The sequence below is a fragment of the Rattus norvegicus genome, chromosome 1, assembly GCF_036323735.1.
Source record: "Rattus norvegicus strain BN/NHsdMcwi chromosome 1, GRCr8, whole genome shotgun sequence".
NCBI classification, from domain to species: domain Eukaryota; kingdom Metazoa; phylum Chordata; class Mammalia; order Rodentia; family Muridae; genus Rattus; species Rattus norvegicus.
Genome location: NC_086019.1, coordinates 74,940,184 through 75,001,131, shown reverse-complemented (window position 1 = coordinate 75,001,131; position 60,948 = coordinate 74,940,184). Strand labels below are relative to the sequence as shown.

The window sequence follows — 60,948 nt, the reverse complement described above, 5'->3', positions numbered from 1 at the left end:
TTGCTGACAAATCTGACAGTTTGAGTTCTGTTCCCAAGAACTTACATGGTAAAGGGCCACAGGTTGTCCTATGACCTCTGCTCATGTACAGTAGTGTGTGTGTGTGTGTGTGTGTGTGTGTGTGTGTGTGTGTGTGTACACGTGTGTGTGTCACACATACTCAAAATCAGTCAGTCAATATAAAAAACATGTTTTTTCTTCATCTCTGTATCACAGAGCATTCATCTTTTGGGTTTTGTTTTGTTTTGTTTGTTTTAGTTTGGTTTGGTTTGGGTTGGGTTGGGTTGGGTTTTGTTTTTTGTTCTATCTTTGTTTCTGAAATAATGTTTCTTCAGCTGTCCTGGAACTGGCTCTATAAACCAGGGTGACCTCAAACTCACAGAGATCTGCCTGCCTCTGCCTCTAACAGGATTAAAGGCATGTGCCACCACCACCCAGCTGATTAATCCTTCCTTTGTGGTCAGAACATTCGAATCAAATCTATCTTGAAATATGTGAAAACTAGTCATGGTGACATACCCCTTAAGAGACCAGATATCAAGAGTTCAAAATCAGCCTCAACATCTCAAGTTTAATGCCAGCCTGGGCAACTTGAGACATTTAAAAACAAAAACAGGGGGCTGGAGAAATGGCTCAGTGGTTAAGAGCACTGACTGCTCTTCCAGAGGTCCTGAGTTCAATTCCCAGCAACCACGTGGTGGCTCACAACCGTCCGTATTGAGATCCGATGCCCTCTTCTGGCCTGCAGGCATACATGCAGGCAGAAAGCTGTTTGTTGTACATATAATAAGTAAATATTTTAAAAAAAAACTGTTAAAAACAAAAACAAAGCGCTGTAAATCCATGTTCCTTTACAGTGTCTATACTAGAGCTTAAACCTCCTATTTACCTGTTTTTTGTAGTCAGCCAACCAATCCCCGTATTCCTTCCCCCTTAGTCTCCCAGCTTTTGGGGAAAGGTACTCTGGCTGCTACTTAGTCAGGTTAGTCAGGTCTCACAGGCTGGCCTGGAACTCACTATGTAGCCCAGGCTGGCCTCAAACTTGAGGAAGCCCTCCTGGTCTCTGCCTTAGGTGTTTCAATTACAAGTTAAGCCCCTGTGCTGTGATTCTACTCTCTGCTTCAGCAATCGCTGTTTCTTTGGGTTGTTTTTTTTTTCCTTCTTTTATTCTTTGAGAATTTTAGACATGTATCCAATGAAATATGGTTATATCCTCCCTCCACTTCTCCCCTTCACCTCCCTCAGGATTTACCCCTACATCTTCCTGTTCCCCTCCCAAATTCATCCCTCGTTTTGTCACACTAAGTCCAGTCGCCCCTGTGTGTAAGAGCATGGGGCAATCCTCCAGAACATGAATAGGCTACTGCCTACCAGTTGGCATGTGGTTAAATTGCTTTCTATATATATTTTTTAATATTTTATTTTATTTTTTATCTTTATTAACTTGAATATTTCTTATTTACATTTTGATTGTTATTCCCTTTCCCGGTTTCAGGGCCAACATCCCCCTAACCCCTCCCACTCCCCTTCTCTATGTGTGTTCCTCTCCCCATCCTCCCCCCATTACATCCCTCCCCCCAACAATCACATTCACTGGGGGTTCAGTCTTAGCAGGACCCAAGGCTTCCCCTTCCACTAGTGCTCTTACTAGGCTATTCATTGCTACCTATGAGGTTAGAGTCCAGGGTCAGTCCATGTATAGTCTTTGGGTAGTGGCTTAGTCCCTGGAAGCTCTGGTTGGTTGGCATTGTTGTTCATATGGGGTCTCAACCCCCTTCAAGCTTTCCAGTTCTTTCTCTGATTCCTTCAACGGGGTCCCGTTCTCAGTTCAGTGGTTTGCTGCTGGCATTGGCCTCTGTATTTGCTGTATTCTGGCTGTGTCTCTCAGGAGAGATCTACATCGGGTTCCTGTCAGCCTGCACTTCTTTGCTTCATCCATCTTATCTAGTTTGGTGGCTGTATATGTATGGGACACATGTGGGGCAGGTTCTGAATGGGTGTCTTTCTATATATTTAAATATTTGTTTATACCCACAAACTCCGAGCATGTCAGAGAAGCTTCTATTTACAGTGGGCTTTTTGGGGGTTCTTGTTTGATTCTTTTTTTTCTTTGTTTTTCAAGACAGGATCTTTCTGTGTAGCCCTGCCTGCCCTGAAATTCCCTCTGTAGACCAGGTTTTTTTTCTTTCTTACTTTCCCTATTAATAAGAATATGGATGTTTGTTTTTCAGTGCCTGGTTTGTTTCACTTAACATAGTGTCCTGCCAATCTCATCCATGTTACCCCAAGTGTTCTCCCTGACCCCCCCCCAGCAGTCCTGAATGTCATCTCACCATCTATAGAGTATACTATATCATGTTTACTTTCAAAACTCTTACTCCTTCACTGAGTCACTGCCACAGCAATCAGTGTCCTCTCTCGTTTGGCTTTAACACAAATTCCCATGGTGTTTCCTCACTAATAGCTGTGATCCTAGAATATCAGTTCTGCTGGGGAAGGGCTTGAATTGTTCTTAGTTTTACCTTCTGATTCTTTTTACAGATGGTTGTGAGCCACCATGCGGTTGCTGGGAATTGAACTCAGGACCTCTGGAAGAGCAATCAGTGCTCTCAACCACTGAGCCATCTCTCCAGCCCCTCTGATTCTTTTAAAAAGAAAGAAATGAGGGCTGGAGAGATGGCTCTGTGGTTAAGAACATCAACTGCTCTTCCAGAGATCCTGAGTTCAATTCCCAGCATCCACATGGTGGTTCTACAGTCAAGAACACTTGCTGTTCTAACAGACAACTGTGGTTTGGTTCCCAGCACTCACATAGTGGGTCACAACCAGTGGGTCACAACCAGTTCTAGGGGATCAATGCCTTCTTCTGGCCTCCTCTGGCCTCAGGCAGGAGTGTAGTGCACATACAGAAATGCAGTCAAAGCATGCATACATATAAAATAAATAAATTCGTTTTCTTAACATTATTTTTCTTTCAGATGTGAAATCATCCCATGGTACCAACAATTTAGCTATTAGAAGAAGCATTTATGTACTAATCTTAGAGAGAAGTTGACAAGTGACGAAAATGCATCTTCTCACCCTGACAGGATTGGTGAGGGTGAGTCTGAACAACCACAGGGCTCTGGAGAAAAAGACATCAATGATTTAATAGACAGGGCTAGAAAAGGACCCACCAAACAGAAAACACACCTACACCATGCGTGAGACCTCAAAAGAAGAGCTTCTTTTCATGTTGGGACTGTGGGAAGGCCTTTAGTCATGGGTATCAGCTTAGTTAGCATTAGAAAATTCACAGGGATTAGAAGGCCTATGAATGTAAAGACTGTAAGAAAGCCTTCCGCTGCCATAATCTGCTCAATACCAAAACATTCACACCAGGGAGAAACCTCTTAAATGTAACAACTGTGGGAAAGACCTTCCTCTGGGATTTGAGCTTTGTAATTCATAAGAAAAATCACACTAGTGAAAAACCATACTTATGTGAAGAACCCTTAAGATGAAGCGATGAACAAGTCACTCTGTGTCAGCAGTTTCATGCTGGTGAAGATACTATGAGTGCAATGGTTGTGGGAAGACGTTTAGCCATCTCTATAAACTTCTGCAACACAAGAGAATCCACAGTGATGACAAGCCCCATGAACGTAAAGTCTGTGGGAAGGCCTTTATTTGGAGTTCCAACCTCAGTCAACATGAGAGAATCCACACAGGTGAGAAACGCTCTGAGTGCCAAGAACGTGGGAAGTTCTTCACTAGAACCAACTACCTCACTCAGCGTTGAACATTCACCCTGAGGAGAAGCCGCATGAATATAGGGAATGTGGGAGGACCTTTCAATGGGTGTCAAGCCTGGTCAAACATAAGAGAGAGCTTTCAGAAACCCTATAAATGTGGAGAATGTGGGAAGGGCTTTAGTTGTGGCTACCACCTCACCCAGCATGAGAGAATTCACACTGGGGAACCCCTTAGAAATGTAAAGAATGGGAAAGGTGCCCCTATGACCCCGGCGGAGAACAGTGTCTGTTACCAAACGTGTAGCAGTTTTAGTGAACAGATCAAGATGGATGTCGTGTATCATTCAGTATGGAAGTTTCAGAAGTGAGAAGGCATTTGCTAAATCAAGTTACTTCAACCTGGCAACTTCAGAAGTAATTTCAGCCAGTTTGCATTTAATGGAAGGAGACCTTTGTCTGCTCATGTACATGTCTAACTCATAATAGAAAGCTACTCTTCAGGTCAAATACATCATAATGCGGAATTCCTCATCAGTACCACCAAAAGATCAAGTTTGAGAAGGACTGACTGCAGTTATTCCTTGAAAATGTGGTAGATTCTGCTCTGCTCCCAAACCCCGTGGGAGAGAGACCTCACCACCTGGTCAGGTGGGCACTCCTGAGGCTGCAGAGCAGAAGACACCACCAACACTGCCCACCCCTGCTCACATCCCTGGCCCAAGAGGAAACTGTATACGGACTCTGGGTTCCCGTAGAGGAGCACCCAGGAGCAGCAGGACCGCTGCGTCTGAGACACCGCCAGAAACTGAAGGGACCTACCGGATAAACAGTTCTCTGCACCCAAATCCTGTGGGAGGGAGACCTAAACCTTCAGAGGGGCAGACACGCCTGGGAAACCAGAAGAGACTACACTCTGCACACATCTCTGACGCGAGAGGAAAACACCAAACGCCATCTGGAACCCTGGTGCACGGAAGCTCCCGGAAAGGGCAGCGCAGATTTTCCTGGTGGCTGCCACCACAGAGAACTCATAAGAAACACCCCACGAGCAAACTTGAGCCTCGGGAGCACAGGTAAGACCAACTTTTCTGCCGCAAGTGACCTGCCGGATGAACTCCAGACGCAGGCCCACAGGAACAGCTGAAGACCTGTAGATAGGAAAAACTACACGCCCGAAAGCAGAACACTCTGTCCCCATAACTGGCTGAAAGAAAACAGGAAAACAGGTCTACAGCACTCCTGACACACAGGCTTATAGGACAGTCTAGCCACTGTCAGAAATGGCAGAAGAAAGTAACACTAGAGATAATCTGATGGCAAGAGGAAAGCTCAGGAACCCAAGCAACAGAAACCAAGACTACATGGCATCATCGGAGCCCAATTCTCCCACCAAAGCAAACACGGAATGTCCAAACACACCAGAAAAGCAAGATCTAGTTTCAAAATCATATTTGATCATGATGCTGGAGGACTTCAAGAAAGACGTGAAGAACTCCCTTAGAGAAACACAGGAAAACATTAATAAACAAGTAGAAACCTACAGAGAGGAATCGCAAAAATCCCTGAAAGAATTCCAGGAAAACATAAATAAACAAGTAGAAGCCCATAGAGAGGAGTCACAAAAATCTCTGAAAGAATTCCAGGAAAACACAATTAAACAGTTGAAGGAATTAAAAATGGAAATAGAAGCAATCAAGAAAGAACACATGGAAACAACCCTGGATATAGAAAACCAAAAGAAGAGAAAAGGAGCTGTAGATACGAGCTTCACCAACAGAATACAAGAGATGGAAGAGAGAATCTCAGGAGCAGAAGATTCCATAGAAATCACTGACTCAACAGTCAAAGATAATGTAAAGAGGAAAAAGCTACTGGTCCAAAACATACAGGAAATCCAGGACTCAATGAGAAGATCAAACCTAAGGATAATAGGTATAGAAGAGAGTGAAGACTCCCAGATCAAAGGACCAGTAAATATCTTCAACAAAATCATAGAAGAAAACTTCCCTAACCTAAAAAAGAGATACCAATAGGCATACAAGAAGCCTACAGAACTCCAAATAGATTGGACCAGAAAAGAAACACCTTTTGTCACATAATAGTCAAAACACCAAACGCACAAAATAAAGAAAGAATATTAAAAGCAGTAAGGGAAAAAGGTCAAGTAACATATAAAGGCAGACCTATCAGAATCACACCAGACTTTTCGCCAGAAACTATGAAAGCCAGAAGATCCTGGACAGATGTCATACAAATCGTAAGAGAATACAAATGCCAGCCCACATCACTGTATCCTGCAAAACTCTCAATTAACATAGATGGAGAAACCAAGATATTCCATGACAAAACCAAATTTACACAATATCTTTCTACAAATCCAGCACTACAAAGGATAATAAATGGTAAAGCCCAACATAAGGAGGCAAGCTATACCCTAGAAGAAGCAAGAAACTAATCGTCTTGGCAACAAAACAAAGAGAATGAAAGCACACAAACATAACCTCACATCCAAATATGAATATAACGGGAAGCAATAATCACTATTCCTTAATATCTCTCAACATCAATGGCCTCAACTCCCCAATAAAAAGAAATAGATTAACAAACTGGATACGCAACGAGGACCCTGCATTCTGCTGCCTACAGGAAACACACCTCAGAGACAAAGACAGACACTACCTCAGAGTGAAAGGCTGGAAAACAACTTTCCAAGCAAATGGTCAGAAGAAGCAAGCTGGAGTAGCCATTCTAATATCAAATAAAATCAATTTCCAACTAAAAGTCATCAAAAAAGATAAGGAAGGACACTTCATATTCATCAAAGGAAAAATCCACCAAGATGAACTCTCAATCCTAAATATCTATGCCCCAAATACAAGGGCACCTACATAGGTAAAAGAAACCTTACTAAAGCTCAAAGCACACATTGCACCTCACACAATAATAGTAGGATATTTCAACACCCCACTCTCATCAATGGACAGATCATGGAAACAGAAATTAAACAGAGATGTAGACAGACTAAGAGAAGTCATGAGCCAAATGGACTTAACGGATATTTATAGAACATTCTATCCTACAGCAAAAGGATATACCTTCTTCTCAGCTCCTCATGGTACTTTCTCCAAAACTGACCATATAATTGGTCAAAAAACGGGCCTCAACAGGTACAGAAAGATAGAAATAATCCCATGCGTGCTATCGGACCACCACTGCCTAAAACTGGTCTTCAATAACAATAAGGGAAGAATGCCCACATATACGTGGAAATTAAACAATGCTCTACTCAATGATAACATGGTCAAGGAAGAAATAAAGAAAGAAATTAAAAACTTTTTAGAATTTAATGAAAATGAAGGTACAACATACCCAAACTTATGGGACACAATGAAAGCTGTGCTAAGAGGAAAACTCATAGCGCTGAGTGCCTGCAGAAAGAAACAGGAAAGAGCATATGTCAGCAGCTTGACAGCACACCTAAAAGCTCTAGAACAAAAAGAAGCAAATACACACAAGAGGAGTAGAAGGCAGGAAATAATCAAACTCAGAGCTGAAATCAACCAAGTAGAAACAAAAAGAACCATAGAAAGAATCAACAGAACCAAAAGTTGGTTCTTTGAGAAAATCAACAAGATAGATAAACCGTTAGCCAGACTAACGAGAGGACACAGAGAGTGTGTCCAAATTAACAAAATCAGAAATGAAAAGGGAGACATAACTACAGATTCAGAGGAAATTCAAAAAATCACCAGATCTTACTATAAAAGCGTATATTCAACAAAACTTGAAAATCTTCAGGAAATGGACAATTTCCTAGACAGATACCAGGTACCGAAGTTAAATCAGGAATAGATAAACCAGTTAAACAACCCCATAACTCCTAAGGAAATAGAAGCAGTCATTAAAGGTCTCCCAACCAAAAAGAGCCCAGGTCCAGACGGGTTTAGTGCAGAATTCTATCAGACCTTCATAGAAGACCTCATGCCAATACTATCCAAACTAGTCCACAAAATTGAAACAGATGGAGCACTACCGAATTCCTTCTATGAAGCCACAATTACTCTTATACCTAAACCACACAAAGACCCAACAAAGAAAGAGAACTTCAGGCCAATTTCCCATATGAATATCGACGCAAAAATACTCAATAAAATTCTGGCAAACCGAATCCAAGAGCACATCAAAACAATCATCCACCATGATCAAGTAGGCTTCATCCCAGGCATGCAGGGATGGTTTAATATACGGAAAACCATCAACGTGATCCATTATATAAACAAACTGAAAGAACAAAAACACATGATCATTTCATTAGATGCTGAGAAAGCATTTGACAAAATTCAATACCCCTTCATGATAAAAGTCCTGGAAAGAATAGGAATTCAAGGCCCATACCTAAACATAGTAAAAGCCATATACAGCAAACCAGTTGCTAACATTAAACTAAATGGAGAGAAACTTGAAGCAATCCCACTAAAATCAGGGACTAGACAAGGCTGCCCACTCTCTCCCTACTTATTCAATATAGTTCTTGAAGTTATAGCCAGAGCAATCAGACAACAAAAGGAGGTCAAGGGGATACAGATCGGAAAAGAAGAAGTCAAAATATCACTATTTGCAGATGATATGATAGTATATTTAAGTGATCCCAAAAGTTCCACCAGAGAACTACTAAAGCTGATAAACAACCTCAGCATAGTGGCTGGGTATAAAATTAACTCAAATAAATCAGTAGCCTTCGGCTACACAAAAGAGAAACAAACCGAGAAAGAAATTAGGGAAACGACACCCTTCATAATAGACCCAAATAATATAAAGTACCTCGGTGTGACTTTAACCAAGCAAGTAAAAGATCTGTACAATAAGAACTTCAAGACTCTGAAGAAAGAAATTGAAGAAGACCTCAGAAGATGGAAAGATCTCCTATGCTCATGGATTGGCAGGATTAATATAGTAAAAATGGCCATTTTACCAAAAGCGATCTACAGATTCAATGCAATCCCCATCAAAATACCAATCCAATTCTTCAAAGAGTTAGGCAGCACCCTCGCGGCACTGGCCGCTTGCTAGAGTCCGCGCGCTCTGTAGTGCGGCGCGTTCTGTGGTGCCGCGCGCGAGCTTCGCGGCTCCAGGGACTGGTGAACGCGGGGAGCGCCGCGGGCCGAAGCGGAGTCCGCGCACCTCCTCTGCCGGAGGCCGAGGGGTTCCCGGGCAGCGGACGTCAGGGCCGCGGCGGTGATGGCGGCGGCGGAGCCCACGAGCTCTGCTCAGCCCACGCCGCAGGCCCAGGCCCAGCCGCCGCCGCCGCCGCCGCCGCCGCAGGGGGCGCCTTCTTCCCATCAGTCCGCGGCGCTCGCGGGGGGCAGCAGCCGGCACGAGAAGAGCCTGGGGTTGCTCACCACCAAGTTCGTGTCGTTGCTGCAGGAGGCGCAGGACGGCGTCCTGGATCTCAAAGCGGCTGCAGATACTTTGGCTGTGAGGCAAAAGCGAAGAATTTATGATATTACCAACGTCTTAGAAGGAATTGATCTAATTGAAAAAAAAATCAAAGAACAGTATCCAGTGGAAGGGTGTAGGTGCTGGCTGTAATACTAAAGAAGTTACAGATAGATTAAGATGTCTTAAAGCTGAAATTGAAGATCTAGAATTGAAGGAAAGAGAACTTGACCAGCAGAAGTTGTGGCTATAGCAAAGCATCAAAAACGTGATGGAAGACTCCATTAATAACAGGTTTTCTTATGTAACTCACGAAGACATCTGCAGTTGCTTTAATGGTGATACACTGTTGGCCATTCAGGCACCCTCTGGTACACAGCTGGAAGTACCTATTCCAGAAATGGGACAGAATGGACAAAAGAAATACCAGATAAATCTGAAGAGTCACTCAGGACCAACCCATGTGCTACTTATAAATAAAGAGTCCAACTCATCTAAGCCGGTGGTTTTTCCTGTCCCCCCACCTGATGACCTCACACAACCTTCCTCCCAGTCCTCAACTTCAGTGACTCCACCGAAATCCACCATGGCTGCTCAAAACCTGCCCGAGCAGCATGTTTCTGAAAGAAGCCAGAATTTCCAGCAGACACCAGCTACAGAAATATCTTCAGGATCTATTAGTGGAGACATCATTGATGAACTGATGTCTTCTGACGTGTTTCCTCTCTTATGGCTGTCTCCTACCCCAGCAGATGACTACAACTTTAATTTAGATGATAATGAAGGAGTTTGGGATCTGTTTGATGTTCAGATACTAAATTATTAGATTCCACGGAAACTTGGGACTGTTATCTACCTCTAACTGTAACATTTTAGAATTCTTAATAACCTAAGTATTTAAAATTATGAATGTAACACCTTTTTAGTTCACTGACTCTAAAGTGTTTTCCCTAACATTTTACTTTTACTTCACAAAACTTGAAAGGGCTCTGACTGCTTCAGGGGGGGATAATTAACTGTCCACCAGCATGCCCCTCCAGTGATTACACTCAGTTTCCTTCAGTGCTGAATTCTGTAGCTTCTTCTTAGAGGACAGTTACAGCAGGCTTCAGTTCATCATAACAAAACATTGTCCAAAAGATCACTTACTTGTCTTATGTTTTTACTGCCGCAAAGCTGTTTCTATGTATCCTTCAAACAGACATTCACTGCCATATATAAAGTGAAGGATATCACTGTTGAGTGAACAGATTTTGTGAAGTGCCTTCTGTTTTAGCACTTTAAGTCTATCAGTTTGTTGATTCTGACATTCCACTTTCCTAGAGTATAGGAAAGATCTGTTTATGTAGTTTGTTTTTAAAATGTGCCAATGCCTGTACATTAACAAGATTTAAAGAAATAAAGTTGTATGAAACATTGAAAAAAAAAAAGAGTTAGGCAGAACAATTTGCAAATTCATCTGGAATAACAAAAAACCCAGGATAGCTAAAACTATCCTCAACAATAAAATGACTTCAGGGGAATCACTATCCCGGAACTCAAGCAGTATTACAGAGCAATAGTGATAAAATCTGCATGGTATTGGTGCAGAGACAGACAGATAGACCAATGGAATAGAATTGAAGACCCAGAAATGAACCCACACACCTATGGTCACTTGATTTTTGACAAAGGAGCCAAAACCATCCAATGGAAAAAAGATAGCATTTTCAGCAAATGGTGCTGGTTCAACTGGAGGGCAACATGTAGAAGAATGCAGATCGATCCATGCTTATCACCCTGTACAAAGCTTAAGTCCAAGTGGATCAAGGACCTCCACATCAAACCAGATACACTCAAACTAATAGAAGAAAAACTAGGGAAGCATCTGGAACACATGGGCACTGGAAAAAAATTCCCGAACAAAACACCAGTGGCTTATGCTCTAAGATCAAGAATCGACAAATGGGATCTCATAAAACTGCAAAGCTTCTGTAAGGCAAAGGACACTGTGGTTAGGACAAAACGGCAACCAACAGATTGGGAAAAGATCTTTACCAATCCTACAACAGATAGAGACCTTATATCCAAAATATACAAAGAACTCAAGAAGTTAGACTGCAGGGAGACAATTAACCCTATTAAAAAATGGGGTTCAGAGCTAAACAAAGAATTCACAGCTGAGGAATGCCGAATGACTGAGAAACACCTAAAGAAATGTTCAACATCTTTAGTCATAAGGGAAATGCAAATCAAAACAAGCCTGAGATTTCACCTCACACCAGTGAGAATGGCTAAGATCAAAAACTCAGGTGACAGCAGATGCTGGCGAGGATGCGGAGAAAGAGGAACACTCCTCCATTGTTGGTGGGATTGCAGACTGGTACAGCCATTCTGGAAATCAGTCTGGAGGTTCCTCAGAAAATTGGACATTGAACTGCCTGAGGATCCAGCTATACCTCTCTTGGGCATATACCCAAAAGATGCCCCAACATATAAAAAAGACACATGCTCCACTATGTTCATCGCAGCCTTATTTATAATAGCCAGAAGCTGGAAAGAACCCAGATGCCCTTCAACAGAGGAATGGATACAGAAAACGTGGTACATCTACACAATGGAATATTACTCAGCTATCAAAAACAATGACTTTATGAAATTCGTAGGCAAATGGTTGCAACTGGAAAATATCATCCTGAGTGAGGTAACCCAATCACAGAAAAACACACATGGTATGCACTCATTGATAAGTGGCTATTAGCCCAAATGCTTGAATTACCCTAGATCCCTAGAACAAATGAAACTCAAGACAGATGATCAAAATGTGAATGCTTCACTCCTTCTTTAAAAGGGGAACAAGAATACCCTTGGCAGGGAAGAAAGAGGCAAAGATTAAAACAGACACAGAAGGAACACCCATTCAGAGCCTGCCCCACATGTGGCCCATACATATACAGCCACCCAATTAGGCAAGATGGATGAAGCAAAGAAGTGCAGGCTGACAGGAGCCGGATGTAGATCGCTCCTGAGAGACACAGCCAGAATACAGCAAGCACAGAGTCGAATGCCAGCAGCAAACCACTGAACTGAGAACAGGACCCCCGTTGAAGGAATCAGAGAAAGAACTGGAAGAGCTTGAAGGGGCTCGAGACCCCATATGTACAACAATGCCAAGCAACCAGAGCTTCCAGGGACTAAGCCACTACCTAAAGACTATACATGGACTGACCATGGACTCTGACCTCATAGGTAGCAATGAATATCCTAGTAAGAGCACCAGTGGAAGGGGAAGCCCTGGGTCCTGCTAACAACCCCAGTGAACTAGATTTTTGGGGGGAGGGTGACAATGGGGGGAAGATGGGGAGGAGAACACCCATAAAGAAGGGGAGGGGGGAGGGGGATGTTTGCCGGGAAACCTCGAAAGGGAATAACACTCGAAATGTATATAAGAAATACTCAAGTTAATAAAAAAAAATAATAAAAAAAAAAGAAATGTAAAGAATGCAAGAAGACCTTTATATACAGATCAAGCTTCTTTTTTTTAATTTCTTTTTTATTTATTTATTATATATAAGTACACTATAACTGTCTTCAGACACACCAGAAGAGGGCATCGGACCTCTTTACAGATGGTTGTGAGGGGTTGGGGATTTGGCTCAGTGGTAGAGCGCTTGCCTAGCAACCGCAAGGCCTTGGGTTCGGTCCCCAGCTCTGAAAAAAAAGAAAAAAAAAGAAGAAAAAAACAGGTTGTTGTAAGCCACCATGTGGTTGCTGGGAATTGAACTCAGGACCTCTGGAAGAGCAGTCAGGACTCTTAGCCACTGAGCCATCTATCTGTCCAGCCCTCAAGCTTCTTTTTTAAATGTGATAGGATTCACACTGGAGAGAAACCTCATGAGTGTGAGGAATGTGAGAAGGCTTTAGTCATGGCCACCAGTTTAGACGGCATAAGAAAACTCACATGGCAAAATCGTGTAAAGAGTGTGGGAAGATTTACAATAATATAAACCATCCCAGAGAACACCCACAAAATTAAAAGGTTTGACTACAAAGAGCTTACCAAGGCCTCTGGGATAGATTCATTATTTCCTTGGTGATTAACTTATCTTCAGCCAGCCTTCCATGGTCATTTTCCGGAGGTAAATTTGGGAGAGTATAGATGTAACTTTTCTTAATTATTATATCCTTCCATGCTGGCATTTTTACTGAATAAGTTGGTCCAATGAATTCACAGAAGCCCACTAATACCGTTCCATTTATTACAATTCAGGCTCATTCTAGGGAGCAACCCTGCTCATGTGACACTCTTGGGAAAGCCTTAAGTCTTGGCAATATACCATACCAGCTAGCATCCCCATCTCACCTCTTTACTCTCTGTAAGACACTCACCAGCTGCTCACTACCCATAATAAACCCATCATACACTGAAGAAAAGCAATTTAAAATGTGCTTAAGACATCTTGCCAACCAAGCACCACAGTTTTAACCCAGCCTTCCGCAAATGTGCTTAGAACACACCCTTTAGCCTGGGCAAAATCCAACACAAAATCATTCAGTAATAAAATGCTGAATGTCTCACATAATTTCTTGACTAATGGCCAAGTATGGTAGTACCTACCTGTGATTTCAAGAGGCTGAATTTGGAAGATTGAAAGTCCAAGGCTAGCCTGAGCAACATACCAGATCCCAGACTAGCCTGCATAGCATAACCCTGTTTCAAAAAAAAGAAAGAAAGGAAGGAAGGAAGGAAGGAAGGAAGGAAGGAAGGAAGGAAGGAAGAAAGAAAGAAAGAAAGAAAGAAAGAAAGAAAGAAAGAGAGAGAGAGAGAAAGGAAGAAAGAAAGAAAGGGAAAATATTGTTTCAAAAGTGAAAATAAGTGGTTGTATCAAGTACACTTTAGCATCATTGTGATTAAAGTTGAAAATGAGTAATTGTCTTGAACCTATTTTCACGCCATTGTAGAGTTGAAAAATCAATGTTCATAAAGATGTGCTTTTGCACTGTCATAAAGTGAAAAAAATCAGTTATCAAACTTACTGTACTTTTGTGCTGTTGTAAAGCTGAGAATTAGTGGCTGTGTTGGGTGGGCTTTCACAGAGTTGACAAAGCCAGTGGTCATACTGAGTCTGCTTTTCAAAGCTGAGGTCTGTAGTCATATTGAACAAGCTTCCACACCATTGCAAAGTTGAAAATCAAGTTGCACAGATGTACTTTCAGACCATCACAAAATTGAAAAGTCAGTAGGTGTGTATGAACAAACATTTACATTATTGTGATTTGAAAAGGCTATGGTTGTGTAGATAACTTTTGTGCCCTCATAAAGTTGAAAAACTAAAAGCTAAAACCTCCATAGATCAAGACAATATTTGTAAAAAAAAAAATGTGTGTCCTGTGCATTCCTTGTACATAAGGATAATAGCACTGGAAATTGAATGGTCCATGTAAACTCCTTGAGACAGTCTCCTGAGAGATAGCTCCCTAAGTAATGCCTATTAGTGTCCTTGTGATCATCACTATTAGTGTTGCTGTTCTTGGAGCCATTCCAGGAAAAGCCTCTGTGGGTAGAGTGAGGTTTAATGAGGCTCAAACATCATAGAGATGGCTGTTGCCATCTTGGGTTAAACAGTACTTTCTTGGTGCACACCACACTGAATGGAAAAGATCCCTAGACTTCATCAGAAGAGGCCAAGGAGCAGAGTGGGAGAGTACTGTGTGTGTACCAACCTGCAGACTCACAGAGATGTCCAGAATCCTCAAATTCAACATAGACTCTACAAAAGGAGGGTGACATATTCAGAGATCACCGGGTAGCCAATAAGTAAATAGAAATGCATCCCACCTTGTTCCTCAGCAAGGAAATGTAAAAGAAAACCATCGCAGGATGTCAGGAGAGTCACCAGAACTACTAATGTCGAAATGAGAAAGTGCATCAAAATCTCAGTGAGGGAGGTGATGGGGGTTACTTTGGTTCAGTTATGCCCCATTATACACATGTATTAAAACATCAGTGTTCCCTAAAAAATGTAACACATAAAGCAAAAAATAAATGAAACACCAATTATTAAAATAATTAATAAATATACACTAAAAATAATAGAGTTTTAAAGAGTAAGTTTGGACTGGACTTGGGTTATCAGATGCACTGTTTGTAAATGAAAGGAGCCAGTGAACATTCTACAAGGAGGCAGTGGGGTGAAGGCACTTATTTGTCTTGGTGAAGGGACTATGGCCCACATGACTCCTAGAGTTCTAGGAGGATGTAGGGAGCAAAGGTGGGAACTAAGCCTTTTTATAAGATGCCTAGAATAAGGAGAGGATTATCTTGGGGAGGAGCCTGGAACTAAGGGACACTGAGTTTGATATGAATGAAACTAGAGTTAGAAAAAGTTTCTGGAGCCAGAGAAAGAGTACATAGCGCTCAAGGCCAAGTGCCAGTGAGGTAATCAATCTGGGAAGCATTCCACTGCTCACAGTTGTCTTGGCGATGTTCTGTGGACCTTGGTGAAGGACACAGAATCTAGGACTGAAGTAAGGAATGTTTGATTTACCTCAGTCATAATCTTATCTAAGGCCTTTTCATTATTAGGTTGCATATGCCTTGGTGATATCTTTATATTTTGAGTACTCACCAGTGAGTGGTGATTCACACCTTTCATCTCAGTACTCAGGAAGCAGTCAGGAGGATCTCTGTGGGTTCTAGGCCAGCCTTGTCTATAGAGCTTGTTCCAGGTGAGGCCTCTAGACATGTTTAAACTGCCAGGTTGGTACACACACAGTACTCTCCCACTCTGCTCCTTGCCGTCTTCTGATGAAGTCTAGGGATCTTTTCCATTCAGTGTGGTGTGTGCACCAAGAAAACACTGTTTAACCCAAGATGACAACAGCCATCTCTATGATGTGAAACCTTACTGTACCCACAGAAGCTTTTCCTGGAATGGCTCCAAGAACAGCAACTCTAATAGGTTTCAGGGGCAGCCTCCCTCCTACACAAGGCTTCATGTGCAAATGTCCCTGTAGACATTGTGTTCCTTATTACCCACTTCTGAATATACCAAGCCAATATCAGAAGAGACCCAGAATCCCTTACCCGCTACCAAGAGAGGTGGGCTCTCCCTTTCCCACCATTGCTTTGCAATCAGGAAATAGATTCCATGAGAAAGAAGGGAAAATGAAGTGAGAGGAGAGCCAAGGGGGTTAGCAATAAGAAAGTAAGGACCAGGGTGCAGAAGAACACAGAGAAACACAAGGCCGTGCACAAAGGCAGTGTGATAGTTTCTATAAGCTCAGCCCAGGGAATTGCACTGTTAGATGTGGCCCAGTTGGAGTAGGTGTGTCACTGTGGGTGTGGGCTATCAAGCCCTCATTCTAGCCACCTTGGAGTGAGTCTTCTGCTAGTTGCCTTTGGAAAAAGAAGTGGAACTCTCAGCTCCTCCAGTCCCACATCTGCCTGGATGCTGCCATGCTCCCACCTTGATTGATAATGAACTGAACTCCCAAACCTGTAAGTTAGCCCCAATTAAATGTTATCCTTATAAGACTTGCCATGGTCATAGTGTCTGTTCACAGCAGCAAAACCCTAAATAAAACAGGCAGTATGACTGGGGTCCAGATGCAAATGAGATGTAATAACCCAGCATAAGACCAGGTGTGCTAGACTATGACCTTAATCCAGCACTTGGGAATCAGAGGCAGGAGGATCTCTTGACTTCTGTGAGTTTGAGGCCAGCCTGGTCTACATAGTGAGTTCTAGAACAGCCAGGCATCTGAACTCTGAGCCTTAGGCTTGTCAACTAAGCCATCTATCTCTCAGGCTCTTTTTTGTAACCGGGTCTCACTACATAGTCTAAGCTGGCCTTCAACTCCTGGCATTATCCTGCCTTAGCTACTGTTCTGCGATGACAGTCCTGAATCGCCCTACCCAGCTTCCCTTTGACTATCATATTTGTTTTCTGATATCTAAACAGGGTAGGGGTGCAGCTCAGGAATAGAGAAGTTGTGTGAAAGATGCCCACACTGGAGGAAAAAGTGCACGTTTTGATAAAGCTTCAATAGTAAACTTTGTGTTCACCCAGCCTGACAATCTTTACATGATATTTTTTTATTTTTACTTGTGTGTGTATACCCGAGTCTATGTACATGCACCATATGCTTTCAGGGGCCTGCAGAGGCCAGAAGCAAGTGTTGGCACCCTTAGAACTGGAGTGACAGACAGTTGAACCACCATGAGAAAGCTAGGAATCAAACCCAGGTATTGTACAAGAGTAGCAAGTTAAAAAGCAGAGCCATCTCTCCAGCCCCTACATGGTTTTGTTTTGCCTGTTTGATATTCCCTACATCACCATGAAGACTGAGCTGACCTCAAATTTGTAATGCTTCTACTAAAAATACGTTCCAGTCATATGCCATCATACCCAGCCAATCTCTGGATCTCAATAGGAATTGAGCATTAGTCCATCTAGCTGGGTGTGGTGGCATATACTCAAGAGGCTGATACAGAAAGGTTGCCTGAGTTGGAGGTCAGCCTAGGTTACATAATGAAACTTTTTTATTTAAAAAAAAAAAAGCAGAGCTGATGAGATGTCTCAGCTGGTAACAGCCATTGTCACTAAGTCTGATAATCTGAGTTCAAGCCTGAAGCCCCACATGGTAGGACAGAAGTGACTCCCACAAGCTGTTCTCCGGTGTCTACATGCATGCATGGCATGTGTACCCACATACACACATAGAAAAAGAATCCATGCTTGTTCAAACTTCATTTATTTCACTTAACATAATATACATCCTCCAAGTTCATATACATATGGCCACAGATGAACAATGTACTATATATCTGGAAAATGCTACAAAACGTTTTAAATGTTTTCATCACAAAACATTAACGTGGAGCTGAGTTGATAAAGTGGTTGTCCTAACATGCTTAAAGCCCTGGCATGATTTTTATCTCTATATTAACTGAGCACAGAGACAGGCCAGGGGTGGCACATGTCTTTAGTCCCAGCACTCCAGGGGGAGATCTCTGAGTTCAAGGCCAGCATGGTCTATTGAGCAAGTAACAGGGGTAGTCAGAACTACATTGAGAAATCCTGTATTGAAAAACAGAATAAAAAACAACAAGGAACATGGTCCACTCCTATAATAGCAACACTTGTGGAACTAGTGACAAAAGGATCAAGAGTTCATGGTCGTTCTCAGCTATGATACTGTTTGGGAGTGAGGGAGAGCGGACATAAGGGCCAACAAGATGCCTCAGTGAGTAAAGTGGTTGCCACAAAAGCCTAAAGGCCTGAATTCAATCTGTGAAAGGTGAAAGAGTGAAGAACCTACAAAGTTGTCCTTTGACTTCCACAAACACTGTGGTATATGTTCCCTCTCTCTCTCTCTCTCTCTCTCTCTCTCTCTCTCTCTCTCTCTCTCTCTCTCTCCACACACACACACACACACACACACACACACACACACTATAAATAATAAGGAAGTTCAGATGATCTCAAGTTCAAGTCTGATCTGGGCCATACAAGACTAACCCTGCCCAAACAGAAAAAGAAACAGATATATTAATCAGTTTTATTTAGCCATTCTATAATATGTGAATATCTAAATTTTATTGTCAGTTAAATAACTAAGGGGGCTAGGGATATGACTCAGTGGTAGAGTACTTGCCTAGTATATGCAAAATCATGGGTCCAATTTCAACACACACACACACACACAAAGTTAAGAAATTTGCTCACAAATAATAATGCTATAAAAATAAATCCCATCTACAGCCCACAAATATTCAAACTTTCCCTTGACTTAGACACCTACAAGAGATATTCAATCAGGTGAAGCATTTGCCTCAGATGCACAATGCTCTAAGTTCAATTCCCAGTACTGAACACACACATACACACACACACAGAGAGACACAGAGAGAGAGAGAGAGAGAGAGAGAGAGAGAGAGAGAGAGAGAGAGAAAGAGAGAGAGAGAGAGAAACTGAGAGACTGAGAGAGAGGAAAGGACACCCATGGAGTCCTAGAAGCATCCAGTTTCTGCAGTTAAGGTAATTCAGCACTAGGAGTATGTTCCTGGGGAGTCTGGGAGCTTGAGGCTGTAGGCTGTTGGTCATTCTTCTCTTCCAAGCTGTGCTGGATCCCATATCCAAAGTAGATAGCAAATCCTAAAAGAGAATAGAGACAGAGAAGTGCAATTGATCAGCTCTTTACCCAGGTACCCACTAGAGAATTCTCCACATGGCCTCAGGGCCTTTCAAAGACAGGCAACTAGAAGACTGTTGTACTCAGCTGTCAAAGGATCTCTTCCCCAGTAAGCTACTCACCAATCACCATCCAGATACCAAAGCGAATCCAGGTCCCAGTAGTCATTTGCATCATCAGGTAGATGTTCACAAAGATACTCAGTACAGGAAGCACAGGCAGGGCTGGAACCTGTGGGCACAGCCTGTAAATCCCTGTGCATACTAGACACCTGAGCTCTTCTCCATGAGTGAAAGACACACCCCCCTCCCTGGGCTCTGCAGTCAGTTCCTGCTTATACTGCAGACTCCATGGGATCTGCCAGAAGGGACATATACTGAGCACTAAAACACTGAGATGGGGCTTATAAGTAAGTGCCTTTGGGGGGAGGGATTTGACACAAAGTTTTTTTTATATAACAATCTTGGCTGTCCTGCAACTCTTTGTACACCAGGCTGGCCTTGAACTCAAGAGATCCTCCTGCTTCTGCCTCCCAAGTGCTAGGATTAAAGGCACATTGAAAGAATGTACCACATACCTAGCAGATGTCTTTCTCCCCCATTTTTAAAATATTTTTATTGGGGTTGGGGATTTAGCTCAGTGGTAGAGCTCTTGCCTAGCAAGCGCAAGGCCCTGGGTTCGGTCCCCAGCTCCGAAAAAAAAGAAAAAAATTTTTATTAAGATTCATGTATTTACTTTATGTATATTAGTATTCTACCTTCAAGTACACCTGCATGTCAGAAGAAGCCACCAGATCCCATTAAAGATGGTTGTGAGACAACATGTGGTTCCCGGGAATTGAACTCAGGACCTCTGAAAGAACAGCCAGTGCTCTTAACCACTGAGCCATGGCTCCGGCACCCAGATGTCTTTTGTTTAGTTGGTTGCTTTTGGTTTTTCCACACAGAGTTTCTCTGAGTAGCCCATGGAACCCATTCTATAGACTAGGCTAGCCTCAAACTCAGAGATCTGCTTGACTCTACCTCTTGAGTGCTTGGATTAAAGGCACGCACCACCACGTCCAGCAGTAGATGTCTTATTTTTTTGGATATAGGGTCTCAAAGAGGTCCCTGAACTTCTGGTTCTCCAGCTCCTACACTTCCCCTGTGCTGGGATTATAAACATGCAGCATATTCTTGGCTTGTGTGGTGCTAGTATCAAACCTAATACTTCATGCATTCTAAACTATTGCTCTATGAACTGACTATATCCTACCTCCCTCTGGCTTCTTTTCAATACTGGGGACTGCTCCCAGGGTTTCATACATATATTTTTTTTTTTTGGTTCTTTTTTTCGGAGCTGGGGATCGAACCCAGGGCCTTGCGCTTCCTAGGCACTGAGCTAAATCCCCAACCCCGGGTTTCATACATATTAAGCAAGTGTTCTACCACTGAGTTACATCTCCCAGACTTTGGGATTTTTGTTCATTTGCTTAAACTGAGCATAGCCTTAAATGCCTGAGTTCCCCCTGCCTCCCTAGTATTAAAAGTGTAGGTAGGGAGCAACAACATACCTGTATTATCTTTATTTTGAGTCAGAATGTCACTAAACTACTAATCTAGAAGTAGCTGCAGTCCATGCTGGCCTTTAATATGTGATCCTCCTGCCTCAGCCTCCTAAGTATCTGGAAGCTCTGCCCATTGGTGTATTGGGAGGGGGTTGTGAAATAGGTTCTCCTGGCCTGAAATATTATGTGTAGACCAAGCTGGCCTCAGACTTGGGGATTACCTATCCTTGCTTCTGTCTCCTGAGTTCTGGGACTAAAGACAAGGACCACCATGCCCAGCATGTCCACTGGTTTTATCAGTTCCTGCCCCTTCCTTCCATGGTAAAGTAAAACATGCTTAGACCTTAAGTCAGACATGACAACCTCCATAGGGTGGATTATCATAAGAGAAGTCAGTCACCTACCTTAAAGTGGAGAGGAATGGTGCTCTGAGGCTGTCTCCAGATGACAGTGACCACCCCGACAGTAAGAAGAAACAGTGAAACAGCCACAGCTATCAAAACTGGGTTACCAGAGAACAGCTGTGTGGACCACTGGACCAGAATCAGGCACAGGAACACCAGAAGGAGGGCTGCAAGTCAAGTTGGGGAGAAGTCTGTCAGAACACTGGGCTGCATCTCACCAAACCTGTCTGTACCATACCTCCCGCTCTGCTAGTGACATCCACCCCATGCTATCAGCTTCCAAATGCCCAAGGAGTAAAGTCCCAGTGGTCACCAAGCAGGGAAGCACATCCATAGACGATCCGGCCAGATCTCAAAGTTGGGGTGGTGTCCATGGGCATACAGAGTCCCCTTGCAATCCCTGGAGTCCCTTCTGGAGACATAGGCTCCATGCATGAAGAAAGTTCAAGCCCAGGCTCCAGCTCAACAGCCATACTGTCAGATTTCTCCTTCTTACAAGAGCTTAAGTTCTGGTCTGGCTGGTACCTGAATGAGTAAGGTAACATGGGAACATTACCAGCTGCCCCCATGCACACAAGTGACAGCCAGGATAAACATCTAGCTGACTTCATGGCCCCATACCACCCACCCAAGGCGTGATGGAGTCTCACCTGAGGACAAGAACAGAGAAGGCCACCAAAGAATAGGCGAGCAAAGTCCCTATGGATGAGAGGTCCACCAGATCACTGAGCTCAACAAGGAAAGCCATGAATGCTAAAGTGATTAAGAATAAAAGGTAGGTGTAAAACATGGCGAGGCATTAGTTAGTGAACATAGCCAAGCTGATGAAGTTGGTAAGGCTGTGGTTGTCTTACCTGCAATGACTCCACAAAGGACCGTGGCTAGGACCGGGGTGTGTGTTCGAGGATGAACCTGGGCAAGTTTCCGGAACAGGAGCCCATCCTCTGCCATGGAATACACCACCCGAGGCACTGGGAAAATGGAACCTATGAGGCTGGTAGAGAAGAGGAACACAAGTAAGAGACTCCGGAGAGTGTCAAGGAGCAGGCCCTGCTCCTATAGCCATGTAAAACATTTCTCCTCCCTCTCTTCTCTCTATTTCAAAGGCTGGGACAGTTGACAATCTAGCAGCAAATGAGAAAAACCTTTGATACCAACCTGGATGAAAGGGCACATAAGGTTCCCACAGCTACTGCATAGCGAGCAGGGCCCCATCCAACATGGATAAATGCCTGGGGCAAGGGGCTGTTGATGTTAATCTGGTAGTAGGGCATCATGAGGGTGAGTGCGGATGAAACACCAAAATACATCAGAAAGCAAATGAAGAGTGAGATCACGATGCCCAATGGGATGGAACGCTGGGGACAGCGGGCCTCTTCCCCTGCAGGGATGGAAGGGACCTTGATTCAGAAGCACTTACAGGCCACCACACACACCCTCTCCCCTCCTATGCTCCCCAAAGCAGGCTAACCCTCCACCAGCCCTACATGTATATACTTTTGATAGGACAGAGGGACTACTACTCACCTGTACTCGCAATACAGTCAAACCCAATGAAGGCGAAGAAACATGTGGCTGTACCACGGAGAATCCCCGTCAAGCCAAAAGGCATGAACCCTCCAGAGCCCAGTGGTCCCAAGCTGTGGCAAGAGAAAGAAGGAGGAAATCATTGCAGGAACACAGGGCATAACAGGGTATGCCTATAATCCCAGCACGCAGGAACTCAAGGCTGAAGGTTCACAGCCAACTGTATCTATAGACCTCATAGGTAGTCTGGGCTACATAGCAAGACCTTGTGTCAAAACACAAAAATAGTGAAGATGCAGGACGAGGGATGCTAGGACATAGCTCAGTTGGTTGAGTACTTGCTTAGCATACATACTATGGGTTTGATCCCAACATGTGTGTGCACTTGGGAAATAGAAGCAAGAGAATCAGAAGTCTGTGGTATCATTCACTACTTAGTAAGTTAGATTCCAGGCTGAGATCCATAATACCCTTCTTCAAAAACAACCATAAAGGAGACTAGACAGATGACTCAGCACCGGCTGCTCTTCTAGAGGACCTCAGTTCAATGTCTAGAACCCATATGGTAATTCACAAACACGTTTAACTCCAATTACAGAGGATCCAATGCCCTTCTCTGGCCTCCACATGCACCAGGCACGCACATGGTACATATACATATAACCAGTCAAAATCACTCATACACAAATAAATATTAAGGACTAACAGGCATGGGGCTGGAGAGATGGCTCAGCAGTTAAGAGCACAGACTGATCATCCAGAGGTCCTGAGTTCAATTCCCAACAACCACATGGTAGCTCACAGTCATCTGTAATGCGATCCAATACCCTCTGCTGGTGTCTGAAGACAGCAACAGTGTACTCACATACATGAAATAAATATAAATCTTTAAAAACAAACAAACATTATGCCAGACATAATGGCTCACACCTTTTAATCTCAGTTCTTGAGAGGCAGAGGGTGGTGGATCTCTGAGTTCAAGGCCAGCCTGCTCTACACAGAGAGAGATCCAGGACATTTAGAGCTATACAGTAAGACCTTGTCTTGAAAAAACAAAAAAGCTGATGGGGATGGGGCAGTGCACAAGCCTTTAATGAAACCCTGTCTCCAAAAAACAAAAGGAAAAAGAAAAAAAACAAAGAAAGAAAAGGAAAAAAAAAAGAAAAGAAAACATCTCAAAATTTAAAAAAATTAAAAGAAAACTATTGAAGGGGTATACACAACTTCCATAGTATCCCTCTGTTGGCACACAGCTTTGGGCTGCTACATGCATCACATGGGCCCACTAGCCAGACCCCTACTTTCCGCCCCTTCCTGCCCTGAGCTGACCTGTCAGTGCTGTTGGTCTCTGACAAAGCCAGTTTGTAGTCATCCTCTGTGAGCTGCCAGTTGTGTAGCTTGCCGTTAATGAAGCCAGAGAGGGAGACAAAACACAGCACCAAAAGATTCACTCCTGTGAAAACCCTAGTGACCATGGCTGACTCTCGTGCTCCCAGGGCCAGGATTCCTGCAGGAAAAGGAATGGAAAGAAAACAGTAAGAACCCTAACATGGTTGTGGTGGCACATACCTGGACACACACCTGGACACAAGGGTTTAACCAACCCAGATACACAAGAAGGGAGATTGTGGACCAAAGTCAAAATCTCAAGCTGGAGAGATGGTTCATTGATTAAAAGCACTGGCTGCTCTTGCAGTGGACCTGGATTCAGTTCCCAGAACCCATATGGTAGCTTTGATACCAGGCAGATACTTGGCACACATACATACATACACACAGGCAAAACACATACACATAAAGTAAGATCTAATTTATTTTCTTTTTAAATGTGGTCTTCATACAGAAGAAAACTTGCAAGATGACTTATCAAGTAAAAGAGGCTTACCAAGAAGCCTGGGGATCTGAGTTCTGTCTCCAGGCCCTTACATGGTAGAGAGGAACAACTCCGACAATTTGCCCTGTGACATCCACATGCATGTAACCCACACACATTCACATACAATCATCAATCAATCAATCAATCAATGTAATTGAGTGGATCTCAGCAGAAGGTTGGAGGGTACCACAGACACCGGGCTTGTAACAGTGGGGAAGAGGGTACCTCCAACATTCTGTGGTTGAAAGCTAGACATATTGTTACTCAGTATTTTACTACAGACCCACAGCCCCTGGTATGGGAAAACACCCTGCCCTCCTCCTGTGCCTTGGATTTCACATCTTCACTCATCACCCCGCTCCAGCCTGACTCACCAGTGAGGACTATCACCAGACCAAGTGCAAAAAAGTCTGGATACTTGGCCAGAAAGCTGGGCACTTGGATAGGGAAAGTCGTCTGCAGGGCTTGGGAGATATGGTTCCCTATGAGGCCATCAAAAGCTGCACTCCAGGCCCGAGCCACACTGGCTGCTCCTGTAAGAGGAAGGGAAGCCTTCATTCACAAGCAGAAAGTGAACCCTTAGAATACAGACAGGAAGAGAGAGAAGCATATCTAATCTCAATCTCTGCCATGAGGAGCAAGAGTAAAAATCATACACAAGATCTATAATCTCTCCATTCCAGGTCATCCAGAGACTGCCCCACCCAGGGATTCATCCCATTTGCAGACACCAACCCCTAACACTACTGCCAATGCCAAGAAGTACTTGCTGACAGAAGCCTGGTATGGCTGTTCTTTGAGAGGCTCTACCAGCAACTGACCAGTACAGATGCAGATACTCACAGCCAACCAGCGGACTGAGACCAGGGACCCCTGAGCTAAGGGAAGGACTGAAGGAGCTGAAGGGGATTGCAACCCCATAGGGAAAACAATATCAACTAACTGGACCACCCAGAGCTCCCAGGAACTAAAACAACAACCAAAGAGTATATAGGGAGGGATCCATGGCTCCAGATACATATGTAGCAGAGGATGGCCTTATCTGACATCAGTGGGAGGAGAGGCCTTTGGTCCTGTGAAAGCTTGATGTCCCAAAGTAGGTGGCTGTTAGAGCAGTGAGGCAGGAATGGGTCAGTGGGTAGAGGAGCACCCTCATAGAGGCAAAGAGAAGAGGGAAGAGAGAGATGGGATAGTGGGGGAAGGATGTGGAGAGGTAACAGGGAAGGGGGATATCATTTGATATGTAAACAAATAAAATGATTAATTAACAGTTAGATAGATAGATAGATAGATAGATAGATAGATAGATAGATAGATAATCTCACAAGTTTCCTGGGATAGGCATTTAGCCCTGTGGCAGAGTACTTGCCTCCCATACTCAAGGCCCTGGGTTTGAGCCCAGGCACTACAAGAACAAACAAAATAGTGGTCTAGGAATTTTCAAAAATGTAGCAGGTAAACAAACACTCCAAATGATGAACAGTCTGTAAAACTAATCTCATTGAAATAAACAAGGAATTCCTAGACATCCTGCAGGCCTTTAATCCCAACTCTCAGGAGGAACAAACGGGGGAGTCTATACCATGAGTTCTGGTACAGCCAGGGCTACTTGAGACCCTGTATCCTTCGAAATGAAGCAAGGAGTCCTGTGATCCCATTTTTAGGAGGTAAAAGCAGGAGAATTGGGAGTTCAGGTCATCCTCAGTTAACATACAAATTTCAAGGCCAACCTGGTCTACTTATATAACACCCTGACCCAAAGAGAGAGAGAGAGAGAGAGAGAGAGAGAGAGAGAGAAGAAGAAGAAGAAGAAGAAGAAGAGGAGGAGGAGGAGGAGGAGGAGGAGGAGGAGGAGGAGGAGGAAGAAGAAGAAGAAGAAGAAGAAGAAGAAGAAGAAGAAGAAGAAGAAGAAGAAGAAGAAGAAGAAGAAGAAGAAGAAGAAGAAGAAGAGGGGTTGGGAATTTAGCTCAGTGGTAGAGCGCTTGCCTAGGAAGCGCAAGGCCCTGGGTTCCGTCCCCAGCTCCGAAAAAAAGAAAAAAAGAAGAAGGAGGAGGAGGAGGAGGAGGAGGAGGAGGAGGAGGAGGAGGAGGAGGAGGAGAGGAAGGAAGGGAGGAAGGAAGGGAGGGAGGGAGGGAGGGAGGGAGAGAGAGAGAGAGAGAGAGAGAGAGAGAGAGAGAGAGAGAGAGAAAGAGAGAAAGAAAGAAAGAAAGAAAGAAAGAAAGAAAGAAAGAAAGAAAGAAAGAAAGAAAGAAAGAAAGAAAGAGCGAGGCAGGCATGGAAGTGCACACCTTTGATGCCAGCATTCAGAAATAGAGACAGGGAACTCTGAGCTCAAAATCAGTTTGATCTACGTAGTGAGTTGCAGGCTAACCCGAGCTATATAGTGAGACTCTGTCTCAAAGCAGAAGCCAGGAGGGTCTGGAGAGATGGCCGAGAGGTTATAAAAGCACACTGCTCTTTCGAGAGGCCTGAGATTAGTTTCCAGTGCACATGTCATGTACCTTGTAATTCCTGCTTCTGACCTTTGCAGACACCTTCACTTGAATGTACAAACCTACACACATAATTAAAAATAAAACAAGCCTTTAAAACTGAAATGGAAAGAAGGTTTGGGGGACCAGGCCAGACCAGATGGCACATGCCTTGTAATCCCAGCACTTGAGAAGTAGTAAGCCTGTATATCTGAGATTTGAGGCCGTTTTCTGCTATATGGCAAATTCCAGGGCAGCCTGGGCTACATAAGACCCTTGTATTCATAAAAAAAAAAAAAATGAAACCAGAAGTTCTATAAGGCATGGTGGGTCACACCTATAAGGCATGGTGGGTCACACCTATAAGCCTAGTGATGGGGAGGCAAAGCTGGGAGTATCTCCACAAAGTTGAAGCCTCAAACAAAAAGAAATAAGTCCATTCACTACAAATCTCACTTCTTTTAGGTTTAATCCTTTAAGGAAGCAGCAAAAAGGGAGAAGGGCATCTGGGGTTCCCACTACCCAAGCCCCCAAACCAAGTGGCAGTGCTCACAAATAAGGGTAAAACCTGCTTTGCCTACTCCACCCCATGGTCATCATGCCCATACCCATTCTAAGTCCCCATCTCCTCACCAATGACATAGTTGAGTATGAGGTTCCAGCCAGTGATGAAAGCCAGCAGCTGGCCCACTGTAACATAGCTGTAGAGATAAGCGGAACCTGAACACGGTACCCTGGCTCCAAACTCCGCATAACAGAGTCCAGACATCACTGAAGACAGGGCAGCAATTAAGAAGCAGATGATGATGGACGGCCCAGCTTTCTCTCTGGCCACCTCTCCGGCCAGGACATACACGCCTGCTCCCAGGGTACTGCCCACACCCAAGGACACAAGGTCCAAAGTGGTCAGACATCGAGACAAGGAAGACTCAGACTGTTCACTTGCCGCCAGGGGCCGCCGGCGAACCAACTTCTGGCCAAACTGATGGAGGTTCTGCCATAACATCTTCAGAGCCTGGTGGAGGGATCCGAACTCTTCCGGAAAACAAGATAAGAAATCATGAAGGATCACCTGATAGGGTGTGATGGTTTGTGCCTTTAACTCAAGCACTCGGGTGTTGTTTTTAGCAAAATCTCAAATGTTGCATTTTATCAATGAAGACTCCGGAACCCGACGATGGGGTGAAAGCCTGCTCGCTCAGAGAAGCAGAGAAAGCACCCAGCTAACCTTCCTTCTCAGACGATGTCTCAGAAAGAATCCCCTCCCTCAAGTCCGTCTCCAAAAAACCTCCTTCAAACTCAATGTCCCTCCCTTCTACTTCCGGTATGTCTCTATGCGTCCTTCTGTCTACCTCTTTCGCTCTATGGGGTTTTTTGTTTGTTTGTTTGTTTGTTTGTTTGTTTGTTTGTTTTTCTTAAAAATCCTCTGCTCACTTCCTGTCAAATGATTGCTTGCTCTGCCCCTTGGCCTATGGTTGAGTCTAATCCAGTTTAAAATGTTCAAGCAGAAAACTCTTGGACTAAAGGTGTGTGCTAAGACTGAGCCAACAACTAAAAACATGTTTTCCAGTAAATAACATAACTTCGGGGTTCACAGTCCTGCAACATGCCAACCCCTCCGCAATCATTATGGTTCTAATTGGGTAGTCTCCCATGCAATTTCTTTCTATGAAACTTCTATTCCCAGTACAGAAAGACAGGAAAGAACGGCTCCAAACACACACAGGCCCTACCTCTCTGTCCATGCAAAGTAGATGCTCAAGGTTTTTTCCTGCTGTATTTACAGCCCAAATCGTTTCTCTGACCCCCAGAATGCTTTAAGTAACCCTACGTCCGAGTCAGGGTTATTATTGCTGGGATGAAACACCAAGGGTTTATTTGGCCTTTGCCGCACTGTTCACATCTTTGACAGAAATTCAAATAGAGTAGGAAGCTGGAGGCAGGGGCTGATGCAGAAGTCATGGAGGGATGTTGTTTAGAGCCTTGCTCCTCGTGCTTACTCGGCCTGCTTTTTTATAGAACCCTGGATAACCATCCCACAGTGGCACTGGGCCCTCCCCTCACATCCCAGGTACTCTTCTCCCTCTCAGGCGCATTGCACAGGGGGCTGGACTGGAGGGAAGGAAGCTTAGCAGGGCACGGGAGGGTACAGACAGGATCTTGGTCCGTACAAGAACAGCATCGTTCATTTATTGGGAGGAAAGGGAGGTACTTATGCTCCTGGGGAGCTGGCCAGGGTCCCGGACAAGGTTTGTGTTGTCACGTACCATTAGCCCAGGAGAGATGATGTAAGATACTTCATTTGCATAAGGAGAAATTCCAAGTGCTGCGGGATGCGACCTTATAAGGGGAAAGGAAGTGTAACCTGGCTACCGGCTATGTGACCTCCTGTGGTGGAGAGCACAAGGCTATGTGAACAGGGAAGCACAGGCCCCGGGGGTAGGGAAAATCGTACTCTTGCTGACCTCAAGACAGAAATTTTGGGGTTTTGGACTGAGAGTCCTGACTTGGAACTTCCCACCGGGCCTTAGGAAAGGTCCCTGAGGCCCCGCTCCCTGCCCAGCCAATTATCCCGCCACCTGGAGACGGGCAGGTTCTTGAGTCCTCGGGCCCTACCCAACCAATTATCCAGCCCCCTGGAGATAGGGCAGGTGCTTGAGTCCCCGGGTTCTACCCAGCCAATTATCCAGCCCCCTGGAGATAGGGCAGGTGCTTGAGTCCCCGGGTTCTACCCAGCCAATTATCCAGCCCCCTGGAGATAGGGCAGGTTCTTGAGTCCCCGGGCCCTACCCAACCAATTATCCAGCCCCCTGGAGATAGGGCAGGTTCTTGAGTGCCCCCCCCCAACCAATTAATGTAAAAAGGTCACCAGAACCACCAATCATTATGTGCCTAGTTGCTGTTGCTACGATCTGCCCTCAAAAATTGTATAAAAGGCTTATGAGAACGAAGGAGTTGCCTCCCCTCTGGGTGCAGGACAACCCCAGTGCACTGGAACAATAATCTTGTTTTTGCATAAACTCGGTTCTCAAGTCTCATTTGGGGGTCTCCTGGTAGCTAAGGCTCACTCTGAGGTTTATAAGACATGTCTCTACCCGACCCGTGCTCCAGGCCTGCTCCTCCTGGTCTCATGGCTCCCTAGCCCGACACTATCCCCATCAACCACTAATTAAGAAAATGCTCTACAGGTTTGCCTACAGCCTGATTTTATGGAGACATTTTATTAACTAAGGTTCCCTCCTCTCAGATGACTTTAGCTTGTATCAAGTTGACATAAACCTGTTCAGCACATCCTACCACCCCAGAATGGCAGACAACAGCTAGAGGCTTGGGAATCAAATCCAGTTCTGACATGGTCTATCTGGAGTTAGCACTGAACCCATAAGCTGAGGGCTCCAGCCCCAAAACTGGCCCAGTTTTCACTTACCTTCAACCCCAACTCTTAGGAATTTTGACCTATCAGCTACAAATTGGGATCCCCACGAGCCCACTCCCCAAATCTTATCAATGAGATAAAGTGTCTTATAGAGCTCAAAGAAACACTATCCTTACATAAATTATTTCAGAGTTTGTTTTGATTTTTTTGGCGGGGGGGGGGGGGGGCGGGGGGAGGAGAGTGGATTTTGTTTTTTTGATTTTTGAGACAAGACCTCACTGTGTAGCTCTGTCTTTCCTGGAGCTCACCCTGTGGAGCAGGTTAGCCTCCAACTGAGATCCTCCTGCCTCTGCCTCTGCCTCTGCCTCTGCCTCCCAAGTGCTGGGATTAAAGTTGTGTATTTCACGTTATTTTATTTATGAGACAGAATCTCATGTTGCTCAGATTGGGTTCCAACCCACTAGGTTAAAATGACTTAACCATGTGCCCCTCCCAAATGTTAGGAATATGTGTAGGTGTACACAGCCTCAGTGGATTTAAGTAGTGCTAGAGATCAAACCCAGGGTTTCCACAGCAACCAACTGAGCTAAATTGTTATAAAGGACATTTTGAGTCTGGCATTGTGGCTCAGGCCTCAAATCCCAGAACTCAGGAGATTGGCATTAATGGTTGCCAGGAGTCTGAGGTCACCCTGGGCTGAAGACTGAGACCCTGTTTTGAGAAAAGTAAATAAATTAAAACAAATAAAAGTCATTTAGACAAATATCATGTTTCCGGCCTATATTCCCTGCATTCAAGAGGCTGAGGCAGAAAAAACAAACAAACAAACAAACAAATGATCCCAACCTGGGCTATGAAATGAGTTTCCTACCCTCCTGGTGTGCATACACTCAGTAAAAACCAAAAGAAATCAAAATAAGTAAGTAAATGGACTCCATTTTTTAAAGGATACCAAAAAAAGCAAATAAAGAACAGAATCAAGTCTGGGAGGGTCCCGAGCTCAGGGCCAAATTTGGGGCTGCCATTCTCCCCAGCACCTGAATTTGTCAGTTTGCCTCCTGCCTGGTTCCAAGACTCTGCTTCCAAAGCCCTTTTAACTTGCCCTCGGGGAGTAATGCTAACAGCTTGCGAGGGTAACCAGAAAGGCTTGTCTGTTTGGATTCCTAGGCCTCTCACTCTCGTGCAACATTCCTTCCTTCCAAATTTGGAGCAGGACTTCTGTGACTCATCTTGAGAAAGAGAATTTCTTAATATCTCTAGATATGGCCCAGGGGATAAAGTAGAGGCAGAAACTGACAATAAAAGCCAAAAAAAGAAAAAAAGAAAAAAAAAAAAAAACCAACCATGACAACAAAACCAAAGGGAATAGTGGTGCACACCAGGAAGATTGCTACAACTCGTAGGCCAAGCTGAACTTACACAGTGAGTTCTAAGACAGCAAGGCAGCATGATCTATACGGAGAGTTCCAGGCCAGCCAGAGCTACATAGTAAGACCCTGTTTCAAAACAAAATAAAACAAACAAACAAACAACAACAACAAAAACTCACCATCTTGGGCCTGTAGGATGGATCAATAGCAAAGGCAATTGCTACCAAGACTGACAACATGAGTTTGAAACTCAGCCCTGCAGGTTGTACACCATGTACATCATGTGCCTATGTATATACAAATTCATACACATAAAAGTTTTTTTCTTTATCATACAATCCCTAAACTCCTTGTCACACACATTTCTAAACCTTTCCATCTACAACAAAGAGATGTGAAACACTCTTCCAAGAAATTCTTCACTGACTTACCGGAGACACTGGATGAAAACCTGGAGTGCTGGATGGGTTCCCAAGGCTGAGCTCCAGATCTGTGCTGGGCAGAAGTTGAAAATTCTTTAAGGCAGTAGGCAGGAGCCACGGCATTCAAGTAGCAACTGAAAAAGTGCCTGGCAGGTAGGGTGGGGACAAACAAGGAAAGACAGCTCATCTGTCCTAAAGCAATCAAAACCTTTTAACCTTTCCCCTAGTTCTGGAGAAGACTCTCTCTCTCTCTCTCTCTCTCTCTCTCTCTCTCTCTCTCTCTCTCTCTCTCTCTCAGGGTCTCCCTTTGTATAGACCAGGCTGGCTTCAAACTCATAGCAGTCCACCTCCCAAGCACTGGAATTAAAGGAATGCACTACCACACCAGGCTAGATAATGTCTCAAAAATAAACAGGGCTAGAGAGCCGAGTGCTCGAGCGCATTCCTTTGGTCCAGCGCTTGGAAGGCAGAGGCAGAGAGATCTCTGTGAGTTTGAGACTAGCTTGGTCTACATATCAAGTTCTAAGACAGCCAGGGTTACATAGTGAGACCCTGTTTGGAGAGTACAAAACCAAAAAAAATAAAAAAATAAAAAAAAAACCCTAAGATGTAATAATAACAAATAAATGGGACTGGAAAGATGGCTCAGTGGTAAGTCCTTCATGTGGACAGTTTGAGTTCAATTCCCAGCGCTCACATGAGGCAGCTCAAAGCAACCTGGAACTATGGGTTGGATCTGACACTGTAACCTCCCCAAATAAAAAAGAAAAAAATCTATATTTAAAGTTACATAAGGCTGGCAAGATAGCTCAGCAGGTAAAGGTGCCAAGTTTGAAGACCTAAATTTTGGTTTGGTTTGATTGTTTTGTTTTGTTTTGTTTTGTTTTGTTTCTCTGTAGCTCTGATTGTCCTGAAACCTGTCCTGTAGACCAGGCCAGCCTTGAACTCAGAGAGCTGCTTGTCTCTACCTCCAGGTTTATAGAATTAAAGGTATGTGCCGTCACATCCTGTCAGCCACCCTGAATTAAAGAGTCTGGATCTTCAAAGTCCCCCCAGTTTGGGCTTTAGCTTTCGATTTTGTTGTTGTTGTTGTTTGATGGGGTTTGTTTGTTATCCCACAGCATGGGTGGGGAAGTTAAAATCTGCAGGAATCTGTTCTCTCTTTCCACAATATTTGTGTTCCAGATTCCACGCATGAGTCCTGTTATCCCATGAACCAGCTCCTCAGACCCTGATTTTGTTTGGAGTTTTGGGGTTTTTTGTTTTGTTTTGTTGTTGCTGTTGTTTGGTTTTTCTAGTTTCTCTGTGTGGCCCTGGGTGCTCTGGAACTCACTATGTAGACCTCAAACTCAGAGATTCATCTGACTATTGATACCTGAGTGCGAGACTAGCCATGCCTGACTTTCATTTGGGAGTGTGTGTGTGTGTGTGTGTGTGTGTGTGTGTGTGTGTGTGTGTAGGTATAGGTATAGGTGTAGGTGTAGGTGTTTTGCCTGTAAGGCCAGAAAGGGGAATCAAATTCTCAAGAACTGGACCTAACAGATGGCTGTAGGCACTGAACCCAGCTCCCTCCATCAGAACAGTTAGAGCTACATAAGTAAGCCTCTATCAAGCACCCCTCCCCCACTTTCATTCTTTTAATTTTATTTGTTTAATGTATGAGTGCTCTGTCTGCATGTACGCCTGCATGCCAGAAGAGGGCGTCAGATCCCATTACGGATGGTTGTGAGGCACCACATGGTTGCTGGAATTTGAACTCAGGACCTCTGGTTAAGAGTAGTCGATGAACCATCTCTCCAGCCCTTCTCATTTCTTTCTTAGGACAGTGGTCTCAAACTCAATATCTAGCTGAAGACAACCTTGAACTCCTGATCCTCCTGCCTCCATTTCCCAAGTACTGAAAGAGCACCACACCTGACCTAAAATTAACAATTCCTGTTGCAAAAAAGAAGATTCTTTTATGAGGGGTGAAAACTACATTTATCCGGCTGAGCAAGAGCCCAGGATGTCTAACCTTGAGTTTGGTTTTCCAGGACCTTCAGGGTGGTAGGAAAAAAAAAAAAAAAAAAAAAAAAAAAAAAAAAAAAAACCTCTCAGGACTGTAGAGAAGGCTCAGAGGTTAAAAGCACTTGTTGCTCTTGCAAAGGACCTGAGTTTGATTCCCCGCACCCGTGAGTTCTTGATCATGCATATCTCCAGTTCCAGGGATCAAATGCTCTCCTCTAACCTCTTTGAGTACCAAGCACTCTCAGTGCACATAAATACAGACAGGCAAAACACACTCGAAATAAAATAGATAAATCAATAAATAAAAAGAACCAATTCAGGGACTGGAGAGATGGCTTAATGATAAGAGCACTGACTGATCTTCCAGAGGTCCTGAGTTCAATTCCCAGCAACCACAGGATGGCGCACAAACATCTGTAATGGAATCCAATGCCTTCTTCTGGTGTGTCTGAAGACAATGACAATGTACAGTGTACTTACATAACTTAAATAAATAAATCTTAAAAAAAAAAAAAAAACCGGGGTTGGGGATTTAGCTCAGTGGTAGAGCGCTTGCCTAGCAAGCGCAAGGCCCTGGGTTCGGTCCCCAACTCCGAAAAAAAGAAAAAGAAAAAAAAAAAAAAAAAAAAACAATTCTCACAAGTTGTCCTCTAAACTCTTCATACTCATCACAACATGTGCCCTACACACACACACACACACACACACACACACACACACACACACTAAATGAACAGATAAATAAATGTAATTTTTAAAAATAAAACAAGGGGCTGGAGAGGTGGCTCAGCGGTTAAGAGCACTGACTGCTCTTCCAGAGGTCCTGAGTTCAAATCCCAGCAACCACATGGTGGCTCACAACCATCTGTAATGAGATCTGATGCCCTCTTCTGGTGTGTCTGAAGACAGCTACAATGTACTCATATATAATAAATAAATAAAATATTTAAAAATAAAACAAAATGGTTGTTAGGATTTCAACAAAAAAGGGCAGTGGCTGGTGCAGTGTACACAAGGGTATCACTTTTAAAAAATATATATGTTATTTTACATGTCTGAGTGTTTTCCCTGCGTGTATGTCTGTGTACCACCTATATGCCTGGTGCCTGTACATGACAGAAGTGGGCATAAGATCCCCTGCACAGTTACAGATGGTTGTAAGCCATCATGTGGGTCCTGGGAACTGAGTTTGGGTCCTCTGAAAAAGGGACAAATCTCTCAACAAGGGTCTCTCAACTTTATTGCTAATATAATTTTCCCCCCTTTTATCATTATTTTAAATTTATTTATGTATATGCTCTGCATGTATGCCTACTTGCCAGAAGAAACGCAAAATCCCATTATAGATGGTTGTAAATCACTATGTGATTGATGGAAATTGAACTCTGTATCCGTGGGAAAACAGTGAGTGCTCTTAACTGCTGGGCCATCTCTCAGCCCTTGTTTTTATTATTTTATTATAAGAGTTTCATGTAGCCCAGACTGACCAACATACCCTGTTTGTGGTGCACTAGGAACTCAAACTCAGAGTTTCATATATGCTAGGCAATTGTCCTATCAGCTGAGCCATATTTCTTCATTCTTAGATCTCCAAAAACACACAGAACTCCTCCAGAGACTGCCTAAACTCCCAACAATTAAAGAGACCCAGGCAGGAGAATGTAGAGTCCAAGGCCAGTCTGGGATACCATATGAGACCATCTCAAGGAGAGGGGGACAGGCTTGTTAGTACAGTCGTTTAATCCCAGCACTCAGGAGGAAGTGGCAGGCAGATCTCTATGAGTTTGAGGTCAGCCTCATCATCTACATAGCAAGTTCTAGGAAAGCCAGAGCTACATAATGAGACCCTGCCCCAAAAGTATTTTGATAAGAGCACAGAGTCCTAGAAGTACCTGCTTTGATGCTGATAGTGCTTTTCAGCTCCTTTGAGGAGTTTGATCAATTAACAAAGACTAAGAACAATGGTTAAGAATTCTAACTGCTCTTCCAAAGGACCCAGGTTCAATTCCCAGCATCCACATATGGAGGCTTACAAACACGTGTAACTCCAGTCCTAGCGATCCACCACCTTCTCTGGCACTACATAAGCATGGTACAGACAGACGTATTCAAGAGAAACAACCACACACAGTTTTTCTTAACTAAAGTTTAAATAAACCCAAAAAGTCTATTTGTGTGTGTCTGTGTGTGTGTGTGTGTGTGTGTGTGTGTGTGTGTGTGTGTGTCTGTGTCTGTGTGTGTGTGTTGTTTGTTTGTTTGTTTGAGACAGGGTTCCTTTATGCAGTTAATCCACACCAGACTGGCCTCAAGCTCACAGAGGTCCCCATGCCTCTGCCTCTCAAATGCTGGAATTAAAGATATGCACCACCACGGAGCCTGCTAAAGTCTATGACTTTAAAAAGACTCTGTGATGAGCTGGTGAATACCTGAGAACTAGATGAGTGAGTTAACTGTTTTGTTTTTAATTACATTTATTTATTTTATATGTTGGTGCTCTTGGTAAGGCGCCCAAGTGGAGGTCAAATGACAGCTTGTACAAGTCACCGTAGTGTTGGAACTCAGGTTGTCAGGATTGACAGCAAGTGCCTTTACTTCGTGAGCCGTCTCCCCAGCCCAGATGAGTTGATCGATTTGGGAGAGGAAAGGGTTTTTGTAGAGTTAATTGAAACTAATTTCAAGCAATAAAAATAAGTGTCTTGGGCTGGAGAGATGGCTCAGTGGTTAAGAGCACTGACTGCTCTTCTGAAGGTTCTGAGTTCAATTCCCAGCAACCGCATGGTGGCTCGCAACCATCTGTAATGGGATCTGATGCCCTCTTCTGGTGTGTCTGAAGACAGTGACAATGTACTCATATAAATAAAGTAAATAAATGTTTTAAAAAAAAAAATAAGTGTCTTCAGCCCCCTTTGTCTTGGGATGTTTCTTCCTCTCAAGGCACTTAACCATTTGAGGCATCATATGTTTTGTTTATGTTTTTGCCTGTTTTGTTTTGTTTTTATTTAATTCGCTTTACATCCCATTCGATGTTTTCCTTCCTGGTCCCCCCTCCCACCATTTCTACTGGCTCATCAAGTCTCTGCGAGACTAGGTGCTTCTCCTCCTACTGTGGTCAGACAAGGCAGATGAGGTAGAGGACTGGATTCCACAGATAGGCAACAGCTTTAGGGATAGCCCTCACCCCGATTGTTCAGGGCCCACCTGAGGACCTGAGGAAATGGCCAAGCAATAACTGGCTCAACAAGAGACTCATCCCATGGGCAAGCCCCAATCCCTGACCTGTTTCTTTTTCATTTAATTTTACTTTATTTTTCGCTTATTCACTTTACATCTGCTCACTGCTCCCCTCCTACATTTCCCCTCATTCCTGCTCCCCTTCTCCTCTGAGAAGGGTGGCTGGCATGGGTATCCCCCACCCTGGTACTTCAAGTCTCTGTAAGGCTAGGTACTTCCTTTCCCACTGAGGCCAGACGAGGCAGCCCAGCTAGAAAAATATATTGAATGTACAGGTAACAGCTTTTGGGAAAGCCCTGCTCCGGCGGTTTGGGACCCACATGAAGACCAAGCTGCACATCTGCTTATGTGTGGGGAGGCCTAGGTCCTGCCCCTGTATGTTCTTTGGTTGGTGGTTCAGACTCTGAGAGCCCCAGTGGTCCAGATTAGTTGATTCCATAAGAGTCTCCAAACTCCATTCACTGTTTGGCTGTGAGTTTCTACATCTGTCTGAGACAGAATCGGTTGGAGAGTGGAGCCTCTCAGAGGACAACATGCTCCAGTTTGCAAGCATAGCAAAGTATCATTAATAGTGTCCAGGATTAGGGGGTTGGGGATTTAGCTCAGTGGCAGAGCGCTTGCCTAGCAAGCTCAAGGCCCTGGGTTCGGTCCCCAGCTCCGGAAAAAAAAAAAAGAAAAGAAAAAAAGAAAACAAATAGTGTCCAGGATTGGTGCTTACCCATGGGATGGAGCTCAAGTTAGATCAGTTATTGCTTAACCATTTCCTCAGCATCTGCTTCATACCCCGTGTCTGCAATTCTTGAAGACAGGATAAAATTTGGGTTGAACGTTTTGTGGGTGGGTTTGTATCTCTACTACCCCACTGGTAATAGGAAGTGGCTATAGGAAGTGGCCTCTTCAGGTTCCACATCCCCAGTGTTGTGAGTCACAGTTAGGGTTATCCCCACTGATTCTTGGGCACCTTCATTATCCCAGATCTCTGTCTCATCCTAGAGATGCCCCTCACTTTCTTATCCTAGCACTTGCAGATTTCCATTCATTTCTGGCCACCTGGCCATCCCTCCTGTTCTTCCTCAATCCTGATCCTCATTCCCCCACTCCCCCCATCCCCTCCCTCCATTTGTCTCTTATAACTATTTTATTCTTTTTTCTAAGTGAGATTCAAGATTCCTCACTTTACAGCAGAGTTTACTCTCCAAGGAGGAAGGAAGAAAGAACGGCCATACACACCTGTAATCCCACGAACTGAGGTCCCTCGTAGCCTTCTGGAGGACGTGGAAGGCACTGGTTTGTTGCATGTTGAGCATGAGATGGTAGAATTAGTCCATGTTGTACATAGAGCCTCACTGTCAGCCCTGGGAGATTTTTGCAGGTAAACAAAGTGTCTTAGTCAGAGTCTCTATTCCTGTACAAACATCATGACCAAGAAGCAAGTTGGGGAGGAAAGGGTTTAATCAGCTTACACTTCCACATTGCTGTTTTATCACCAAAGGAGGTCAGGACTGGAACTCAAGTAGGTCAGGAAGCAGGAGCTGATGCAAAAGCCATGGAGGGATGTTTCTTACTGGCTTGCTTCCCCTGGCTTGCTCAGCTTACTTCCTTATAGAACCCAGGACCACCAGCCCAGGGACGGCACCACCCACAATGGGCTGGGTCCTCCTGCCTTGATCACTAATTGAGAAAAATGCCTTACAGTTGGATCTCATGAAGGCATTTCCCCAACTGAGGCTCCTTTTTCTGTGATAACTCTAGCTTGTGTCAAGTTGACACACAAAACCAGCCAGTACACAAAGGTTCCCTAAAACAAAGGGTTTTCAGAACAAACCAGCAGCTGCTGCTCACATTTTAACTACATGAAAAGGGGGTTATCTACACCCAAACATACAAAGGAGCCAACTGTGGTTTTAGTGGCTTTGTGGTGCACTAGAAACCGGACCCAGAGTCTCTTGCTGGCAAGTCATGTGTCTTCAAGCGCTAGACCCATGCTCCCTTACGTTTATTCCTATTTGGACAAAGAATCTCCCCCTCTTCCCTCCCCCAACCATTTTCTTTTATTGAGACACAACCCAGGATGGCTTAACATTTGCAGCAACCATCCTGCATCAACCTCCCAAATGCTGTAACAATGGGTTTTAGCCACCATGCCCAGGTTAACCACTCTAAAGCCAGTTGCGGGATGGAGAGATCACTCATAGCTTCCAGAGGTCCTGAGTTCAATTCAAAGCAACTACATGATGGGATCTGTAATGGGATTTGATGCCCTCTTCTGGTGTGTCTGAAGACAGCAACAGTGTACTCACATACATAAAATAAACTTTAACCTTAAAAAAAAATGAGTCACTTTCCTGGAGAGATGGCTCAGAGGTTAAAAGCACTTGTGGCTTTAGCAGATGACTGGGGTTTAGTTCCTTGCATCTATATGGTGGTTCACACTCACCTTCTACTGCAGCGCCAAAGGTCTAACACTCTCTTCTTACCTCTGAAGTCACTACATGCACATGATGCACAAACATATATAGAAGTGAACAATCCAATCACATAAAATTAAAATTAATTAAAAGTAAACTAAAGGGGGCTGGAGAGATGGCTCAGTGGTTAAGAGCACTGACTGCTCTTCCAAAGGTCCTGAGTTCAAATCCCAGCAACCACATGGTGGCTCACAACCATCTGTAATGGGGTCTGATGCCCTCTTCTGGTGTGTCTCAAAACAGCTACACTGTACTCATATAAATAAAAATTAATTAAAAAAAATAAAAGTAAACTAAATGTGTCATTTATAGATTTGTAATATTGCAAAGTTATCCCCCTCTCTATAGTCTCCAAATTTCCTACTTTTGTTTGTTTTGGGAATTTTCTAGTTTCTTTCATCTTTTTTGTTATAGGTATAACAATTTAACCTCAAGATTCATTTTTTAAAAAAAGAGCTCAGAGGTTAAGAGCACTGGCTGCTCTTCCAGGGGGGCTGAAATTCAATGTCCAGAAACCACATTGTGGCTTATAACCATCTATAATGAAATCTGGTGCCCTCTTATGGCATGCAGGCATACATGCAGACAACACTGTATACATAATTAATTAGTTTTTTTTAATCTTCCTTCCTTAGTTCCCTAAAGGCTGTGATTACAGTTGTCAAATAAATATTTTTAATCGCTCCAAAGATCCCACCCACCCCATTGTGCAGTTGCTACACGTCTTCCTGTTCTCCCAACCCATCTATCAAGGGACGTCTGCATACATGAATGTGTCCATCCATACACTGGGCCACTAAAGTTCCATGTCCTAACCAGTTGCACAACTGTCACATCAGAATGAAATATTATTTCAGCCATAAAGTTCAATAGCTTAAAGACAGATGCTCAGCAAAAGAAATCAGTATATGAAGGTCATGAAAGCAGGTGAGTGGCTCTATTCTATTTTTATGTGGAGAGGGGGCCACACAGAGATGACGTGCTCACACGTTACAGCACCGAAGCCTGTCCTTTTCTTCCTAGGGTTCGAACTCAGGTTATCAGTCACCTTTATCAACTGAGATATCTTCCTGAGACCATTGTAGACAACATTTAATAGCTGGGAGCCAGTGATCAGGGGAACCTGCTCATCAGTGTGGCTGATGGAACTCTTTGCTCCACAGGGTCCTGGTTTCTGTGTTTTATCACATTCCAGCAGTCTCCATCTTTTGAGTGTGTATATGTGTGTGTGATATTTTAGAACGGGGTGTGTGTGTGTGTGTGTGTGTGTGTGTGTGTGTGTGTGTGTGTATGTGTGTGTGTGTCTGTGTGTGTGTTTGTGGTAATTTTGAGGCAAATATGTGTGTGTGTGTGTGTGTGTGTGTGTGTGTGTGTGTTGTGACAGGGTCTTACTATGCAGTCCTGCCTTCTCTGGATCTCACCCTGTAGACCTGGCTGACATCTAGTCACAGATAATCCTCCTGATCCTACCTCCTGAGGGCCAGAGCTGGTATAAAAGGCGTGCTCCACCACACCTACTTAATTTTTCCTAGTTAATAGAGGAATTTGAATGTCAGGCTTGAGGCAAGGCATTCAGCTCGTTTACTATCAGCTCCATTGAGGGCTGATCTTGGAGGTCTGCAGCTCACGACTAGTAATCTGGCCTCCACACCTAGTCCTCCCATCTAAAACAAGAGCCAGGTGTGGTTACAGATGCCTTTATTCTGCAGCACTTGGGGTGCTGAAGCTGGAGTATCTCTATGAGTTCTAGGCAAGCTTGATCTATATAGGGAGCTCCAGGCTGGCCAAGGCATCGTAAGGAAAGCCTGCCTTCTTAATTAACAAGTTCATGCGTTTATTCATTAATCCATTAATCCATTAATCCATCACTACCTTTCTTGACTTGGATTTCTTATTGGTTTCTTCCTTCTTTTTTTCTTTCTTTTCTTTCTATCTTTGTTAAATAAAAAAAAAATTAGGGTCCTTAGTAGCCTGCTTCACTTTGAACTCTCTAAGTACTGACATTGAACTCCTCATCATCTTTCACTTCCTTTTAAAAGGTGGGGATCATTATCACCCAGCCTCTTGGGTTGTTTTGTTTTGGGTTTTTGAAGTTGTTGTTGTTGTTGATGATGATGATGATGATGATGGTGGTGGTGGTGGTGGTGGTGGTGGTGGTGGTTTAAGTTTAGTTTTGTTTTGTTTTTAATAAGGTTCCCTGTAACCCAGATAGGTACTAAACCTGCATTGTGGCCTAGAAGGACATTGACCCTTTACCCTCCAGAGGTTACCTGTGTGTATAAACCACCCCATCAGACTCATACTTGGAATGTGGGATGTTAGTTTCTACAATTAAGCTCAGTTACTTAAATCACTGTTGTTTCCTAATTTGGCAATACTCTGGCTACTCTGGATAGATATAGCCTATAATAGTATCAAAGAGCTAACACCAGCCTAGATGAAAACCATACAAGGAGACCGAGTGTGGTGCTTACTAAGAACTTGTGGACTTTTTAGAAGTGATTTGGCAAAGTCAATTCATTTTCTTTTCTTGAGACACGGTCTTACTATGTAGCCCTGGACTTACCTAGAATATGCTATGTTGATTAAACTGTCCTCAAATTCAGAGTGATCCTCCTCCTGCCTCTGCCTCTGGAATGCTGGAATTAATGACATGTACCACTGTGCCCATCTTTTTTTTTTTTTTTGTATTCATTTATTATATATAAGTACACTGTAGCTGTCTTCAGATACACCAGAAGAGGGGATCAGATCTCTTTACAGATGGTTGTGAGCCACCATGTGGTTGCAGGGAATTGAACTCAGGACCTCTGGAAGAGCAGTCAGTGGTCTTAACCGCTGAGCCATCTCTCCAGCCCCTGTGCCCATCTTTTAAACTTTTTTAAAAATGTATTTATTTTATATTATGTATAAGAATGTTTGCCTACATGAATGTTTGCCTTTATTTTATATTATGTATAAGAATGTTTGCCTATATATATATTCATGTATATATGTATATTCATATATATATATATATATATATATATATATATATATATATATATATATATATATATATATCACTTGTCTGCCGGATAGCCACAGAAGTCAGAAGAGAACATCAGAAGAGGACATCTAAGACTGGAAGTATGGGTGGTCCTTGTGGGTGCTAGGACCTGAACCCATGTCCGTGGCAGGAGCAGCAAGTGTTCTTAACCACTGAGCCATCTCTCTGGTCTCTTAAACATTTTTGCTGTTGTTAAAGTGTTGTTAGAAAAGGGGGACTAAAAGATCTTCTATGTGATGGTGCTGGAAACTGTTTATTAGTTTCCTTAATTATAAAATGTCAATTATAAAATTGAATGTATTAAAACAGAATACACAGGTGCTGAGAATTATGCCAGGCAAATCCTACAGGAAGATACAGAAATCAGCTCCAGGCCACCTAGGAATTAGACTTTATTACTCACAGTAATTTGATACTAATAACACTACAAGGATCAAGTCTTTTTTTTTTTTTTTTGGTTCTTTTTTTTCGGAGCTGGGGACCAAACCCAGGGCCTTGCGCTTCCTAGGCAAGCACTCTACCACTCCCCAACCCCAAGGATCAAGTCTTAAAAACTTTTATAAAGATTTTTTTTTATTTATTGTATGTATGTGAGTACACTCTCCCTCTCTTCAGACACACCTGAAGAGGGTATCAGATCCCATAAGAGATGGTTGTGAGCTGCCATGTGGTTGTTGGAATTGAACTCAGGACCTCTGGAAGAGGAGCCAGTGCTCTTAACTGATGAGCCATCTCTACCGCCCTGTCTTGAGAACTTGTAGGTTCTGAAATGCCCAGACTTACTTACATTCCAGAAAATTTAAGTTGGAGGAGATCTCTGAAATGTGTGATATTCTTTGTGTTTGTTGTTGCTTTTGTTTTTTAATACAGGGTTTCTCTGTATAGCCCTGACTGTCCTGGATCTCCCTCTGTAGACCAGACTAACCTCAAACTCAGAGATCTACCTGCCTCTGGCTCCAGAGTGCTGGCATTAAAGGCGTGCACCACTACACCTGACTTGAATTAGGTATTTTAACAAAACCCACACAACTGGAGTTTACAGCCTCATGAGACATGGCCCTATGCCTGTTTCTCCATCCAGTCACTGCAGCCAAATGATCAGGAGTAGGATGGGATTCAGCTGGAAGATTTACCATGCACAATGCCCCAAGTTAAATCCCTAGCCCTACATAATCCATAGTTCACACCTGAAATCCCAGCACTTGGGAAGAAGGTAGGAGGCTCAGGGTTTCAAAGTCACCCTCAACTTCGATGTGAGTTTGAGACCAATCTGGGCTACAGGAAACCCAGTCTCAACATGAAGAACAAAAAATACAAGCTAGATAAAATGCATATGCTCACACAAAATAAATAAATAACTGAAATCTAGTAGGGCCTCAGAGGATGGATCTATGGATAAAGATGTTACTGCCAAGTACGACAGCCTGAATTTGATACCTCAGGATCCACATAATACAAGTGAAGAACTGACTCCCACAAACTGTCCTCTGACCTTTACAAGTGCACAAAATACATTTAGAAAGAATCTTTTTGTTATTTTGGTTTTATTTTTAGAACTGAGGACAGGGGTTGGGAATTTAGCTCAGTGGTAGCAAGGCCCTGGGTTCGGTCCCCAGCTCCGAAAAAAAGAAAAAAAAAAAAAAGAACTGAGGACAGAACCCAGGGCCTTGAGCTTGCTAGGCAAACAATCTAATTAAGAGCTGGAAAGATGGTTCAATAATTACGAGTCCCGACCACTCTTTTAGAATACTGCTTCCAATTCTTAGAATTCACATCACGGCTAAGAACTACACCTGCAGTTCCAAGGGGATCTGATGCCCATTCTGGCTTGCAAATGTACTGCACACACTGTGCTGCATAGGCATGCAGGCAGGCAAAAGATCCAGGATGGCGAAGGGATCGGCACTGCACAAGCCCTTTGGGTGGTTGACCTCTTCCACAGACCTTCAAATGTCCATCGACCTCAACAACCTTACAATGACTTCACCTAGACTGCTAACCTCGAAACTTTGAGTCTATTCCAAAATGGTACTACTGAGAGATTTGGTAACTGGTTCAAAGGCTGAAAGCAGAGGAATCAAGGTCAATGTGTCCCTAAGGTTTTGCAATGTTACAATTTTTACTATTGTGTGTATACATGCCACAGTACTCATATGGATACCAAAGGACAATTTTGAGAAGTTAACCCTACCACCTGTACCTGAGTTGGTTGCCCCACCTACTCCTGAGGTTTATAGGCGGGTAATCCACAGTCAAGGTCGACAGTCAAGGTCCAAGATTGATCTCTCTGGTCAACAAAGCAATAGATAATTATTGAGGTCAATGGATGTTAAGGGGGTCTCCAGTTGAGGTCAACCAGTTGAATGACTTGTGCAGTGATGTGACACCTGACTTCTCCATCATGTATACATTTTTTTTTCCCAAAACAACTGGGCACTGGAGAAACTGCTCAGTAACTAATAGCACAGGCTGCTATTCCAGAGGATAGTTTGTAATCTCAGCACCCACCTGGTACTTTGTAACCCTCGCCTATGAGCTATCACACTGAACCAGATTCCAAACGTTAACAATACTTACAAGAGATCCCAACCATTACTGGTTCACACTTAGTGAAGCTCAATGAACACAGATGGTATCATCCTCAAATGATTGGGTAGGATTGATGACAGTGACATCAAGGAGCCCATGCTTCCAGTCCTCCATGTCTGCCTTCACTGTGATTGCAAAAAGTAGTCAAGGGAAACCATTGCACCCTTTGGAAGAGGAATTACAGACAGTTGCACACCACCATGTGCATGCTGGGAATCAAATCCTATCCTCTGGAAAGGAACAGCCAGTACATAACTGATGAATCATCTCTCCAGCCTCCAGTCTTTTGTTGTTGTTGTTGTTGTTGTTGTTGTTGTTTTTGTTGTTGTTGTTATAATGCATGCATGATGGAGGGCTAATCTCATAGCATAGAAGCCAAAGGACAACTGTTGATTCTCTCCCTCCCCACTTTTATGTGTGGATCTCCATTTAGATATATAAATTGGCTGCCAGGCATTACAAATAAGGGCTTTTATCTGCAGAGCCATCCCAGTCACCCCAAAAGGGCACTGATGAGAGATTCTGGAGATCGTATTGCAGTAAGAGGAAGACAGTAAGTAAGAAGGAAAGGAAGTTACTGTGGGTGTGGTTGCACAGGGATCTACTTAAGGCACATACCCGTCAGTCAACCGTATGTCCTTACTTGCAGTACCTGGGAGCAGCTATGGTCAGGATGTCAGACACTCAGGTCCTTCCTAAAGGTAAGCCAGACGAAGGAGGGTGATGCCTATGTACAAAATGGAGTCAGAATCAATTTGCAACTCAGACGGACACTTCGTTGTTGATGGGATCTCTATGGATACACATCCATATATGGAGACCAAGTTCTGTCTTAGATTGAGCTTTTTTTTTTTTTTTTATCTTTTGCCTTTCAGGGGAGGGGTCGTTTAGGTTTTTGGTTTTCCAGACAGAGATACTCCATGAAACAGGACTGATTTCCTAAAACTCATTAGTAGATCAGGCTAGAAACAAACTCATTTGGACTGACCTGCCTTTGTCTCTCAAGTGTTAGGATTCAAGGTGTGAACCATCATGCCTGGCATCCTTTACTGGTTATATTTATTTAGTGTGTGTGTGTGTGCAGTCAAAGGGACCTTGGTGTGCATGTGGCTATCAGATTAGGTGGAATAATTTATCTCCTACCCTACAGGTCCAGGGATTTGAACTCAGATAATTTAGCATGACCTCTGTTACCTTTACTTACTATCTTTCTGGATTTTCTCTATGGATTTCCTTTGGGCTTAACATTCTAGTTAACCTGCTTTGGTTCATAAGAAAGACTGAGTACTCAGAGGAGAGAATGCCATTTTTTTTTTTCTTCTTCACTAATTTCAGAGGAGTTTATGCACTCAGATACCTTCCAGTTCTGGTTGATTTGTCAATTTTGTTATTACTTCTCCAATATAACTTATAATTGAACCACTGACATACAGAAATGTTATCGAGGGGCTGTAGAGACAATACAGTACTTAAGAAAACTAGATGCTGGGGCTGGAGAGATGGCTCAGCGGTTAAGAGCACCGACTGCTTTTCCAGAGGTCCTGAGTTCAAATCCCAGCAACCACATGGTGGCTCACAACCATCTGTATGGGGATCCGACGCCCTCTTCTGGTGTGTCTAAAGACAGCTACAGTGTACTCATATACAAAATAAATAAATAAATCTTTTTTTAAAAAAAGAAAAAAGAAAAGAAAAGAAAACTAGATGCTCTTCCAGGAGACCTGGTTACTAACACCAAGATGGTTTGGCACAGCCATCTGTGACTTATCCCAGAAGTGTCTGGCATCAATCTGACCTTTGTGAGCACCATATCGACACGGTACACAGGTAGAGAGAGATGCAGGCAAAACACCTCTGGAGTCAAAAATATTTTTTAAAGAAAGAGATTACTAGGTTGACTAATTAGCCGAGTTAACTATCTATTATTGGTCCTGCAGGGTCTCCTGTAAATTCTGTAGATTTTGCCAGTAGAAAAGTCACCAACTACAAATAGCCCGACCACTGCAGAACTTGCCATCAGTTTCCTTTGCTCGATAACAGCATGAGTGCAACATTTTATCACCTTTCCTTTATCTGTTGTGTTTGTGTGCGGGCATTGGGGAGGCACCCGTGTGGGAATCATAGGACAACCTTTGTGAGACCTCTCCCTCCACCTTCTGGGTGATGGTCAAAGGAATTGAAATTCAAGCTTAGCAACAATCACATTTATCCACTGACACCTCAATTGCTCTCCTGCAGTTTTGACAGAGTTTCCCAAAAGAGTACAGTGCTACTTTATCTGCCCATCAACTAACTTGTGAACAGACTTCATCTCAAATTTTGGCATTTATGGGAAAGCTGATATACAACCAATTACACCCACTTCCCCCTCCCATGGATACACAGGTTAGAGTACAATAGTACTATCATAGCTGAATCGTGTGCCTATTACCCCAGTACTCTGATGGCAGCAAGAAGATCTTGTAGTTGCAGATATCCTACATGTTAATGAACAGTTCTTTCTACTGTTAGTCTCTGTACAAACACATACACACCGCAGGGTAAGGAAGTGCTTCAGAGTCTTACATATTGTGATGGATTATAGGTGTTTGGCTTAGGGAATGATAGTGTTAAGAGGTGTAGCCTTGATGGAATAAGTATGTCTCCTTGGGCATGGGCTTTGACGCCTTAATCCCAGCTGCCTGGAAGTCAATATTCTGATAGCAGCCCTCACATGAGGATGTAGAAGTCTCACCACTTCTAGTACAATGTCTGCCTGGTTGCTGCCATGTTCTCACCTGGATGATAATGGACTGAACCTCTGAACCTGACTTGTCTTGGTCATGGTGTCTGTTCATAGCAGTAAAACCCTAACTAATACAGAAGTTGGTACCAGAGAATGGGGTATTGCGGTGATAGGCTTGACCATGCTTTTGTTAGGAAGAATGTGGATTTTGAGACTTTATGTTTGGGATTGGGGATTTAGCTCAGTGGTAGAGCACTTGCCTAGCAAGCACAAAGCCCTGTGTTCAGTCCTCAACTCCGAAAAAAAAAAAAGAGACTTTTTATTTGGAAAGCAGTAGAATGCATTAAATGGGGTTTGATGGTCTATCCTAGTTGGAACATGGAAGACTTTGTTACTGAGAATTATTTGAAATGGGAAGACTTGGTCCAAAAGATTTCAATTGAGAATTTCAGTATGTGGCCTAGAGACTATTTTTGTGATTTTTTTTTCGGGGGAAAATATGGCTACTTTTCCCCTTGTCTGAAAGTCTGTCTGAGGTGAAGAAGAAGAAACTCAAGTTAATTGCACTGAAAAAGAAAGTCTCAGAAACACCCATCTTTGACTTTCTTCTCTGATTAAGTCTCATGAAGGGAATTGAAAACAGCAGCAAGCTGAGAAAAGAAAAATATAGAATATAGGGGTCTCGTATTAAAGGGGCAGCAGGAAGTGAAATGGTGCTGAATCCTGTGTTCAAAGACATGAAATTGAATTAAGGGAATAGTGACTCTGGGGCAAGCTCCCACTTAGCTAGGTTTAAGTTCAGGCAAAGTAGTACAATCCTTTAATCACAGGAGGCAAAGACAAGCCGATCTCTGAGTTCACGGCCAACCTGGTACAGAGCAAGTTCTAGGTGAAAACTTAAATCAGACTTGGGGGACCACACCTTTAATTCACGTGCTTAGGAGTCAAGCATGCAGTCTAAAGAGCGGTGAAGGAGCTGAAAGTAGAAAGCTGGTGATAATGTAATAGAAATGGCAGGGAGCAAGAAGGGGCAATGGTCAAGCCCCAACAAGCAGCAGAACTCAACAGCTTTAGCCATGTGTCTCTGGCTTTATTTTTTTTATTTTTTGGATATTTTATCATTTTTATATTTCGAATGGTATCTCCCTTCCCTTTCCCCTCTGTAAACCTACCCCCTACCCCCTATTTCTTTGAGGTTGCTCTCCCCACCCACCCACCCACTCCCACCTCATTGCATCCCCTACTCATTGCATCAAATATGCACTAGAGCGTCTGGTTGATTGATATTGTTGTCATTGGATATGGTTTCTACATGTTCTCTCTCCCATTTGTTGGGTATTTTAACTAATGTCATCCCCATTGGGTCCTCGGAGCCTCTTGCTTTCCTGGCATCTGGGACTTTCTGGTGGCTTCCCCTAGTTCCCCATCCTCCATTGCTATACACACCCCCATTTTCCCCTCCCATTCCTATATATCACTATTTACATGAGATGTGTGGCTTTATTTCTGAATATTAAATTCTATTTGATTGGTCTACCTGACTGTCTCTGTACCAATAACATGCTGTTTTTATCACTATTCTTCTTCTTGTTGTTCTTCTTCTCTTCTACTTCTTCTTCTCCTCCTTCTCCTCCTCCTCCTCCTTCTTCTTCCTCTTCTTCTCCTCTTCCTCCTCCCCCTCCTCCTCCCCCTCCTCCTCCCCCTCCTCCTTCTTCTTCTTTTGTCTTCTCTGTTTGCAATTTTTTTTTCTTTTTTTCAGAGCTGGGGACCGAACCCAGGGCCTTGCGCTTGCTAGGCAAGCACTCTACCACTGAGCTAAATCCCCAACCCCGTTGTCTTCTCAAGATAGGGATTCTTGTAGTCCTGGCTACATTGAACTCTCTCTCTCTCTCTCTCTCTCTCTCTCTCTCTCTCTCTCTCTCTCTCTCTCCTAGGCAGACCTCCCTCTGCCTCCCAAGTGCTGAGATTAAGGGTGTGCACAACTACACCACAGCAAAGATCTAACTTCTAAATCATCGCCAAAACATACTTCAGAAGAGAATGAGATGGAAAGATCAGCCTGAGCTGTACAAGGGCCCTTTTCATCTCCTGAAGCAGGAGACTCACTGTGTAGCCCTTGGCTGGACTAGAACTTGTTATGCAGACCTCAAAGTCAGAGATCTATCTCTGTCTTCTGAGAGTACTGGAATTAAAGGTGATGCTACCTTTTAAGCACAAATTATAATAAAATATTTAGGATGGTGTAAAAGAATTAAGAATCAAGGCTGGTCTTGGTTCCATAGAAAGTTGAAGGAAAACCTTCAACTTGACTAAGTGAGACCATTTCTCAAAAATAAGGGGGGAAGGGAGAGACACACAAATCTCTGCAAGTTCAAGGACAGCCTGGTTTACATAGTAAAACCCTGTATCAATAACTAAGTAAGTAAATAAGAAATAAATAGATAAGTAAGTGTGGGATGATGTCACAGGTGAGGCAGATACAAGGTAGAATGAGGCCTGTCATTGGACGAGAAGAAAAGATGGGCGGAAGAAAAGTTTGAGGGAAGGGGAGGAGACTGGGATGGAAAGGAGGACCGAGGGAAGATGGAGAGAGAACATGGAGCCTGATGTTAAGATTCCACACTGTACCTTTTACAGGTTGTTAGGAATGTTCTTGAGGGATGGATGTGTACAGGGCTTTGTATGGTTAGGTGGGCAATTTTATCTTATCCAATGGATCAGAGATTATTGTGTTGTGTGTTCCTTCATGTGGACAATTGAATTTGGGAGAGTGTGTGGGCTGGCACGGAATTGGGATGTGTGCTTCTGGCAAGATATCTACCAGATATCTTGGGGCATTGTGGTGCTGGATGTAGCCGGGGTAAAAGACAGCATGTTACTTTTTATATTTTTACAACAACAAATAAGTATTTAAATAAATGACAGATTGAAAGTCTATTCTTGTTTTCTTTCTATCTTCCAAGGTGAGACCCCAAAGTGTCTACAAAGGAGTCGAACTACATTCACTGGGAAACAAGTGGAGACACTGAAGCTTTTCTTTGACCAGAACCCATACCCAAGCAGTGATCTCAGAAAGAAATTAGCATCACAAATGAAGATAGACCCCATAGCAATACAGGTTGGCTGGCAGTGCTCCTTTCCCATCAATCTCCCTAAGATTCCTCCCTAACTCTCCTAAACTCAGGGCCCTGACAATCATTGGGGGCGGGGGGGGGGAGGGCGGGGACTTACCAACCATTCCAATCTCAACTTTCAAAAATCCTGGCTTTCCAATCCACATCCTGTGATCCTCTGTCCAGATCCCAGCCACAAGAATGGGCCAGTCTTTATAAATTAAAAACAAAAAGAGCAAGAAATATGCTTTGTGAGTAAATACTGCAGGAGAGCAGGTGTGAGTGGTAGGTAAACAAGGAGAAATATTAGCTTTTCCTCACTTCTTTTGTTTCTTTTTGAGATCTCACTTTGAAGCCCAGACTGACTATTCAACTTCTCAAATGATGAAATGATGTGATTACAGGCATATGCCATTCTTCCTAGATTCCCCTCTTACAAATATAAAGAAACATAATTTTCATATTGCAAATAGGGTGGCTGGGCATACAGTTCAGTCAACAAAGTGCTTGCGTGAAGATCTGGGTTCTATCTCTAGAACTCTATAAACCTGGTAGAGTGGAAAAGGCAACACATTAAGGAAATGTTAGAGAACTAAGGGTTCACAGCCACCCTCTGCTATATGGAAAGTTAGAGTTCAGCCTGGGCTACATGAGACCTTGTGGCTACTTACAGAATCCAAGGACATCTCCTTCCCCCACCCCAACTCTGTGTGTGTGTGTGTGTGTGTGTGTGTGTGTGTGTGTGTGTGTGTGTGTGTGCAGAGAGAGAGAGAGAGAGAGAGAGAGAGAGAGAGAGAGAGAGAGAGAGAGAGAAGAAACTAAATGAAGACAACATCATCCCGAGTCTTCCTCTATGGCCTTCTACTGTAAGACTCTCAGAGAGAATCTTCCCTCAGGAGGGAGATCTTTAAGCCCAATGACCAGTCCGAGTCTACAGGCTGTAATCTGTAAGAGGATTTTTTTTTTTTTTGGTTCTTTTTTTCGGAGCTGGGGACCGAACCCAGGGCCTTGCACTTCCTAGGTAAGCGCTCTACCACTGAGCTAAATCCCCAGCCCTTGTAAGAGGATTTTTATTGATCAGGATACACAGGTATCTGTGGGCGTCCCAGTCAATTCGGAAGACTGGCGCACCTAACAGAACCAGGGACGGGTTTTTATAGGGTATTGGGGAGCAGAAGCAGGCTTATAGAAGCAGATGTATGGTTGGTGGATTCAAGTGAGGCGCGGATGTATGGTTACACCCAATTGGCTATTCAAATGAGGTTGTCACACAGCAAGAGAATATGTGCAGGTTGGGGCGTCCAGAATGTCAGGGGCTAGGGGCTTATCTCTTGTTAGGTGGCCCATAAAGCAATATTAATAATTTAGACTGGTTTTTGTATTTTGTTTTTTTTATGGTCTGTTTCGTCTAAATGATGTGTCAGCTTGTCCCACAAAGCTTGGACACATTTGAACTTTCCTAGGCTTATTTTAGTTCTGAGTCTGTGTATCTAAAAACTTATTTTTTATTTTTATAGTTGAGGGCCTTGGGCTTGTATAATTCTCTTTTTGGGAGGGGGTCTTTTATTCCCCCATTTTCTTTTTGTCCTTGAGTGGAATCTTCCACTCAACTTGGTTAAGGTGCCTCTGTTTTTTGTTGTTTCACCATCTGATACTGTTGTCTCAGCACAAAAGTTTGAATGACTGAAAGTCTGTATCTCTTACTATTTTTGTCTGATCCGTATAGAAACAACATTTTTTTTTTAGTGTAGCACACAGACTCTTTTTTTAAGGAATATCAGGTCTAATCTTTTCTTATTTTGAAGGACTACCTCTGAGAGGGAGGTTAGGTATTCTTGGAGGTCAGCTAAAAAGTCTTTAGCATCAGGATTCTAATCTGGACACTATCTGAACCTATATATCAAGGTCTTTTAGAACTTTTAAACTTATACAGGTTGTGATCTCTGAGGCACAGTCCCAACAAGTGTTAGGAGTACTAACATATGTAATGTTACATCATTTGTAATAAAAATCAAGCCTATCCCTATACCTATTTCGAGGGAATCGAGAGCAAACATGAAATTTTTGTTTCTTTTTTTTTTTTTTTAATTTTTTTATTTACTCATTTATTATATATAAGTACACTGTAGCTGTCTTCAGATACACCAGAAGAGGGCATCAGATCTCTTTACAGATGGTTGTGAGCCACCATGTGGTTGCTGGGAATTGAACTCATGACCTCTGGAAGAGCAGTCGGGTGCTCTTAACCACTGAGCCATCTCTCCAGCCCGAAATTTTTGTTTCTAAAACACACTCCTCAAGTGAGCATTATAGCAACCTCTCAGTCACTTATCTGATGTGTAAGTCTAGGGAGTTTTTGAAGATCTGAGTGTCTCTCTAGGTCCCAGCTCTCAGCCCCAACAGCTAGTACTCGGCTGGTGAGGGCTGAGACTTGATGGCTGTCAGGGTGGTCAGCAGCACCAGGTATAGTCTTTTCTAGTGATGCTCGAGTGTCTGGGCTCATTGTAGCTGTAGTCTCCGACCTGGAACTGATGAGATAGATGTCTCAGGGGTCCCCGGGGCATAGGCTGTTGTCAGCTGTGAGCAGATTTCTTTCTGTATCACTTGTAGGTCTTTTAGCCTGGCATATAAATCATTATTACTATGACATGTTGGTTCAGTAACATCATCTAATATAGTCAGGGGAGCTGAGGCCCCATATAAGATCTCAAAGGGGGTAAAGCTGAATCTGGAAGGGGTATTTCTTGCTCTGAAGAGAGCAAGAGGGAAGGAGTGTCACCCAGTCTGTGTCAGTCTCCATGGTTAATTTGGTCAGGGTCTCTTTTAGAGTCTTATTTATTTATTCTACCTGTCCTGAACTTTGAGGTCTGTAAATATAACGTAATTTTTAATCGACCTCTAAATATTTGGCCACACCCTGGCTTACCTTGGCAACGAAAGTAGGGCTGTTGTCTGACCAGATTACCTTGGGCACTCTAGACCTGTGGAAGATTTCTTCTAGTATCTTTTTGATGACTATTGAGGCCGTCTCTTGCTTGGTGGGGAAAGCTTTTATCTATTCTTGAAAAGATATCTATAAATATTAGGAGACATTTGAAATCATATTTTTTTGGTTTTATCTCTGAGAAGTCTACTTTTCAGTAGTATCTAGGCCGTTCGTTCCCCACGGAGCCTCCTACCACAGTCAACTTTTCTGAAAACAGTTACCTTTTGGCATGGTATATATCAGTATACTATCTGTTCCACGAGATACTTGAGACTTGTGACATAATATTTAGTTTTTGAAAATGTCTGGATGAGTTTGTTTATCCCTAAGTGAGTCCATTGATGTATTTGTTTTATCATGGCCTCTGTCTGTAAAAATTGTAGCAGGATCTTCTTTTCTGTTGAGGTGTACCAGAGTCTCTTCCTCGGCCTGGCTGTGTCATGGAGGGCCCTTAACAGAGCCAGAATCTCTTTTTTCTTGTCCTCAGATGTCAGCAGGCCCCTCTATTGATGGGCTGTAGTAAAGGCATATGTGTTGTCCACATAGATGTTAAGTCTCTTTCTCAACTCAAGGGCTTTGGTGAGGGGAGCAAGCTCTACTCTCTGAGTAGTGGTGTCTTCTGGTGGGGCCTGAGCCCAAATGACTCTGTTTATATCTACCACTGTTGTCCCAGCCCATCATTTTTCTTCTCTAAGAAGCTGTTCTCATCTATGAACCAGATGGCATCTACCCCCTCTGGTGGCTGGTCAGTCAGATCTTTATGTCACCCCTGTGTTTTAGTGAGCACCTGCTGACAGTCATGAAGGGGGGTCTAGGTCCGGGTCCGGGAGCAGGGTTGCAGGGTTCAGACTCGTAGGGGCAGTCTGGGATCACAAGGAACAAGTGGGATACCTGGCCCATGTCAAGGTCTACCATTCTTCGGGTAGTCCATGAGTGCCATTTGTTGTCGGTAGTCCCCTGTACTCAAGGTCTTTTGTTGGACACTAGCCCATTTGGGCGTAGGAGCACAGAGTGTTGGGCCCCGTATTCACAAAACAACTGGGCAGGCTTCTCTTCTATCTTTGTGCATAGCCAGCACTCTAGGACCAAGAGGCTTGCCTTCTGGGCTGTTGGAGAGCCCCCTCTTGTTCTTCCTGGGGCAGTCCCTGACCCAGTGTCCTTTTTCCTTGTGATAGGTACACTGATCTTTAGCTAGGAATTTTCTTCTGTTGTCAGGTATTGTCTTTCTAGGTTTTTTAACTACTGTGGCCAGTATATATTCCTCTCCTGTCTTTTATCCCTCTTTAGCTCTCTAGCTTTTTTTTTTTTTGTCTCTTTTTTTCTTTAGCTTTCTGTTCTTTTTATCTTTTTTTTTCTTTTTTTTCTTTAGTCTCTCTCATATCTTCTGTATCTTCCTCTATAGCTATTAGATTTTGTCCACTTATGTAACTATACTTTAACTTTATTTTTTTCTGTAACTTATACTAACTCTCAGCAACTTAGCTTAACCCTTTAAATTTCTGTAATTTTGTAATTTCTGATTTTTATTGATCAGGATACACAGATATCTGTGGGCGTCCCAGTCAATTCAGAAGACTGGCACGCCTAACAAAACCAGAGACGAGTTTTTATAAGATATTAGAGAACAAAAACAGACTTATAAAAACAGATATATGGTTTGTAAATTCAAGTGAGGTGCAGATATATGGTTACACCCAATTGGCTATTCAAATAAGGTTGTCACACAACAAGAGATATGTACAGGTTGGGGCGTCCAGAATGTCAGGGGCTAGGGGCTTATCTCTTGTTAGGTGGCCCATAAAACAATATTAATAATTTAGACTGGTTTTTGTATTTTGGTTTTTTTTTTTTATGGTCTGTTTCGTCTAAATGATGGGTCAGCTTGTCCCACAAAGCTTGGATACATCTGAACTTTCCTAGGCTTATTTTAGTTCTGAGTCTATATATCTAAAAACGTATTTTTTTATTTTTATAGTTGAGGGCCTTGGGCTTATATAATTCTCTTTTTGGGAGGGGGTCTTTTACTACCTTGTTTCCTTGAGACAGTATCTCACTGAACCTGAAGCTCACCTTTTTTTGTTTGTTTGTTTAAAATGGGGAATCCTTATATAAGCACCCTACCTGGTGTGTAGACCAGGCAGCCCTCCCATTCACAGAGATGGGGTTTTGAACTTACAGAGATCCACTTGACTGCCTCCTGGTTGCTGTGATTAAAGGTGTGTGCCACCACACCTGGCCCTTCAACAATTCCTGCTTTCTGACTCCTAACCCTCCTTTGTCCCCACTGTTGCAGTATAATTTAAAAAAAAAATCGTTTCTTTTATCCTGCACTAGTGTTGGCACTGAAGGGCCACATGGCATCTGTGGGCTATTTTCATCTCAGTCAACAAAGCATCTCACCCACTAAGCTCCATCCCATATCACACTGCCGATGGCTACTCTCTGAGCCCTGCAACAATCTCTCTACCCATCTAGTGGCCAAGGCAGGTTGCCACCATGTCAGACATGTACATCCCAATTCCATGGCGGCGCAATGTGTCCCGCCATCACATACTCTCTTGAACTCAATTAAATCACCACAGGAAAGAACACACAACAACCTCTGATACAATTGATAAGATATAATTGCCCACCTAGATAAAATATTGTTTGCTCATCTAGACACACAAAATCCTGAACATATACATCCCTTAAGAATAGTCATAACAACCTGTAAATATACATAGAGAATCTTTTTTTTTTTTCTTTTTTTTCGGAGCTGGGGACCAAACCCAGGGCCTTGCTCTTGCTAGGCAAGTGCTCTACCACTGAGCTAAATCCCGAACCCCCAGAGAGAAATCTTAACATCCACCCCCATGTTCTCTCAGCTGCTCTTCTCTTCTCCTCCGGTCTCTTCCTCTTTCAAACTTTTCTCCCACCCATGCTTCCTTCTCATCCAATGACAGGCCTTGTTCCACCCTGTACCTGCCTTTACCTGCAAAATGACATCAACCTACACCCACAACCTCTGGTTTCTGATTGTGGTGTAAAATATACATGCGGGGTGTGAGTGTCAGAGGTGCAGGACTAGTTGTTCCCAACCTAGTCTCTATAGCACTGAACAACAATAAATAACAAGCTTATAAAATCAATCTCCACTCATCAACCTCCTGGCTCCCTTTTCCACTTAGATTTGGTTCAAGAACCAACGAGCAAAATGCAAGAAAGTCAAACATGACAGTCAAAAGGAACAAGGGCAGCAGCAGTCACCTCAAGTCCAAGAGCAACACCAAAAGCCGCCTCAAGTCCAAGAGCAACAACAGAAGTCACCTCAAGTCCAAGAGCAACAACAGAAGCCACCTCAAGACCAAGAGCAACAACAGAAGCCACCTCAAGACCAAGAACAACAACAGAAGTCACCTCAAGACCAAGAGCAACAACAGAAGTCACCTCAAGACCAACTTCAGCAGTTATTTCAACTCCAACACCAGCAATCACCTCAAGTCCAGCAGCAACGCCAGCAGTTACTTCAAGTCCCACTTAAGCAGGCATTTCAAGTCCAACTTCAGCAGCTATGTCAATCCCAATACTGGCACTCACCTGAACTCCAACACCAGCAGTTACCTCAAGTCCAATACCATCAGTCACCTCACCTACAACACCAGCAGGCACCTCATCTACAACACCAACAGTCACCTCAACTACAACACCAGCAGTCACCCCGACTACAACACCAGCAGTCACCTCAACTACAACACCAGCAGTCACCTCAACTACACCAGCAGTCAGCTCAGCTACAACACCAGCAGTCACCCCAACTACAACGCCAGCAGTCACCTCAACTACAATGCCAGCAGTCACCTCAACTACAACGCCAGCAGTCACCCCAACTACAACGCCAGCAGTCACCTCAACTACAACGCCAGCAGTCATCTCAACTACAACGCCAGCAGTCACCCCAACTACAACACCAGCAGTCACCCCAACTACAACACCAGCAGTCACCTCAACTACAACGCCAGCAGTCACCTCAACTACAACGCCAGCAGTCACCCCAACTACAACGCCAGCAGTCACCCCAACTACAACGCCAGCAGTCACCCCAACTACAACGCCAGCAGTCACCCCAACTACAATGCCAGCAGTCACCTCAACTACAATGCCAGCAGTCACCTCAACTACAACGCCATCAGTCATCTCAACTACAACGCCAGCAGTCACCCCAACTACAACGCCAGCAGTCACCCCAACTACAACACCAGCAGTCACCCCAACTACAACACCAGCAGTCACCTCAACTACAACACCAGCAGTCACCCCAACTACAACACCAGCAGGCACCTCAACTACAACACCAGCAGTCACCTCAACTTCAATACCATAAATCACCTCAACTCCAAAACCAGCAGTCATTTCATGCCAAAGTCAATCCCAGTCCATCCCAGAGTGAGACGAATATACCATCAGGGTCTCTTACCAGCAGCTTTCCTGTGGTCCAAATTTATACCAACCAGGAGATACCCTCATTCCAACTCAGCTTGTGCCCTGATCTTAAGGACTCCAAATATCCCCCTGGTGGCCATAAAATCGTCCATTTTGGTTGTTGCCAGGACCCTGCCATATACTGGCTCCAACCTATCTTCAAGTCTCCAAACCAACTCTCTGGCTTCCCATTCCCTCGTATTGCCTCACCTACACAAAGGAAAAACAAGCTAAAAACGTTAATGACAAATCATCGAGTATATTCTTAAATTTATTCTTTTTTATTATTTATTTCATGTATATGAGTACACTGTAACTGTCTTCAGACACACTAGAAGAGGGCATCGGATCCCATTACAGATGGTTGTGACCACCATGTGGTTGCTGGGAATTGAACACAGGACCTCTGGAAGAGCAGTCGGGGCTCTTAACCACTAGCCATCGCTCCAGTCCCAAATTCAATTCCTCTTGCCAACACCTCCAGAATGTTCAGATTATTGGTGTTGTTCCAAAACACACATATTCCTTTGTTGTTTTCAATAGTGCTGGATGTTGGACCTAGAATGTCTTGAATGCTATGGGTGATTGACAGTTAATCAACAAAGCAGGACTCACAGCAACACAAGTGAGCAACCTGAACACCCAAGGCTGAGGCAGGAGTCACAGTGTGGTCTTTTAGAAAAAAGAAGGCCAGGATATATGTTTTGGTAGAAGCATGATATGGTGAGGTGGGGGGGGGGTGCCTCTTCAGGTAGATAAAGTTAAGTACATTACCTATTCCAAAGAGTGAAATTCCTCTCCTGTTCCCTGGGATTGGGACTCCCCTCACCTCACTCCAACCACCAAGACCTAAGGGTTTCAAATGTACACCTAAGAAAAAAATTTTCCTCTCAAACATACTTTACTTTATCTCTAGTGTGTGTGTGTGTGTGTGTGTGTGTGTGTGTGTGTGTGTGTGTGTGTGTGTGTTTCAGCATCTTGCCAAGTCCAAGCGTTTGCTCAAAATCTATATCCAGGGCTCCTGTTGACTCTCACAGACACAGATGCTCGTACTGGACCTGCTCCTACCTACAGATGGCTCCATAGACTCTGGACAGCAAGGAAATAGCCAACTCTCCTAAGACTGGCCCAACATCCTCATTCCCATTCTCTTAGGTTTCCCAGACATATCACCCCAAAGTCAGCAGGAAGTAGCTAAAGATCATGACAACCCTATTCCTGCTCCACCATCACCTCTTTCTAGTTTGTACTATTTTTAATTAAACCAAAACGGACGAATGTTAGCATTCCTTCTAGGCTCCAACCCACAGTTACCTGACAATAACCAGGAATGCCTGGCTTACTATAAAAGGGGTTGTTTGCCTCCTCCTCTCTCTCTTACATTCTCTGCCCCTTTTCCCCTGACCCTTTCTCCCTCTCTATCCTTCCTCTGCACCCACCCATTCCTGTGTTCCTGGTTGGCCTCTCTCTTCTCTCTCTCTCTCTCTCTCTCTCTCTCTCTCTCTCTTTCTCTCTCTCTCTCTCTCTCTCTCTCTCTCTCTCTCTCTCTCTCTCTCTCTCTCTCTCTTTCTGCCTGCCTGCCTGCCTGCCTTTCTCTACTCCTTCCCAACTCCCCTTTCAATGCCCTAAGTAAACTATATTCTATACTAAATCCATCGTTATATGGCTGGTACCCCAGGGGGAAGGGATGCCTCAGGATGGATACTCAGAGGTATCTCACCTACCATACCTAGCTCTATCAAACCTACCCTTAGCTCCTTTTTTTTTTTTTTTAATAAAACAACACGCAGGCTAGCCTGGGCTACGTAGTGAGGACTGTGTCAAAAAACAAAATGAGGTGCTGGAGAGATGACTCAGCAGTTAAGAGCATTTGCTACCTATTTAAGAACTTGGTTGGGATATAACAAAGACACATGCTCCACTATGTTCATAGCAGCCTTGTTTATAATAGCCAGAAGCTGGAAAGAACCCAGATGCCCTT

At 43.6% G+C, this 60,948-nt stretch overlaps 1 protein-coding gene and 1 pseudogene across 2 annotated transcripts; one reads left to right on the top strand and one right to left on the bottom strand.

The window, feature by feature from the left end:
• Positions 1-8,942: 8,942 nt before the first annotated feature.
• Positions 8,943-10,600, top strand: E2f5-ps1 (E2F transcription factor 5, pseudogene 1; annotated as a pseudogene).
• Positions 10,601-18,699: 8,099 nt separating this feature from the next.
• On the bottom strand, positions 18,700-32,594 carry Slc7a3l1 (solute carrier family 7 member 3 like 1). Of its 2 annotated transcripts, none has more exons than NM_001025639.1 (12): positions 32,348-32,411; positions 27,804-28,205; positions 25,074-25,232; positions 24,153-24,330; positions 22,824-22,936; positions 22,455-22,677; positions 22,151-22,290; positions 21,947-22,049; positions 21,610-21,821; positions 21,297-21,463; positions 19,469-19,577; positions 18,700-19,309 (listed from the first exon to the last, which is right to left on the bottom strand). In NM_001025639.1, the coding sequence occupies exons 2-12, from the start codon at positions 28,174-28,176 to the stop codon at positions 19,188-19,190; spliced, it is 1,899 nt and encodes a 632-aa protein (NP_001020810.1). In that variant the 5' UTR covers positions 28,177-28,205; positions 32,348-32,411; the 3' UTR covers positions 18,700-19,187. The 2 variants fall into 2 exon arrangements, with proteins under 2 accessions (NP_001020810.1, XP_006228084.2); XM_006228022.5 differs by having other exon boundaries at positions 18,847-19,309; positions 32,344-32,594.
• Between the last annotated feature and the right edge of the window lie 28,354 nt (positions 32,595-60,948).

Excerpts from the sequence above, each read along its gene's own strand:
- Slc7a3l1 (XM_006228022.5), bottom strand. The coding sequence starts at position 32,461 with ATGCCGTGGCTCCTGCCTACTGCCTTAAAGAATTTTCAACTTCTGCCC. Across the intron at positions 25,233-27,803 it reads CATACTCAACTATGTCATTG|GAGCAGCCAGTGTGGCTCGG; the intron begins GTGAGGAGATGG and ends TTCCTCTTACAG. Across the intron at positions 22,937-24,152 it reads GAGACCAACAGCACTGACAG|CTTGGGACCACTGGGCTCTG; the intron begins GTCAGCTCAGGG and ends CTCTTGCCACAG.